General features: G+C 35.2%; 5 protein-coding genes, 1 long non-coding RNA gene and 1 other non-coding gene across 13 annotated transcripts in view; 5 read left to right on the top strand and 2 right to left on the bottom strand.

Moving 5' to 3' along the window:
* The window catches only part of LOC132617690 (uncharacterized), a 10,004-nt gene extending 881 nt beyond the window's left edge, over positions 1–9,123 (top strand). For 2 of the 3 annotated variants that reach the window (XM_060332757.1, XM_060332756.1), the window contains 7 exons: positions 1,843–2,092; positions 2,307–2,430; positions 4,325–4,671; positions 4,781–6,545; positions 7,430–7,686; positions 8,143–8,245; positions 8,658–9,123. In XM_060332757.1, coding sequence (XP_060188740.1) covers positions 1,843–2,092; positions 2,307–2,430; positions 4,325–4,671; positions 4,781–6,545; positions 7,430–7,686; positions 8,143–8,214 — 2,815 coding nt within the window. In that variant the 3' untranslated portion in view covers positions 8,215–8,245; positions 8,658–9,123. The remainder of the gene's footprint in view (positions 1–1,842; positions 2,093–2,306; positions 2,431–4,324; positions 4,672–4,780; positions 6,546–7,429; positions 7,687–8,142; positions 8,246–8,657) is intronic. The other variant, XM_060332758.1, reaches the window with a different exon arrangement.
* A 1,253-nt stretch (positions 9,124–10,376) lies between these two features.
* Positions 10,377–12,442, bottom strand: LOC132617693 (CASP-like protein 2A1). Its single transcript, XM_060332759.1, has 3 exons — positions 12,117–12,442; positions 11,015–11,132; positions 10,377–10,886 (listed from the first exon to the last, which is right to left on the bottom strand). Exons 1-3 carry the CDS (start codon positions 12,323–12,325, stop codon positions 10,614–10,616), a joined length of 600 nt encoding a protein of 199 aa, XP_060188742.1. The 5' UTR covers positions 12,326–12,442; the 3' UTR covers positions 10,377–10,613.
* Positions 12,443–13,659: 1,217 nt separating this feature from the next.
* Positions 13,660–13,731, top strand: TRNAG-UCC (transfer RNA glycine (anticodon UCC)). The gene has a single exon. It is a non-coding gene; the product is annotated as a tRNA-Gly (tRNA).
* Positions 13,732–23,828: 10,097 nt separating this feature from the next.
* Positions 23,829–28,215, top strand: LOC132620310 (transmembrane 9 superfamily member 12). The gene is made up of 2 exons (XM_060334979.1): positions 23,829–24,038; positions 25,752–28,215. The coding sequence occupies exon 2, from the start codon at positions 25,834–25,836 to the stop codon at positions 27,811–27,813; it is 1,980 nt and encodes a 659-aa protein (XP_060190962.1). The 5' UTR covers positions 23,829–24,038; positions 25,752–25,833; the 3' UTR covers positions 27,814–28,215.
* A 2,854-nt stretch (positions 28,216–31,069) lies between these two features.
* Positions 31,070–41,653, top strand: LOC132617408 (uncharacterized). Its single transcript, XM_060332404.1, has 22 exons — positions 31,070–31,291; positions 31,782–32,258; positions 32,784–33,082; positions 33,172–33,261; positions 34,166–34,297; positions 34,405–34,523; positions 34,965–35,129; positions 35,765–35,870; positions 36,293–36,398; positions 36,501–36,611; positions 37,223–37,386; positions 37,488–37,605; positions 38,588–38,812; positions 39,172–39,362; positions 39,478–39,645; positions 39,745–39,850; positions 39,947–40,084; positions 40,185–40,343; positions 40,462–40,668; positions 40,783–40,977; positions 41,128–41,199; positions 41,286–41,653. The coding sequence occupies exons 1-22, from the start codon at positions 31,244–31,246 to the stop codon at positions 41,442–41,444; spliced, it is 3,555 nt and encodes a 1,184-aa protein (XP_060188387.1). The 5' UTR covers positions 31,070–31,243; the 3' UTR covers positions 41,445–41,653.
* Positions 41,654–42,274: 621 nt separating this feature from the next.
* On the top strand, positions 42,275–45,460 carry LOC132617409 (uncharacterized). Of its 5 annotated transcripts, none has more exons than XM_060332407.1 (2): positions 42,275–42,454; positions 44,961–45,460. In XM_060332407.1, exon 2 carries the CDS (start codon positions 44,990–44,992, stop codon positions 45,296–45,298), a length of 309 nt encoding a protein of 102 aa, XP_060188390.1. In that variant the 5' UTR covers positions 42,275–42,454; positions 44,961–44,989; the 3' UTR covers positions 45,299–45,460. The 5 variants fall into 5 exon arrangements, with proteins under 5 accessions (XP_060188390.1, XP_060188388.1, XP_060188389.1 ...); XM_060332405.1 differs by having other exon boundaries at positions 42,278–42,545; XM_060332406.1 differs by having other exon boundaries at positions 42,278–42,471.
* A 6,878-nt stretch (positions 45,461–52,338) lies between these two features.
* Positions 52,339–54,714, bottom strand: LOC132618714 (uncharacterized). The gene is made up of 3 exons (XR_009574275.1): positions 54,528–54,714; positions 53,606–53,656; positions 52,339–52,658 (listed from the first exon to the last, which is right to left on the bottom strand). It is a non-coding gene; the product is annotated as an uncharacterized LOC132618714 (long non-coding RNA).
* Between the last annotated feature and the right edge of the window lie 17,375 nt (positions 54,715–72,089).

Below are 72,089 nucleotides of genomic sequence, written 5' to 3' on the forward strand. Positions count from 1 at the left end.
ACAAAGATTTATAGGTCAACCCCATTTAAGTCTACTTTCTCCTCTTAGAAATTTCTATGTGGAGTTTGCGCTTGTTCATTAGTTTGTTTTGTTAAACGAAGATTTTTTTTTTTACTTATTCTGTTTGTTGTTTTCGTAATGGGTTATTAATGTCTATATGCCACTTAGAAAGAGAGTAATTTTAGCTTTTCAATAATTTCCCCAAATATTACTTGTGTTTGTGCTTTGAGCTTCTTTTGTACTGTAGTGCTTAATTTTTTTGATTTAATTCGTTTCTAGGGTTTAAGATTCGAGCAATGGTGTTGGAAATTGTAACATTTATGGGTCAACCCCCTTTAATATTACTTGCCCCTCATAGAAATTTATACGTGGAGCTTACGCTTGTTCATTAATTTGTTCTGTTAAGTGAAGATTTTTTACTTATTCTGTTTGTTGTTTTCGTAACGGGTTATCAATGTCTATATCCCACTTAGAAAGAGAGTAATTTTAGAAATAAATGAGATCAATACGCAGAGAAAGTTGTACTCATTAAAAGCAAAAAACCCTAGCTTTCAACAATTTCCCCCAGTATGACTGTCGTTTGTGCTTTGAGCTTCTCATCTACTTTAGTACTTAATATCTCGATTTAATTCGTTTCTAGGGTTTAAAATACGAGCAATGCTGTTGGGAAATGTAATACGTATGGTTAATTATGTGAACAAATACTTATAGGTCAACCCCATTTAAGTCTACTTTGCCCACTTGTTAATTAATTTGTTCTGTTAGACTAAGATTTTTACTTATTCTTTTTGTTTTTTTCATAATGGTTATTGATGTCTACATGTCACGCCACCGTGGAAAAGAGTACCTTTAGAAATAAATGAGATCAGTACGCGTAGAAATGTTATACTCATTAAGAGCTCTGCTTGTGTTGTATATACTATTTCCCCTATTATTACTTGCGTGTGCTTTGAGCTTCTTTTCTTACTTAATTTCTCGATTTAATTCGTTTCTAGGGTTAAAAAACGGAGCAATGCTGTTGGGAATTGTTATACGTATGGTTAATTATGAGAACAAAGATGTATAGGTCAACCCCATTTCTGTCTATTTTGCCCAATTGTTAATTAATTTGTTTTGTTAGACGAAGATTTTTACTTACTCTGTTTGTTGTGTTTGTAATGGGTTATTGATGTCTACATGCCACTGAGAAAGAAAGTAATTTTAGAAATAAATGAAATTGACAAGCGTAGAAAGTTGTAGTCATTAAGAGCTCTGCTGGTCTATCTGCTGTATTTACTATTTACCATTAATGGCTTGATTCTTGATACCCCATTCACGTTGGCTGGTGATATTTCTTTGTTTTGCTAGAATAATGGTGAATTCTACAGTGTAGTAGTTGTTTGTCTTAGTCTATTTCCATGTGATTAAATGAGCCCGAATAGAGTGGGATGTATATAAACAGTTACCAGTTTAAAAAAAAAGAGTGGGATGTATATAAAGGCAGATGAACCCATATCTTTCAGCACGGAGTATAGGTATATTCTTAATAACCTATTCAATCTTAACACGTATTAGATCTATACCCATAGTTTTAACAGTACAATGAGTTCAATGCTGAGAATCTTAAAGTTGAACCCGTTAAATTTAATTCCTGGATCCGCCTCATGGATGTATACAAACTTACAAATCAATTAGTTTGGGATTGAAAAGCAGTTGGTTGACATATTGATCTTATTTCTGCATGAGATTCTGTAGATTGAAGGCCTTTTTCACAAAAAAGGCGCTGATCAAAGTTGATCCTTGTCATCCAACATTTTCAATCTGTTAGCTGAGAAGTGAATTAATAATTAACTTTCGATGCAGTTCTGTAGGGGCATCATCTCCTGCCGTTCCAACAAATGCTGGGGGCACAGATTGGTTTGCACAAGCCCAGTGTTCAAAAGCAGCTTCACTTTCCCGTATTGGTTCACAGCCCATGTGGACTTCAGTGAGCAATAGTGCTGGTGGTTCTGCTCTAGGAATGTCACAACCTTCATGTAGACCATGGGAAAGGGGTGATCTATTGAGGCGTCTGTCCACTTTCCAACCCACAAACTGGTTTGGAAAGCCTAAGGTCTGACTGAAAGATCCCTTTTGCATCATCTCTTAAGACAATTGCATGATCTGTCGAACCCTACTTTTCCTGACAAAAAAACCCCAAAACCAACCTTATTGCTTCTTTCCGTTGGATTTCGATTTCCTTTTTTCCTTTCTTAGCAATTCATAAATTTTCCAACATGGTGAAGTACATACTTTGCACAACTCCTATAATGCAATTGTTGACGCAGGCTTCAAGTTCACTGGCCTGTGCTAGAAGAGGCTGGGTGAATGTGGATGTTGATACAATTGAATGTGAAGCTTGTGGGGCTAATTTAAGATTTGTTTCTTCCTCAATATGGACCCCTGATGAAGGTGAATTATTTTTTTCACTTTTCATTGACTATAAGGCTTTGTTGGTAGATACGTTAGTTAAATTTTTGCTTCACTAAGGTACTTCTCAAAATGATTAAATTGCTGATGCAGATATTGTGCTAAATTATCTTCAGGAGTATGATCAGTGCCAAGGAATCTGACATGATGTTAATATTATTTGGGGGGGGGGGGGGGTTCTACGATTTGAAGTTTAGCTTATTCTCATTTCTCAATAGTCAGCAGAGTCAGTCAACTGGACAACAAGGAATCTTCAAAATTTTACATTCAGTTGAGTCTTGGTCATTAGAAGATGGTATAGTTGGTCGGCAAGAAATCTAAAAAAACAGAACAGAACAAATCTTTGTTAACATCCTCTAAAATATGTCAATGAGATATGATTTCTTCACGTCTTCTCGTCAGAATTTTCCTATTTCAGCATGTGTGTTCGCGGTGGGTGTGTATTTGAGGGAGGGAAAGGGAGAGAATTGTATATAAAAAATGTTGTGAAAACTTGCAAGAACTTTTTCCTCCTTTCTCTCCTCTTACTTTTAAAATCTTCAGTTATAGTTATTCTCTTTCTTCCTTAGTGCTGCTCTTAAGTTCTGCTTATCTCTGTTTTTTGCTCTTGTCATAATTTTTCCAGCCTCAGAACAGTCTAGGAAGTCCTGTCTCAACAAAGTATCTCTCCCATATTAGCTCATCTGGTCCCTACTTTGATGCATATAAAGTCCAGCTGTAGAAGAAGTTACTTCCCTAAGTTAATCTTTAATTGAAAGATCCTACTCCAGTCGCAGTGAACCCGAAGGATCTTTTTGTGTCCTTTTCTGAGTTATTCATGGTGCTACTTCACTGGAACTCTATTGTGTAAATATCTTGTGAACTTTCTGTTTTGTTTGGTTGGGAATATTTTGCATATTTTTTCCTTTTCATATTGGATATGTTAGATTCTACCGTTCTGTTATAGGAAGGAGGCATTACTAAAGCTTTTCCCATCGAGGAAAGATTTTAATTGGAAGAACTCCCAGGTGGATCATAAAACATGAATGATCAAGATGATGGCGTAATTTTCTTTCAGCTCTAACTAGGGTTTTAGTGCAAGAAACATTCATCATAAGGGCACTACTTGGTTCAGAAAGTAAAATGTACTTTTGTATTGGATGCATGCTTCTAGTATCCTTCAGTAAAGTCATACTTACCCTGTCCATTTGACCTATCAAAAAAGAAAAAAAAATTACCCTGTCCATTTCTCTTTGAGTTCACTGCTTAATTAATGCAATTTTGTAAGTTTATATTGCACTTTAGGAAGCTACATGGCTCAACTGTCCTGCAATAGTGTATGGACAATTGCAGATTAATCCCTTGTTTATTATTTGATTGTTGGGTACGGCTTTTATCACCCTTTCTTGTGAAAAAAGATCATTTTGTTCATACTTTTTTCCCTTTCCAGTTTAATCTGTTCAGCTCTCCATAATTTTTGTTAGTGCCGGATAAAGTTGACGTAACTTCCAGTTTGCTGCTGTTTCTCTTATATTTCTTCCTATGCAAGGAAGTGCATCCAGTGGATATAGTTTTGTGCTAGCCCCCACCCCCAAGTATGTATGAACAAAAGCAGCTGTAGCGGCTTTTGTTGTTGTTGGGATTTATGCTAAAAGCAATTTTCTGTGCCTATGGACCATACGAACTGTATTATCGCCTTTTTGCAAAGATAAACCATTTTGGAAGAGAAAAACCTGGTTATGCTTTTATCATATATCATTAATTCATTATGATACTTTCTTTTAGTGTGTTTGGTTTCTATGGAAAACTGTGTTTGGTATTAATCAGTGTGTGTAGTAAAATTGTTGCTTCACACATATTGAGGAAAGTTTTCTCATCTGTTAGTTCTTTTTGATAGCTGATGTTGCGGGGGAAGAATTTGCAAAGAAACTTGACGAAGGGCACAAGGCCACTTGTCCTTGGAGAGGAAACAGCTGTGCAGAAAGCTTGGTCCAGTTCCCTCCTACACCACCATCAGCCTTAATTGGTGGTTACAAGGATCGATGTGATGGATTACTTCAGTTTCCCGCACTTCCAATTGTGGCTGCATCTGCTATTGAGCACATCAGGGTCTCTCGAAGTTCAGAAATTGATCGCCTTCTGGCTCAGTCACAGGCTTTTGGTGGCATGGAACCCATCTTTAGGTTAGAGATTATGTCAGGAACTGAAACCAACATGGAAGATGTCTTCCTTGTATACTCTCGTGTAAGAGTCTCATTCATTTAAATTGCTAGAGTGTCTCATTCATTTAAATTGCTACATATTATCAATCTGTTATTTAGTTCTGAATAAATAGAAATTCTTTGTAATTTAGGCCAATAAGTTGATAAGCCTGTGTGGATGGGAGCCAAGATGGCTTCCAAATATTCAAGACTGTGAAGAACATTCTGCTCAATCAGCTAGGAGTGGGTACTCCATCGGTCCCACAAAATATCACACTACTCTGCAAGATTTTGGCCATGGAGAAAATGTATTGCCTTCTTCAAAGAAAAAAAATTATAGTAAGAAAGAAACTCCAGGTCACAGATCAAAAGGTGAATCTAGGTCGCCTTTATTAGATTGTAGTTTGTGTGGAGCCACCGTGAGAATCTGGGACTTCCTCACTGTTGTCCGTCCTGCTTGCTTTGCTCCTAATAGCAATGATATCCCTGAAACAAGCAAGAAGATGGCATTGACACGTGGAGTAAGTGCTGCTAGTGGAATCAGTGGATGGGTTGCTGCTGATGGTGTGGAAAAGGAACAGACAGGGGACCTTGATGAAGCTGCAACAAATGAAGAGGGAAGGTCTTTGTCAAATATAGGAGTAGATCTGAATCTCACAATGGCTGGTGGATTATCCTCTTCACAGGTGAACATGGATGCGAGGCCTGAACAATTCCAAGATGTCCATAAACGAGGATATCCCGTTACTGGGCAACCTTCGAGCAGTGAACTTGGTGGTCAAGCAGCTTCATATGAATCCCGAGGCCCTAGTTCTCGCAAACGAAACTTAGAGGAAGGTGGAAGCACAGTTGACAGGCCACTATTGCCGGTACAACCGGCCGATAGTGTTGAAGGCACTGTGATAGACCGTGATGGAGATGAAGTAAATGATGGTAGTCAGTACTCGGCTGGCCCATCAAAGCGTCCATGCCAGTCTGATGCCTTTGGGACCCACCATACCTCATATGGTAAGGATTCATCAGGTGCTGGTCCTAGCCTGTCACTTGGTTTTGAGATTGGTACAGGTGCTCCCAAAGATGATACGTTTGGCAGAAGACACGAACAGCAAATTGGTATGCCCTCTACTCGAGACTCAGCACATGTTTCATCTGTCATTGCAATGGACACTGTTCACAGTACAGATGATTCAATGGAAAGTGTTGAGAATCTTCCCGGAGACTTTGATGATGTTCATTTCCCGTCTACATCTATGTTAAGAAGTGCAGACCCAGTGGAAACTTCAGAATTGAACTACAGTAATCAAGCACAACAGAGTACTTGCCCGGCTGTGGTCAGGAGTGCTGGTGAAATGGGTGTTAGTAGCACAAATGATGAAGAAGTTGTGAATGCTGATACTGCCACTGCCAATGTGAGGGATGGCCCTAGCTTCGGGATCAGTGGAGGAAGTATTGGAATGGGTGCTAGTCATGAAGCTGAAATCCATGGGACAGATGCTTCTGTGCACAGAGCAGATAGCGTCGCTGGTGAGGTAGAAGCAGTTGCTGAAATTACTGAAAATCAGGGGCAAACAGGTGAATTTGCTCCAGATCCCGGGCTAATGGGTGACTATGTCCCTGAAGAAGTGGACCGTGGAGATCCTAATGGTGATAGTCAAGATCTGACATCTCGTTCAGTGGGAAGGGCTGATAGTGGCTCAAAAATTGTTGGCTCAGCCAAAGCAGAATCCGTTGAAAGTGGTGAAAAGACTTGTCACATGCAACCTATGCTCCCGAATAGTCCACACCCTTCTCTTTCTTGCAATGCTGTTGTATGTTCTGCCCATGAAGCATCCAAAGAAGAAGTTACCCAAAATAATGCACCAGCTACTGATGATTGCGGATTCCTCGAGTCAGGCTATATGCTTGCGAACGCGACAGGTAACCTTACTGCTGGAGTTTCATGGTATCAATGTCTACTGCTTGTTACTACCTCCCTGGTTTCTCTCAGAGACTTGTTTGAATTTGCGTGCAAAAGCACCTTGTATTAATAAAAAAGATGCAGCGACGTTGGGAAGTCTCTATAGACTAGTAAATAGTATCTTATCTTTCGTTAGATGCTAACATCACAAAGTAGACTTCATTCAGCTTGGAATAGGTAAACTCATATTCAGGTAGACTGCTATTGTTTTATATAGATGCAAACAGTGATTGGATTCAGCACATCCTAGATTGAACTTTACATCGAATTAAGCATTTTTTTGGGTCCTTTCTTGATATTCCTCGATTGGGACATTACTTTTTTCCATTTTGGACATCATTGCTTTTATCCTTTAAGTATTTTTTTTCTTCTTTTATCAGGTTTTATTAGACAGGACATGGCGCAGTTACAGCTTAGCGAGGACATGACCTTAGATAGGAGGGTTTGGAGGACCCACATTAGGGTAGAAGGCTAGTAGATAGTCTCGTTATCCTTCATTATTAGTAGGCGCATTATCTCAGTAGAATTTCTTGTGCTTTGATTTCTGCTATTATCTATTATTTCCTGTATTTTGATTATTCTATCTTATCTGTGTTGCTTTCGTTATTTGCATTTCCATATCGCTTTGAATTTCTTAGCCTATCTGACCTCTTTTTATGATTTTCATTGAGCCGAGGGTCTTTCGGAAACAGCCGTCCTACCTTGGTAGGAGTAAGGTCTGCGTACACTCTACCCTCCCCAGACCCCACGTTGTGGGATTCTACTGGGTTGTTGTTGTTGTTGTTGTACTAATTTGATTATTCATAGCTTACTTGATGACATGATAAAAATGAATGTTGTTCAGGGCCTCCTATTGGGGAAAGCAACTATGAAGAAGCCGTTGAATTTGATCCAATTAAGCATCATAATTTTTTCTGTCCTTGGGTAAATGGAAATGTTGCTGCTGCTGGCTGCAGTAGTAGTGGCAGTTCCTCTTCCAACACTGGTGCTATTGCTCTCTGTGGGTGGCAGCTGACATTAGATGCTTTGGATTCTTTCCAGTCACTTGGACATGTTCCAGTCCAAACTGTTGAATCTGAATCAGCTGCATCTCTTTACAAGGTAGTTGATTTTGCACATGATATTCCCAGCAAGGACAATTCCTTTTGTATGCTTTTGTGATGGAGAAGGAATTTTCTTTTAATGTTTCTTATATGACATGAGTTAATAATTTTACTGTTAATTTGCTAGATGTCTTAACATGATATATGAGCTTGATTGTTAACGGATGAAAAAAGGAAATAACACGTTTTGCTGTGTCATGTGCTGTTCCCTGAAGCTTTCCACTGCCAAGTGATTGATTTCACTAATAAGTTTTCTGGATTTCGTTTTTCGCAAGACTCAAATCTCTTTCTTTTTATCTGTATGTAGATTAAATCTCTTGTATGTTTCTTTGAAAGGATGTGGAAAAATCTCTTCCGCAGTCCTCTCAGACCATGGCGTTTTTTGTCTTTTGCCCATTGTTTTACAATCAATTCTTTATGTCTGAGGCCAAGTATCTGATACAATTTTTCGCAGGATGATCATCGTGCACCAGGCAGGAAACTCTTGGCGCGCCACTCTTTTAGCAAACATCATGGGCATAACTGAATGTGAAACTAGGCCTGAGACTTACAATCTGGTATATTATGTTTCTTGCGTTCTTGTTATGACATATTGACGATCTTTTACTGTTTTACCACATCATTTGATGGATATGGCTCACTACAATAATCACTACCACCAGTTACAGTCCCCTATTGAATGGGTAAGATGCTGCTATAACTGAGTTCAAACTGGTAGCCTGGTGCTAGATTCTAACATGAGCCTGCCTATCTTAGCCTGTAGGATCCTCTAGAGTTCATTGGTCTAAAGAGAGAAAATCAATTTTTTTGGTATACATGAGTCAAGACTATCTATTTTTTGTTGCTAGAGGAACTTAGGTGATTTTAGTACTGATATATCAATCTGTATAACAATTAGATAGTGCTTTGAAAGGTCGTTGCTTCATGTTATTTGTATTATATGTGACTATTTTAGCCTTCTTTGATCAGGGCCCGGTCAAGAAATGTTGAAGTACCCCAATGGTCAGCTTTGCAGTGTTTGGTCAATCAAAACTGTCTGGAAGAGAACTTTTCTTTCATGAGGGCTGATTGTCTCGCTGAAGTTGAAATTCTTCTATAGCTGTTATATATGTCGAGTTGTTCTGGATTTTCTTGGCTATATTCTGGATTTTCTTGGATTCCCTTTCTCTTGTTTTTCTTAGTTTGAACCTTTAAATAATAACGCCTCAAAGGAAGAGGCTGAGTTAGTTGAGGATACTTTTCTTTTTAATTATTATTAAGTAGGGTTTTCAGACATCCTGAAATTTGAGACAATGAACTTGAGTGAGTTATTCTGTAAACTTATAAATGCTTCGAGCTCTATTTATATAAAGCATTTGGCCAGCTTAGACTGTCCTTGAAGCTTGATTTGTTTAAAAAACTTATTGAATCTAGATGTGCCACCGTGCTGCTGTTACTGGTTTTTCCCTGAAATGTAGTTGAATAGCATAACTTGGTCCTTGATTCTGAGGATTTCACAAGTCTTTCTTGATTGATTTCAAATCTATGCATCAGAGTATCAGTTCTTTGGTGTCGGATTACTCTTTGTTCCCATTTTAAAACTACTCAAGAAAGCTCATTGCACTCTTTTCTTTTCCTTCCCCTCGAACAAATATTTAATGAATTTGGGCGAAGGGTTCTTTTTTATTATAAAGTTTCTTTGATAAATATTGTTTGTGGTCCATTTCATTCATTTGTAATATTCTAAATTTCGAAGAACATTGTATGTCTGAATCGCAAGTCTTGATTCCTTCCCTTTCTTTTCCTCCCAACTTCTAAGTCTCTATCTTGCCAGTAGTTTAACAAATGTATTTTGTGTTGCTAGTCTTGTGTTTTACTTTCCTTTTAAAGTGAAATCGAACTAGAATAATTTACATTTCACGTTATACATTTGAAGACCAGACCGAATCTTTATTTTGCATCTTTTGTAGTTTTTGCTGCCGTTTTGCGTCGAAGTAGGCCGTTTTACTTTTCAAGTGCTTGGGTTGTGGATTCTGTTGTCAATGTTATACTGGTGATTTTGTCCACGAATGGACCCAAGTACAGGTTACTTACGGAAGTGGTTTCTTTCTTCAAAAATAGCATTTGGTCTTGGATGCAATCAGCACACTAGGTCTAATGTTGAGGTATTCCTAAAATTGTGAACTCCTAAAGTAGGACCCGAACCAACCGTATTTGCGTTGTTCCAGGACCCAAGGGTGTGGCCTAATGGTCAATGAACCGGATGCAAACCGGAGATCAGGATTCCGTCGTATTAGAGATGAAAAATATTATAATAGGTGATTTCTTTTCATCCGCATAAACTTTGGTGGGTAGAGTTCCTTAGCACTTGTGCTGGTGGGAAGTAATAGGTATTCGGTGACCCAAGGGTGTGGCCTAATGGTCAATGAAGCGGATGCAAGCCGGAGATCAAGATTCAGTCGTATTAGAGATGAAAAATATTATAATAGGTATTTGGTGGAATAGTCGAGATGGCCGAAAGTTAACTCGGACTGCCATTTGCGTTTGACACGCATTGAGTTTTGCTAATTAACAACTTAATAGGAAACTTTTTGCGAGATTTAGTTGTTTCCCTTCTTTACCCTTCATTAAGGGAAACCTACAACATACAAGCAGCAACAATCACAAGAACATGAGCAAATTCATAAGTAAACTTCCGGGACAGAAGAATGATTTGAAGGTCACAAATTTACCAGATAATATTCAAGTGAAACAACAACCTTTTCATGAAAAAAAAAAAAAAAAAGTGAAGCAACATCATTCATTATACCTAATCGCCTATTTTATTAGTATTAGCCGTGTACATGAGATAGTAGGAACCAAATAGGAACCAAAAACTAGTGCGTTACTGAGCTAAAAACTAAGAGGGATATGCAGATGTCCTGACCATGGATCAATATCAAAATCTCAGTAGTTAGCAATCTCAATTCCCCCCTTGTTGTTATAGAACCCAACTGGTGCATCATATTTGCTGAAAAGCCGATAAGACGAGAGCAGTGAAAGCCCTGCATAGCAAAGGCTTACTATGAAAGTGATGGACACAGATGCTGTGGCTTTGTGGCAAAAACCTCCAAATGAACCACATGATTCGCTCCATGTAACCGCTGTGTCGCCTTTATATGCCAGATACACCACCTCCGTTGACACAGCTCCAGCAGCCAGTATTACGTATGTCAGTATCTACAAGCAGAAGCAGAGCGGGTTCTGTAAGTTCAATTGAACCTATTCCTTCTGTCTCAAACTTTATATACATACCCAAAGTAGTTTAAAATGTATACGTATAGTATCACAAGAGCGTAGTAAGGAACCTGATCAAGGAGGAAGAAAGTCCAGGCTCTAGACATGGTTATAGGGCGAGGTACGGCTGCCACTATTGCTGATAGAAGAGAATAGCCTGCACAAACACCATTTGCATGTACTAAATACCTGCAGCACATTCAAGATTTTGAACCTCATCAGCCATCGCTATAATTTCCATTCAAGATGGAACCAAACCAACGATCAGGTTAATTTTCGGCATACTCACCTTTCTTTGGCTACTACAACTTCTCACAATTTTCCAAGGATAAAACCAAAGAATTTAAGCTCTATCTATTTCTGACGGTTTAAAAGCATTTACATAATCAGATCACTTACCAAGTAATTACAAGTAAATCTTTATGATAAAGATTAGTGGAGTAATCCACAATATGACAAAAATGGAAACTAATTTGTTATAACAAGTTAAACTGCACAAATTGTGTAAATTCTTTTTAGACTATCAGTAGTTTTGCCTCTGAGGACTCTTCTCCATACCACAATTTGGACCAAGGGGCCGCCCAATTCTAAGATTGGGTTGGTATCGATTCGCTTGCCATTACTAGGGAATCCTTGTAAGTTTCTTTCTGCCTGCGTATTGATATGCTTAAACTCAATGAGTATTGATTGTTGATGTTGTTCTTAGTGCCAAACTTATTCTAAGAAAGGTTCTTTTTGTATCTAGTTTTCAAGATTAGACTTTGAGCATATATTCAGACTATCCTTTTGGAGTGTATTTTGGTTAGTTAGCTGGCAAGTGTATATATAGAGTATTTGTAATCTTTTTCTTGCTCAATGAAACAGTAACATTTTCTCTAATCTTTCCTAGACCTCGGATTGTGGCGGAGCGCGAGCGCCTAAATGACATGTCAAGGGCCGATTACCTGACCTCGAGTTGCGGTCAGAACGCCTAAATGACATATCAAGGACAAGGCCCCGGGCTGTCAACTGCAAGATCAATGGGGGCTCTAAGAGACTAAGACGATCAAATACTGTACTAGTACTCTCAACCTTAAACGATGCTGACCAGAGATCGACCAATACAAATAACTTAAATTCATAAGAAAAAGATTATTGAAGGGAAGACCAAATTAAGTAGTACTAGTTAATTACCTGAAGGTTCCAAGGTCAGAGTAGGAAAGTGAACCATACTCATTAGTTTGTGAGTTCTTGAGCATTATAACAAGAGCCACAACACAAAGCCCCATAGGCAACAAACGCAGCATAGTCTCAACCGTTCGCATGCTGCCACTACTTTCATTTTCATCTTCCATTTCTCTATTTCTTAGTGCAGTGCTTCCAGCCGTATTAGCACTTTTCATTTTAGAATATGAAAATATATTATAAATCTCCTCCTTTTGCTTTTTTTCTCAAAGTACAAACGATTTGTGGTAATGAAGAAAGTTGAGGGGGAGGATATGTGAATGATAGGTAGCCACTGGTCACTACTACTTATGAATAGTGGACTTAGCTATGGGTAGTTGAGGCCTGAGGGCATTAAATTGGCTCATTTAAGATTTCCACACTTTTCCATGCAAAAACTAAGGGCATCAAATTAAGTGATGGATAACTATCCTCCTTAGCTTCCTTAGTTGTTCAACTATATCTCTCTCTTCCATAAGTGCGTCTACTGTTACCTCTTTGGGGATAGATTCAAGAATCAAGTGATTGCCGCATGTACAATTGTGAGCCTTCCAAGAAAAAAACGATGAAATAAGGAGAGGGTCTCGAGCAGAACAATTTTACCAATAATAGTAATTCTAACTTTCCATTTATTTGATCGGTCTACTTTTACTTGTACACTATACTAAAACAGTTTGAAAAACTAAAAAATAATTTATCATTTTATACCTATTTTTAACCTTATTATTAAGTACTAATCAAAATCAATTTATTTCTCAATATTTAAATGACTTATAATAATTAGGGGGTGATATAGTAAAATTATTATTTTATTTATTGCTTCTTAAATGCCAAGTCAAAAATAGATAAGTAAACATAGGCAACATAAAAGATTTTTTTTTAATCTTTTGGTAACTGAATACGTGTATAGTAATGCAAATGATGATTTTAAACATCTAAGATATTGGAGTACCACTGAACGTGTTACTAATAGTCTAATATGAAAATATCATTCTTTTTTAAACAAATCAAAAAGGAAACTAAGCTACATAAATAAAATAATTTTGGTAAAGCAAAAATAACTGTCTATACATTACAAATAAAAATGGTCAAACAATATTAAGTTGGGTCCAGAAAATACAAGTATGCTATCCCGTGTATAAAATTTCGTGTAAATATAGTTACATCGACAATTCATTGCGCATAATATCCATGTGACAACCCTTAAAAAAAATAAAAATTCATTATCTGAACGTAGTATTTTCGCCGTTACTAGATGTTTCATCTACCTTATTTATTTTCTTAATTACGAAAATATTTTTGTTCGTATAAAACGCACCCTTAGGGTAGTTCCTTGCTGGATTGCTTCAATCATTCGTTGAAAGGTTTTGTTTAAACAATCAGTTTTTGTACAGCACATCAGAATTAATGTATCAAGTCGCTTTTATGAATGTTATAAGGTCCCCCTTTTTTCCATAATGCCTACAACGCCATTGTAGATGAATTAGGTGCGGGTTAGATAACAGAACAGCTAGCGTTTGTAGTCCAACGGTTAGGATAATTGCCTTCCAAGCAATAGACCCGGGTTCGACTCCCGGCAGACGCAATTTCTCTTTTTAACGGATCCCACTAACGCAGGATGTTTTGTGCATCGAACTTTTTATCGCTTGAGCTAACTTTTTGCATATGCTCAAAGTGTTCAAAAGTTAATATATGTACATAAACACAGAAAATCTATCCTATATATACACTGTAACTTGTTGCCGAGGGTGTTCGGGTCACCTCCACTTAAATCCGCCCCTGAGTATGACGTGTTTCTTCATCCAAAATTAATGTAATTAAACGATCTATTTAGTTACAAAGGAGCCGTTCCAGTAGAAGATGAGCTCAATAAGTAGCAGGAGTAATTAATAACTAGAGTCCAAACTGGATTCTCAGACAACTTCAATTTCATAATAGATTTTGTGACGCTTAGAATAGACTTCAACGTGGCTGATTCGTCTTCCTTCATTACAACGGTGTTCGTCAACATCTTAGCTAATTTATGTTCGAGATTTATCATTTGTATATTGTTTAATGAAATTCTTAATAGAAATATGAATCGATACGTGATGATGCTGGTCCACATAATATATCTTAAGATGGTCCAGAGAGAGATCCGCAACTAGTTTAGTTGGATTTATTTCTTCTAAAATTTTTGCCATCACCATTCACCAGTATTTGTAGCTGGGACACCCAAGACCAGGAGGTGATACTCATGGGCTTTGCTGATCACAGGACATTCCAGGATTGGGCCAAGCCTGGTTTAGTAAGCAAGCAGTACCTCTTGGGCTTTGAGAAACACTTGGGGAGGCTCTGGTAACGACAGAAATTGCATCGTTAGTCCTTCAAATGGGCTGGTCTTTAAATTGGGCAATTTGCACGATTGTTTTTATTTTGGGGGTGGTCTTTAATTTTTGTCCCTCAAATTACTGGTATTTAATTTTTTCCTTTCGCCTAAAATATCTCGAGATTTTGGGTTCGGATCCCGGCTCAGTTAAAAAAAACCGCAAGGCAGAATTTTTTTGCAAAATTAGGCCTATTAGAATTCCGGAAGAGTAAAAAAAAAAAAAAAAAAAAAAATCCACCTTGCAAAATTTCGCAAGGCAAACTTTTTTTTTTTTTTTTTATTGAGCCGGGGTTCGAACCCAGAACCTCAAGATATTTTTGGCCACTTTTTTAAGCAAAAAACAAAAATTAAAGACTAGCGCCTTTAAAGGACAATCCGTGTAAGAAAAAAGCTTTAACTAGCCTTTCAAATGGGTTGGTCTTTAATTTTGCCCTTTGAAACGAACTTATACCTAATGGGACATAATTTGTGGAATATTATGATGCGAAAATATAAACTTATGCCCCGCAAAAAAATTATTTGCCTTGAGGGACAAATATTAAAAACCAGCACAAAATGGGGCAAAGTGCAAATGACCCTCTGGTGGTAACCCAGAATACCCTGGTGGACCAATCTTTAAAGTTTAACCCACATGGATTTGGAAAAGATGAGAAGTCAATGAAGGATTGAGGGTAGAGTTTAAGCATTTTTTTTTTTTTTTGTGTGGAATGCCTTCAAAGGCAATGGTCTTTTAATTTTTGTCCCTCAAATTAGTGGTCTTTAATTTTTGTCCTTAACTAAAAACTCTTGTTTCGGGTTCGAACTCCCGCTTAGTAAAAAATTTTAAAAAAAAATCTCAAGGTAAAGCTTGGATTCACAAGGCAGAGTTTTGCCTCAAACTCTACCTGATCAGGCAGATTTTTGCTACCTTCAAGGCAGAGTTTGATCTGCCTTAACGCAAAGTTTGAAACTCTGCTTGATCAGGCAGAGTTTGACTGCAAACTCTACATGATCAGGCAGAATTTGAGGTACTTAAGGTAGAGTTTTGCCTTCATACTTGAAGGCTTTGCATTAAGGCAATTTTTTTTTTATTCAGTTGAAATTTTGCAAAAGTCTGCCTAAGGCCTAACTTCTGCCCGGAGATGCCTAATTTTGTTACGAAACTCTGCCTTGCGATTTTTTTTTTAATTAAGCCGGTGTTTGAACCCCGGACCTCGAGGTATTAAACGAAGGGAAAAAATTAAAAGCCACCAATTTGAGGGGCAAAAGCTAAAGACCAGTGCCTTTGAAGGGCAATCGTGGAAATGACATGTAAAGTTCATTAGTGGCCTCCGTAAGGGTGGTCTTGTTTGGCCCTTCTTAATAAAAATTTAAAAAGTAGCCTCCGCTTTAAAAAATTCGCTAAGCAAAATTTTTATTTCCCATCGAGTATAAGTTGTGGTCATATATTAGTTGTGCGTATAAGGTTGAAATTCAGGATATTTCAAAATAGTGAACCTACTCAATTGACCACACAATCGACCTTATAGGCAAAAACTAGAATTTATGCCTCATGGGCAACAAAAGTTCTTCCCAGTTAATTTTTTCAAGTGAATCATTATTTAAATTTTTTATTAAGCGAGAACAAAAATTTAAGATCAAACACTTTTAGTGACACCACGCGTTATTCCCGGAGTGCAGAGGACATGCATTAAAAAAAAAAAAAGGCCCATGGGCTTTTTATTATAGAGAGCCCATCACATTTCACAGATTACAGTAGAAGAGTTAAAAAATAAACTTCCCCAAGTGTAAAAGAGGAGAAAAGGACATAAATGGTCCCTTAACTATGAAAGTAGGTTCAAAATAGTCCCTTAATTATGCACTTAATTGTTTTGGTACTTTAAGTTTGCTACAAGTTAACAAAAATAGTCCCTTAACTATGAGAGTTGGTTAAAAATAGTCCCTTAAGTATGCACTTAATAGTTTTGGTCCTTTAAGTTCGCCAAAAGTTAACACTTTTAGTCTTTGACAGAATATTCATCGAACTTTATTTGTTAGATTTGCGAGACTATGGAAAAAAATTTTTAGCGAGAACTCACATTTAGAGGTACACATTATTAAAGAAAAGGCCAAATACCTCGGGACAAAATCGACGGACGTTAGTCCGTTATAGGGAAAAACCAAGGAAACAACCAACAAACTTGATAATGTTAAAAAATAGTGTCTCGAAGCACTAAGACCGACAGACTCAGTAGATTAAAACCGAGGGAGTCCATCGGCTATGTAAAATACACCAGACTCGTTTTTACTGAAACTCGGTATAAAAATAAATACTTCCATTATAGTGATTCTTTTAAAAAAAAAAAGTTTTCGCGCATTTTTCCTGAAAAATAATTGAGGGACGTCCGTTGGCTTTCATAAAAAAGCAATAAAAATTAAAAAAAAAATAGTGTCGCTCAATTTTATCCATAGATTTCCGTTCATCATTTTTTCACTTGTTTTTAGTAGTGACAATTTTTATAGTTTCTGCTATTTCTAATTTATTTCTGAAGTCTGGTGTATTTTAAATTGCCGATGGACTCCTTCGGTTTTAATCTACTGAGTCCGTCGGTCTTTGTGTTTTGAGACACTATTTTCTGACATTATCAAGTTTGTTGGTGTTTTCCTTGATTTTTCCCTATAACAGACTAACGTCCATCGGTTTTGTCCCGATGTATTTGACATTTTCTTTAATAATGTGTACCTCTAAATGTGAGTTCTCGCTAATTTTTTTTCATAGTCTCGTTAAATCTAACAAACAGAGTTCGATGAATATTTGGTCGAGACTAAAAGTGTTAACTTTTGGCGAACTTAAAGGACCAAAACTGTTTAGTGCATACTTAAGGGACTATTTTTAACCAACCCTTATAGTTAAGGGACCATTTTTGTTAACTTGTGGCAAACTTAAATGACCAAAAATGTTAAGTGCATTAAGACAATTTTTTTTAATTCAGTTGAAATTTTGCAAAACTTTGCCTAAGGCCTAACTTTTGCCCGAAGAGGCCTAATTTTGTTACGAAACTCTGCCTTGCGTTTTTTTTTTTAATTAAGCCGGTGTTTGAACCCCGGACCTCGAGGTATTAAGCGAAGCGAAAAAATTAAAGGCCACCAATTTGAGGGGCAAAAGTTAAAGACCAGTGCCTTTGAAGGGCAATCGTGGAAATGATAGGTAAAGTCCACTAGTGGCCTCCGTAAGGTTGGTCTTGTTTGGCCCTTCTTAATAAAAATTTAACAAGTAGCCTCCGTTTTAGAAAATTTGCTAGGCAAAGTTTTTATTTCCCATTGAAGAAATGAGAGAAATCAAACAAACACAATTGGAAATTTTCTCTTGTATATTTCTCTGATTTATTGTATACACTGTTGTATCTATTTATACTACTAGACTAAGGACTGGAAATGTAAATTCTATACTTTACAAGGAATGTAAATAAATAAAGTAAATCTGCAAATTATCCTAACCAACTTTGTCTCATCCAAGTGCCATTTATATTGTATGCTAGAGTGTATCCTAATTATACTATGTATCACATTTGTTGGGCTGATGAACAAATAGTTCAGTTTGTATGTACTAGGGGCCCAAGACGGGACCAAGTTCAATATGAGCCCAATAACATGTAATGTTCAGAGAGCCCAACTGTGTTATGTCCGAAATTCTTGAACTTGTGTCTTCTTGTTTTGTCCGTCTTCTTCAACATAGTTAGAACCTTCTTGAGCAACCATGGAAGGTATTTCATCAGCACCCCTCAAGTTGGTGTCCGGTGATCGGATACCCTGCTTGGCAAGAAAATAACGATGAAGAGGACCGGTAAGAGCCTTTGTGAACAGATCTGCGATTTGGGAGGAAGAAGGTAGAAAAGAAAGAAAGATAAGACCACCAAGGAGTTTTTCACGAACGAAGTGACAATCAAGCTCGATGTGCTTGTTCGTTCGTGAAAGACATGGTTTTTTGCAATATGTATGGCGGATCTGTTGTCAGAGTGTAGAGGAACAGGAAGAGAAGGTGAGACGGTGAGATCTGAGAGAAGACGAACGATCCAAGAAATCTCGGAGACTAAACGACGTATAGATCGGTATTCAGATTCTGTTAATGAAAGAGAAACAACCGGTTGTTTCTTGGATTTCCAAGACACTAGTGAATCACCGAGACTGATGTAGAAGCCGCTTACGGAGCGTCTAGTGTCGGAGCACGAGGCCCAATCGGCATCACAGAACCCAAGGACTTGAACAGAAGGAGAAGAATTCATAAAGAGTCCCAAGCTTGGATCTTTACGGAGATAGCGAAGGGTATGAAAAGCTGCCTGGTGACCAGTATGAGGATTTTGCATATATTGGCTGAGAGTCTGGACTGCAAAAGCAAGATCCGGACGAGTGTGCGTGAGGAAGTTGAGTTGACCCAACAAACGACGGTAAACAGTGGGGTTTGGCAGTGGGTCACCGAAATTTATGGTGAGTTTGAGAGTAGGGTCCAAGGGAGTGGAAGTAGGGTGGGAAGGGAGAACGGGATATTCCAAAAGAAGATCCATGGCAAATTTCCGTTGAGTCACAAACAATCCATCTGGTAAGTGCAATAATTCCATACCAAGAAAATAACTGGCAACGCCTAAATCTTTGATTTTGAATTCATTGTTGAGAAAAACCTTAAGCTCACTGATTTCTTGTTGATTGTTCTCAGTCAAGAGTATATCATTAACATATACTGCGAGTACGGTGACCAGATTCCTAGAAGACTTGTAAAAAAGAGAATAGTCATTCAACGACGAAATGAAACCCCGAGTTCCCAAGGCGGAAGATAACCTTGCATACCACTGGCGCGATGCCTGTTTGAGCCCGTAAAGGGATTTCCTTAAACGAACTACATGTGAGGGAGAAGGTGGTGTCATGCCAGGAGGGTAACGCATGAACACTTCTTCATCTAAATCGCCGTGTAAGAAGGCGTTGTTCACGTCCAGTTGAAAAAAGGCCAAGATTTTTTTACTGCAACTGCAAGAATGCACCATATTGTGGTCATCTTAACAACAAGTGAGTATGTTTCTTTATAATCGATCCCTTCACGCTGTATATCACCTCGTACAACTAAACGAGCTTTCAATCTTTCTAAATCACCATTTGACTTCAATTTTACCTTGTACACCCATTTGCAGGGTAAAGGTTTCTTACCTATGGGCAGGACTACCTCTTCCCAAGTAGATGAGAGCTTGGATTTCATCATCCATGGCAAGTTTCCAACCAGGATGGCACATGGCCTGTTGGTAAGTAACTGGTTCTGTGATCTTCTCAATGGAATGTAAAATTTGTTGGTTTTCTGTGCTTAAAAATTTAAAGGAAAAAAAAATCAGGGGTAAAGTAGATGGGTTAGGGGAAATGACTGAAAAAACATTATCACATATAAAATCAGACACATGAGAGGGAAAAACAGATTTTCTGGTTGTTCTGCGTAAGTCTTGCACTGTAGATGACACATCCACTATAGGAGAAAGAGTACGTGGTGAGTTAGAGGTAGAATGATGTAGAGAAGTATCAGGAGATTGGGGTGAAGAATGAGAGGGACTAAATTGAGGCGAAGTGTATATAGGGGACTAGATACTGGTAGAGGGGAAGAATTGCTGGGAGCATCAGGTGAGTGAGATGAATTAGAGAAATCAGTAGGTGAAGCAGGGGAATTGACTGTAGGATCAAGAGGGATGGAAATATTAGACTTAAAAGAACCAGGAAAGAGTTGTGACATAGGCACAGTGTGGGCAAAAGGAAAGATGGATTCATAAAACTTTACATCTCTACTAACAATGACTTGTTTGATAATAAGATTGAGTACCTTATACCCCTTTTTTCCAAATGGATACCCTAGAAATACTCCAGGGATAGCTCTTGGAGATAGTTTGTCTCTATTTGCAGACAATGTTGACACAAAAACTAAGCAACTGAAGGTTTTTAAATGTGTGTAATTGGGGGGCTTGTGGAAGAGTTTCTCATAGGGTGTGAGATGGTTAAGAACCTTAGAAGGGAGAATGTTAATAATGTGTGTGGCCATTAACAGGGCTTCCCCCCAGTATCTTGGTTTTAAATGAGATTGATACATAAGTGCCCTATATATCTCTAGAAGGTGCCTGTGTTTCCTCTCAGCTACCCCATTTTGTTGTGGGGTAGCAACACATGATGTTTGGTGCACAATCCCTTGAGAAGAAAAAAATTCTGTAAGCAAAGTCCCCGACCCCAATTCATAGGCATTATCTGATCTCACAACCTTAATTTTCCTTCCAAATTGTCTCTCAACATAGGCTAAAAAGGATTTCAAAATTGGGAAAGCATTTGATTTTGTAGACATGAGATAAGTCCAAGTTGTTCTAGAGAAATCATCAACAATAGTAAGGAAGTATTTCTCCGCTTTATAAGTTGGAGTTTTGTGGGGTCGCCATGTGTCTATATGAATCATGTCAAAACAGTCATGTGAAGTAATGTTACTGGTAGGAAATGGTAGCTTGGATTGTCTAGCCATGGGACATATATCATAGGGGAAATCATGGAATTTAGACTGTTGCAATTTAATACCATGCATATTTTTCAATGAAGCATAAGGCAAATGACCCAATCTAAAATGCCAAAGTCTGTTAGAAGAAGTGTTTTCTGAACTGAAATTCATTTCATTAATGGAAGTAGGAGTACATTCACTAGAAATAGTACTTGGTAAACAAGGAAAAGACTCAACACTAGAAACTACAGGACTATCAGCAGAAAATGAACTAGACTTGCTATTTAAAGAGACTGGGGGCTTGGAAAGACTTGATGTAGATGTAGATGTGTCATTCTTCAGCAAATACAGACCTCCAACAGCTTCACCAAAAATCTGTCTCCTCTGCATTGTATGGCCCTGTATGAAACACCCTATTTTAGTGAAAAGAATTTCTAATTCAGTTTCCTACACAAACTGACTCATAGAGAAAAGATTATGCTTAAAAGAAGGCACATAAAAAACATTAACTAAAGTAATATGTTCTGTTAGACTAACATCTCCTACATATTTGACTGTGACCTTGTAAGAATTTGGTAAAGTGACAGAAATTGGACTAGGCAGTGATTTGAAATTGTGAAAAAGTGTTTTGTCAAAAGTCATGTGATGTGAGGCTCCTGTATCTATTATCCAGGGGCTTGATTGAAATTTTATGAGATAGGAAGTGTAGGCTGTAAAAAAGGCAGAAATACCAGCCATATTTGCACTGTGTTGTTCCTCTGTACCAGTTCCATTTTGTACTGATCTGAGCATATGAATGAGTTGTTCATATTGCTCCTTAGAAAAATTCTGAATATTAAAACTAGTAGGTTTGTTGTTCCCATTCATTCTAGCTCCTTGACCATCACTGATAATGGCATTCCTTTCTTGTGAAGTAGGAATAGGTCCTGAACTCATGTCCTCAACTGCAGTTGCTGCATTTGCTCTGGCATTGTTGAAAGACTTCTTTTGCTTGTTTGTAAACTTGAAATCCGGTGGGTATCCTATCAACCTATAACATCCTTGTCTAGTATGATTTGTCTTCTTACAATAGGTGCAGAATAAGTTGTTACCAGAGTTGTTATGCTGAAAATTCCTGGGATTAGGGGACTGTTGGTAAGAAGGCTGTGGGTTCTCCTTCTTAGAGTTAAAATTCCTAGGATTATTCGATTTGTTGACACTAAAAGCAGATGATTCAGGTGTAGACATGTTCCCAAAATGCACCTCCTTTTGTGATTCTTGATTTAGCAAGATTGAGTAAGCCTGACTTGTGTTAGGTTATGGTTTCATCATGAGGATATTTGCCCTAATTGTTGAATATGCTTCATTCAAACCCATGAGAAATTGCATAAGTTTGATGTCCTCATTCATTTTGTGATTATGTTCTTTTGCTCCACACTTGCAATCACAGGTACAGTTCATAAATGTGTTGATAACTCTCTGCTGATCCCATAGCTTCTTTAATTTGTTGAAATAGTTTGCAACATCACTTGTACCTTGTGTAATGTTGTTTAGGTCCCTTTGTATTTGAAATAATTTCAAACCATCTGGCTGACCATATCTCTTCCAATTAATTCCACAGATCTGAAGCTGTCTGTGAATACAATAAGACTTTCAGAAATATCTTTCGTCAAAGAGTTCAACAACCATGCAATGACCATGTCATTGCATCTTCTCCACTGGTCAAAAAGGGGTGGGTTTTCATCTGGAATTTTAGATTTCTTATTTATAAAACACAATTTGTTTTTAGCTGATAGTGAAATCAACATTCCCCTTTTCCAGTTGCCATAACTTGATCCATCAAAACTCACATTCAACAAATTCATTCCGGGTGAATCTGAGGCATTCAAATAATAGGGGTGATTAGGAGGAACAACATCAGATGTTGTTTTCTCAGCAGATCCACTCGAGATCTGACTGGACGAAGTGTTTTCTCCCATCTTGAAGTTGAAAAAAGAGAGAAAAATTTGAAAAACAGATCTATATTTAGAGCTGCTCTGATACCATGAAGAAATGAGAGAAATCAAACAAACACAATTGGAAATTTTCTCTTGTATATTTCTCTGATTTATTGTATACACTGTTGTAACTATTTATACTGCTAGACTAAGGATTGGAAATGTAAATTCTATACTTTACAAGGAATGTAAATAAATAAAGTAAATCTGCAAATTATCCTAACCAACTTTGTCTCATTCAAGTTCTATTTACATTGTATGCTAGAGTGTATCCTAATTATACTATGTATCACATTTGTTGGGCTGATGAACAAATAGTTCAGTTTGTATGTACCAGGGGCCCAAGATGGGGCCAAGTTCAATATGAGCCCAATAACATGTAATGTTCAGAGAGCCCAATTGTGTTATGTCCGAAATTCTTGAACTTGTGTCTTCTTGTTTTGTCCGTCTTCTTCAACATAGTTAGAACCTTCTTGAGCAACCATGGAAGGTATTTCATCACCCATCGAGCATAAGTTGTGGTCATATATTAGTTGTGCGTATAAGGCTGAAGTTAAGGATATTTCGAGACAGTGAACCTACTCAATTGATCACACAATCGACCTTACAGGCAAAAACTAGAATTTATGCCTCATGGGCAACAAAAGTTTTTCCCAGTTAATTTTTTCAAGTGAAGGTCATTATTTAAATTTTTTATTAAGCGAGAACAAAAATTCAAGATCGGACACTTTTAGTGACACCACACGTTATTCCCCGGAGTGTTAGAGGGCATGCATTAAAAAAAAAAAAAAAAAAGGCCCATGGGCTTTTTAGTGTAGAAAGCCCATCACATTTCACAGATTACAATAGAAGAGTTAAAAATAAATAAAATTTCCCCAAGTGTAGAAGAGCGTAGATCTACAGAATAATCGAGGTTGCATCATGAGTAATTAAGTACAACAATAAGATCTAAAAATCCTGGATTGTAACTCACGTGATCATAGGTCCACATATATAACACGCGCAAACTGTTTTTACTTTTAATTGCAAGATTACACTTGACGACTCTCTTACCCTTCCATTCCATCGTCATTTCTCACTTTCCGGTAACAATTTATTGCTTTCTTATGCTATTTATAGATCTACTTCAATTAATTTTAACGATTATTTATTTTCTATTAATAGTCGGGATAACTGTATTTAGTATTAACAGAAACGGATCTAGGATTTTAATTTACTAGCTACTGGACTCACTGTTCCTTTTAATTACAATGAGTGAGGGCATATAATTATTATATATGTCTTAATATAAAATTATGTATATATAATTTGAGTGAATGAGGTGGATCTGTTCATGCTAGCATTAGATTTGGTTTGTCATTAGTTGAGTTATTTCTGGATTTCATTTTCTTCTGATTTAGATCTTATGTGTAGTTAGATTTGAGTGAATAGTTGTTTCCTTTTTAAATTCCAAATCATTAAATTCGATATGTATATAGTAAGTAATATGTTTGAGTTGCTGTTAAGCTGTTCAGTAATAAGATCTATGTGATATATTTTTTTTTTTTTTTGGCTCTGTTAATAGTCGAAAGCGTTTATCCAGTATGTAGAGGTGGATTTGGTATTTTAAATTAGTAGGCTTGGATTATTTTCGCGCTAACTATTTCTTTGTGATAATAAGCGCGGACATAGTAATTTGGGATTTTTGGATTATTTTCACGCTGACTATTTCTTTGTAGATTTGCTTGTCCGTATCTGACTCTTGTCCCTTGTTTTCCTTGTTTTCTTCTGAGCCGAGGGTCTTTCGGAAACAGCCTCCCTACCTTCCAAGGTGGGGGTAAGGTCTGCGTACACTTTACCCTCCCCAGACCTCACGTTGTGGGATCCAACTGGGTATGTTGTTGTTGTTGTTGACTATTTCTTTGTGATAATGAGCGCGGACGTAGTATAAATACGCGATTTAAAAAAAAATATATATTTGGGTTGAGGTGTGGTTGTTGTTTTTACATAAATAAAATTGAGTATTGGCGAGCGTTCACTTGTTTTACGTGGATCTGCAACCGCTTAGTGTAACCGTTGTACTACTAGTATTAGTTGGATTTGGTTAGAGTGATTTGTCTTACTTCTGGATTTCATTTTCTTCTGCTTCTCTCGCTTCTAGATCTTGTGCGTGTTTAGTTGCGTAATGAGTGGTTAACTTATTTGCAAATTCAGTATGTACGGTAATACTTGTGAGTTTCAGTAAGATGTTCGCTAATATGATCAGTGTGATATGAATTTGTTTCTTGCTCAGAAGCAGAGGGGATCTAGGATTTAAATATTATGGGTTCAATACTTGAGATTCTTAGCATTGAACCCACTATATTTTTAAAATTATGGGTTCATATCTAGTATTTATTGCAATTTTAATGAGTTTTTACACATAAATTTATGCGTCGCGTCGAAAGTGCTGTGTTTAGATGAACCCAGTACGGATACATTGGATCCGCCCCTGCTCATAAGGGCCTAATTGGTATTTATATCTGCATTTTATTTTAGTCTACGGATGAAGTAATTGTGTTACATTGACTGGCATTAATGCTAGTAGATATATCTCTATTCTCATAGCTGGTAAAACCTTCCTTTTTGATAATCCCTATGGCTCTTGCTTGTTTCACCTCTCAATCATACTTCCAACTAAATAAAGTAAAAATAGGATAGGGGATATAATGTGAGGTGTAAATGTCCCTTACCTTTAGGAGGAAGCATAATATTTTCTGATTCTTTATTTTTCATTTATCAAGTTTTAGAGAGATTACTAACACGGATCCTTATCTCAGGGTTCCTGGAATAATCTACGGAGATCTTGTATTTTTGGTTAGATCGAACTAGTTTTCAGGCGATCGGTGTTTTTGTTGATCAATGGCTTCCCCATTGATCTCAACAAGGAGATATTGGGCTTTTTTCATCTATGTCGTTCTCGTTGGTCAGGCCAGTAATGGGTTTTATCTTCCAGGAAGCTACATGCATACATATTCACCATCTGATGAAATCTTAGTCAAAGTGAATTCATTGACTTCGATTGAAACTGAACTTCCATTCAGCTACTATAGTCTTCCTTACTGTAAGCCTCCAGGTGGAGTCAAGAAAAGTGCTGAGAATCTAGGAGAGTTGCTCATGGGAGATCAGATTGACAACTCCCCCTACAGATTTAGGATGAATGTCAATGAGTCTATTTACCTGTGTACTACTTCACCCCTAAATGAGCATGAGGTAAAGCTCTTGAAGCAGAGGACCCGTGATCTGTATCAGGTTAACATGATTCTCGATAATTTGCCTGCTTTGAGATATGCCAACCAAAATGGGCTCAAAATTCAGTGGACGGGGTTTCCAGTTGGCTACTCACCACAAAACAGTAACGATGATTACATAATCAACCACCTTAAATTCAGGGTTCTAATTCACGAGTACGAGGGTGCTGGAGTTCAGATAATTGGTACTGGTGAAGAAGGTATGGGTGTCATTTCAGAGACTGATAAGAGTAAAGCGTCTGGTTTTGAGATTGTTGGTTTTGAGGTGGTTCCATGCAGTGTCAAGTATGAGCCAGAAAAGATGATAAAGCTCCATATGTATGACAACACTTCGTCAATAAATTGTCCACTGGATCTTGAAAAGTCTCAAATAATAAGAGAGCAAGAAAGAGTGTCTTTCACTTATGAGGTTGAATTTATTAAAAGTGATATTAGATGGCCATCTCGATGGGATGCTTATCTGAAGATGGATGGTGCCCGAGTCCATTGGTTCTCAATTCTCAACTCTTTGATGGTAATATTTTTCTTGGCTGGTATTGTTTTTGTTATCTTTTTGAGAACAGTTAGAAGGGATTTGACCAAGTATGAGGAACTGGATAAAGAGGCTCAGGCACAGATGAATGAGGAGCTTTCTGGTTGGAAGCTTGTGGTGGGTGATGTTTTTAGAGAGCCAAATCACTCGAAGTTACTATGTGTGATGATTGGAGATGGGGTTCAAATAACTGGAATGGCAGTTGTCACTATTGTTTTCGCTGCATTCGGTTTCATGTCACCAGCTTCACGAGGAATGCTGCTAACAGGCATGATATTGCTTTATCTTTTTCTGGGAATTGCTGCTGGTTATGTTAGTGTGCGTGCTTGGAGAACAATAAAGGGTACTTCCGAAGGTTGGAGATCTGTTTCATGGTCAACTGCATGCTTCTTTCCTGGGATAGTCTTTGTCATCCTCACTGTGCTGAATTTCATCCTTTGGGGAAGCAGGAGTACTGGCGCACTCCCCATCTCATTGTATTTCATTCTCATATCGCTCTGGTTCTGTATTTCAGTGCCTCTCACCCTCTTGGGAGGATACCTCGGCACTCGAGCGGAGCCTATTTCATATCCTGTGCGGACTAACCAGATTCCTAGGGAGATCCCTGCACGCAAGTATCCCTCTTGGCTTCTTGTTCTTGGTGCTGGAACTCTGCCATTTGGAACCCTCTTTATTGAACTCTTCTTCATCCTCTCTAGTATTTGGCTTGGACGATTCTACTATGTTTTCGGTTTTCTGCTTATTGTCCTCCTCTTGTTGGTTACTGTTTGTGCTGAAGTTTCAGTTGTGCTCACTTATATGCATCTTTGTGTGGAGGACTGGATGTGGTGGTGGAAAGCATTCTATGCATCAGGTTCTGTTGCTCTATATGTGTTCCTGTACTCCATCAACTACTTGATTTTTGACCTTCAGAGCTTGAGTGGCCCAGTATCAGCTATACTTTACCTTGGCTACTCTTTGATAATGGCAGTCGCAATCATGCTTTCAACTGGCACTATTGGCTTCCTCACATCATTTTACTTTGTGCATTATCTTTTTGCATCAGTGAAGATTGACTGAAGAGGTGTGCAGGGTGATTACTATAGTTGGATGGCTAAAGACCTGTTGTGCATTGTGGAACTTTACCTAGTCCTGCCAGAAAGAGTATCTAAAATTGCAGCAGAGGACTTTTGTACTTTCTATTTTACTGTAATGTTCTGAGGCCAGATATTTTGTTAGTCCAAAGCCATTGTTTAGCATTTTCATCTTTCATTGTGTTTTAATTACATTTCCCCCCTATTTCTTGTATCTTGACAGCCTCTACTTTCAATGGAAAAATCACCAGAGAACTCATTGTAGCTTTGAAATTGAAAAGGAAGATAGGTTTAAGGTGGTTTTGTTACATTCCACCTTTTGAACTGTACTCGGCATAGATTTGGTTGTGTTGCTATCTTGTATCAATATCATATCTGTATTTCATCATGTGGCTGGATAGTTTGTTTTCGCAAATGCACTCTTTTTGAGCTCCATTGATATTCGACGTGATTTCTAGCTTGTGTTCTCACATTGCTTGAGTTGTAATTATTGGAAATACAGAATCAGAGGGGGAAAGCTGTCCTCCGGTAACACTTTGCTGGACACTTCATACTGATTCACAACCAGTTACAGTGTCGTCAGATTAGAGGCCCTCAGGTTGCAGAGTATGTTTCTTAAGCGCTTTCTCGGTGTCCACTTTGTACTGCTTCCCATGGCTGCGTTCTATTAGTCCGTCTTTGCAATTGCTCCATAACTCTGGGGGCTGAACTTTTTACTTTTTAAATGATGGTATTTGGTACGGTTTCGGCGGAATTCAGCAGCTTTTGCTCAAATCTCATAATTGCATTAAAAAATTCATGTAATATGTGCAAATTATTACAGCAATGGAGAACCCAGTACAATTCAAAACCTATAAATGTCAAATCCTAAGTTCGCTTGAGTTCAAGCACTTGGAAAGGGGCGAAGTCTTTCTACCTATGAAGGTCACTGAAAGGAGAGATAGTGACCATTTGCTTTGGGAGTCAACCAGGGAGGTCTTAAACCCTTAATCGCAGATCTACACGAACTAATCCTGCAGATCATACAACCCAAAGACGCAAAAATGCTGCCCAAGAATATAACGTTGCAGTTTCTCTTGACCCACCGCTCTTGACTAGTATTTTGCGTTGCAACTAATGCAGTCAGTTATTGCTACCACCACCTAGCTAGTTAGTAGGATAATTGGTATTACCCCTGCTGTGATCTATATAAACTTGAAAGGGTTTCTACAATATCTACGGACATTCCAAAAGAAACTAATAGTAACCATGGATCATTTTGATTTTAGGCATGCTATTCTAGTGTTTGTAAACATACTCAAATCCGTAATCGCACTACCCTGGCAATGGGATCCATTCAACATTCACCAGTTTACTTTAATGGAAGCTAGCATTCTTCTCTTGATGTTCTTCATTTTCTCTTTCACCTCCTTTAATATTCGTCTGAATCTCCAATTCAGTAACACTAGAAGCAGGCAGTGGCAAATATGTATACGAGTCGGAGATTTCTCCAAAACACTTACTCTGTCATTGATGGTCTGTTTGACAGTACCACAATGTATATTTTGGTATGCTTATCCTATGATCATATTGATTTCCCAGTGTTACACTTGGCTTGCCAAGACTTTCAATAGCTTCCTGGATTGGCTCCAAGAAACGTCTCCCTCAATGCCCGTTTTCAATATTTTCATCGTAATGACACTTGCCACTGCCAGTCTAAACCATGAAGAACAGCAACCCAGTTCAGGGATTGAAGCAGTTTAACAGATGGACAATGGAGCTATTATTTGTACATTTTTGCAAATCCAAAATTTGAGCTTATACACTCGGCTCGCCCCAACACTTTGATCAATATTGAGTAGTGATTATAATGTTCCCTTTTAGAATAAAAGTTACAAATAGTTCTGTGAGGAAAATTCACACTGTCTAGGACCAAAAGTTGTTGCAGACTCCGTCTAAACGACTGATGTACTCCTTTGCATTTCAATTTACGTAATGGTGTTTAACTGAACACAAAATTTTAAGGAAAAAAAAAGACTTTTAAAATTTGTGGTATAAAACATGTAAAGTTAAATTATTTCTAAATATAAGAAGATATAATTCTTCTAATTAAGATATACTAAAAAGAACGTATTGCCACATAAATTGGGAAACAGGGAATAACAAATAGTGTTGAGATCGTTGCTTAGAGAAGGACCAGAAGGTCATGAAAATTTGTACAAGATCTAAGTAAATTCTGTAAAGTGCATAGTACTTGTGTTAAAGGTACTCTTTCAGATTCTAGAGTTTAAATTTATTATCACGCGCTATTAATTTTATATTAAATGATGAAAAATACAAAGATTAAATTATAAGTAACTTTTGACAAAGCAAAAAGTTTCTATATGCTGGAAATGGAAAAATTTAACTGAGATTAGAAATGCAAAAATTTAACCTCACCTAATGATTTGCACCAAGTTATTTTATTACTCGTGTCATTTAAATAGACTTTTATCATCTAATCACGTTGATTGGCGTATGTTCTTATTTTAGTTTGTAACTATTCATAGTAAATTACTTGGATTGGAACCATGTTTTTCAAGTTACCGATACATATGTACTGTAGACATACTTGTAATCAGCTTGACAGTATAAAATTCTAGACTGACACTCAAAAATATTTACTATTTCATTGAGTAATTAAAGAGTTTTAAAAACCTATATGAGGTATGGTTTGACATTCCTTTTATCGTCAATGATTCAAGAATCAAGATCTATTTCGTTTTTTTTTTTTTTTTTTTTTTTTTTGAGTTAAGGGTCAAAAATGCATCTCAAGTATTACTCTTTTTTTTAGTTTCCTACCTGAACCATCAGGTGTGCCTAAATTATCATCAACTACAGTTGTTTGCAAAACACACCTCAACTATCAGTTATTTACTTTTTCTACATGAATTATCACTAATTAGTTTGCAAAACACATCTCTTTCAAAGTAAATAACTGATAGTTGATGTGTGTTTTGCAAACTAGTTGTTGATAGTTTTAGATACGAAACTCTAACACCTCATAATTCAGGTAGAAAATTAAAAAAAAAATAATACTTCTGGTGTGTTTTTTGAACACTATCTCTATTTTTTATGCATATGGCTCACTAATATAATTTTCTTTATATAATTTTAACGGAGGGAGGTTTTAGACCGCAAATAGAAATAAATCATTGGGGCAGCATTATACTATATTAGTATTATAAATTCATGTCCTTTATTCATACTAGCCGTTAGAAACAGCTCAAGACCGATCTTCTTTGTCTCTCTCTTTCCCCCATTATACTGTTATTAGCTTTCTTGCTTACTGTCCATATTCCCCCTTTTATCTTCTTCCTTAATCTTTCAAGCTCTAAATCTCTATATAATACTCCAATTCATCAAATTCATTTCTAATCAACAAACAAACAAAAAAAATGTTTACCGAAGGTTTGGATGAGTCTGCAATTAACTGGATCAAACAGGTACTTAACAAAGTTGTCATCTTTCTTCTATACTTTTTAGTCTCGTAAATTTGAACAAATCCTATAACGTTGTATGTATCCACTATTTTTACATCTAGGTTCTTGTATATTTTTTAATTTTTTTAAATGAATCTTTTAGAGAAAAATGACAAAAATGGTCCCTTATGTTTGAGCCTTTGAAGGTAAGTTCAAAATAGTTCCTTAAGTATGCACTTAACAATTGTAAAATGGAAAAAAAAGTATTCAATTTTGTATAAACACACTAGTTTTACATGTGGGGTTTTCTTAATTTTGTTCCCTGAATAATTCTTGAAACTTCAGTTGGTAAAATTTTGGTATACTTCTTAAAATAGTCCCTTTCTGGTATACTTCTTGATTTAGTTGTAAAATTGAAAAAAGTCTTCAACTTTGTATAAAACCACTAGTTCTACATTTGGGTTTTTGTTAATTTGGTTACCTGAATGAATCTTGAAATAAAATTTTGGTGCAGGGATCTGAGGTAAAACAATCTTGTACTAATACAAGATCACCGTTATCCGAAAAAATTGATGATATATGCCCAATTCCTAAATCTCCTTTGGCTACTTACACACCAAATTCACATACATTACCACCTTTGAAATTTCATTCTGGCCTTTTGAAACCCCATAACACAGTGACAACACTTAGCATAGACAGCAATGAAGACGATTTCGATTATGACTACGACGATGAGAGTGAGTGTGTTTCTTCAGCCCTGGATGAACTTGATGTCCACCATTACTCTGAAGAAGAAGAAGTATTGGGTACCAATGTATGTCAAATTAAAGGAGCTACTGGATTGAGCAATCGAAATGGATCGACGTTGAATAGAGGAATTTTACAAGAGAGTCTTCGAATTGAAGTACCACAAAATTTTGGACAGAAAGCTAAAATTTTTGGTGTTCATAGCTATCTGCGTGATAAAGTTCAACCACATAGTGCCTATGTAAGAATTCCTTAACATTCCTTGCTTAAATATAATCTAGTGAATACAATGCAATAAAATCATATTGGTTGGTTGGTTGGTTGATTGATTGATTATATGGTAATGTTTCTAAATTTGAGTTTTTCTTGATGAGAAGTAGGGGCAGAGTTTATGGGTTATAAATCACAATTCTTTTGTTTACTGGATTCTAAATAAATCTATTTATAGAGATAATTACAGTACAATGCCATTCTGTGATCTAATTTACAAAATAGCTAGCAAATGTATAGGTTATGTATATTAAGTATAAAATATGCATATTGTATACATATAGATTACATAGTCAGTGTATATGTTTTTTAATATTTTGGCGCCTGTAACTAATTTCGGCAGACTAGCCAAAAATGAAAAAGCCCTCTTTTATACATATTAAATGAATCTTTTAGCACAAATACAGGGAAATTAGTGGTTTTTCCCGAACATGTAACTATAATGTTGGCTCCGCCACTGATTATTTATTTAGAAGTTAACTATTTGTAAATGCAGGCAACACCCGTTGGTAGGCTAAATGACTTAGGAACCCCAAGTGCACCGCCGATAGTGGATATTGGAGCAGATGAAGATAACTCTGAACTAGCAAGTGGATTGAGCACTTGTGGAGGATTGATTGGAAATGAGCATAATAATAAGACAGGTTTTTCAGAAACGCCAGAAGAAGCTTGTTATGGAAATGGAATTGGTATTTCTGAAGGCTTGTCTAGAACACAGGACAACAAAATGATAAATATTCCAGAAGCTGCAGATGAGGCTTGTTATAGAAATACACAAGTTCTTTCAGAGACTGGGTATGAATAGTTGAACTGACCTTCAGCATATGAAACATTTTTCAGCATGAAATGCAAGAAACGAATGATATAGTTTCATTTTGGTGCAGGGGAGATAAAGCAACTGTTGCAGAAACAAATGCAGTGCCCTGTTACCAGCAAGGAAACTCAGTCGGATTTCCAAGCCGCTATGATACCAGGTTTTAATTTCTTAATTCACTTGTCTTGCTTGCTGCACTATGTTTGTCTTTCTCTTTTTTACTACTATTAAAATGCTAAACAGCTCTCTTTATTTTTTTTTTCAAAAAAAATAAAAATAAAATAAAATAAGTGAAACAAAAGTAAAATTCTCTGAAAGCTTATGATGTAGTATGTAAGTGTGGAACTGTGGCATTTCTAGTTCTGGTAGCATGTGCCTAGATTCAGCAGAAGTCCACGTAAAACTTTAAGTCATATCTAAGAAGGTATTCCATAACAAATTATTACAGAGTATAAAGGGTTTGTGTTTTATCATGGCCTTATATTGGCTTCACCTATTGTATTTTTGCAAAAGGATGATGGTCAATTCTCCCTTCACCCCCCCGCCTCCCCTCCCCCACCCCCTGACAGGATTTTAGAGATTAAGGTGACTGGAACGATAGTAAGGCTGTGTATAATAGACCCTTGTGGTTCAGCCCTTCCCTGGACCAGTGACGGAACTAGGAATTTTACTAAGGGGTGTCGTAACATAAAAAAATAAATATACGATGAAATTAAGGGGGTTCAACACATAGTATATATACATAAAAAGTTCTTTTTTACAGTGTAATTTTTTGACGAAGGGGTGTCGATTGACACCGCTTGGGTGCATGTGGCTCCACCACTTCCCTAGACCCCGCTTATAGCGGTAGCTTAGTGCACCGGGCTTCCCTTTAAGGTGACTGAAACAATAAGCAAAAGTTAAGTTGGCTTCTCCTCTTCACCTTATTAACCACTATAAGTAGCTAGGCATCTAAACATTTTCACTTGGCCTCAATCCACCTTATGTGCAAAAAAGAAGTGTGACTTTTCCTAATTCTTATTTTCCTTTAGATTGCAATTAACTGATTTCTTTGTCAAAAACAGTCAAAACGGATGGCAAGTTCTCCTGGCTTATGATGCCTGCATTCGTCTATGTCTAAATGCTTGGGCAAGAGGATGTGTTGAGGCACCTGAATTTTTACGTGATGAATGCCAGATGCTTCGAAGTGCTTTCTGGTATGCTAACTTATCTTTTCTCCTATAATCACTTAAAAAAACACCTTTTTATTGCTACGGCATCGTTTTCCATGACTAATACCAATCCCTCTCTTATTCAACTTTAGCTTGCAGAAACTGTTGTTGCAACCTCGATGCATGCAGACAACAGAAAGGACCCATAAGACCAATGGACAAACATTGCCCTTGAAAGTGAGAAAGATAGTCGGGAAAATTCGTGTGGAAGGTATGACTCAAAGACAATTATTTTTGCTAACTTTTTTTGAAGTTTATTAGTAGTGCACTTCTTTGCTCTTTTTTTTTTATTTTTTTTTTATTTTTAAGCTCGAGTTATAATGCAGAGTTAGTAATTTCTTCTTATGTAAAGACATACTTGAATGATAAGTTATCGTTTCATCCAATTTTTGCTACAATATCTTTTTCACTTTTAGACACATTACTTTCCAGTTAAACATTGATAGGTATACTTCTTCATCAAAACATTGATAGGTCTACTTAAATGTTCAAACTGAAGATAGAATGCAGTTTGTGTATCTGCCAGGTGAAGATAATGAAATAAAAGCTGTCAAACTACAAGTAGATCTCTTAACTTGTAGTGTAAAATGTAACGTGTATCTTTCACTTACATAGTATATGATGCTTGACACCGTCTCTAAACCAATTGCAGTAAGAAAGTTAAGAATTATACCAAAGAGGAAGCTTAAGAGCACAGACTCAATGCGAGGTGCAATTAGCATGCAGGCAGGAGCAGAGTATGTCCGACATGTTTCATCACTGGTGAAACATGGCATCAATTCTCTTAAAAGTCATTCATATCTGTTGACATCCGAAGGTTAGTACTTCTTATTGAAAATCTTTCTTTCTCTTCAAGTGGATCACGGAAAGAATTCACCTAAAATGCTTGAGTAGAAAAAACATAAGTCTTCTAAAAGGTGTATTGAATTTGATGACAGCTATACTTGATTATTTAGAATGGTTATTCTAGAGGATAAAATAGCAAACTGATTGATTTTATTCTTTTTTTTTTCATTGTAAAGTATGGAATGGTTTCTAGGTCAGAAAATGATGATTGAAGAGTGCTAAAAGAACTACTATCTCTAAGAAATAACATGGACTTGGTTAATCATAGAATACAGCGGAAGCAAAAAACCATGTAGGCAATACCAACTAGTAGTGGTTATTATCCGTAATAAAATGTGTTTGTGAGGAGGTATTTAGTCTGGTGTCAATCTAAGTGTGAGACTTACCTGAATCAAGTGTAATGGTTCCCACATATTCATACAACCGACCCCAACTAGTCCAGGCTCAAGGCCTAATTGATTCATTAACTAACAGAGTATTGATGATTGTCTATATAGGTTCTTATGTGCATGTTAAGAATTCATATGAGCTCCCTGAAAATAACATGTAGAGTTTTTGGATCTGCGTATGTCAGTAAGATAGTTGTTTTTCCACTATGTTCTGCAGAATCCCTGAGATGTTTACTTCTCCTGAAGAGTTCAGCTGAAGATACTAAATTTGAACCAAATTCTGCTGTTATGCTGCTGCCAGGAAGTGGTGATCACCATGACTTGTAAGTTGTTATTTTACTTTGTTACTGTCCATAGTGGCTCTACAATGCTTATTAATCCAGTTGAATAACCTTATCTTGCACTTCCTCCGAGTCCTGAATATTATTAGGATGTGAAGACATCCAGTCGTGTGGTTATCTAATAATCGAGAAATGTTTTCAAGATTAGAATAAGTTTCATGGGAGGCTTAGGGAACTTCTTTTCTCTGATTAGAATTTTCAAGAAGAGGAAAAGGATATTTCTGTCAAGATTCCAATGTCACCTTTTCAGTTAAAACATAAGATGGTTATAATAAGATTTCTTGTAATCCATGTCCTGATGGTTGCATTCAATGAATACTTCTGTACTTCCAGATTTCCATTTAACAGAGTGATGTTGAGATGCTAATTTCTCCAGACAAGATAACACATGCTTCTGAATTCAGTTTTCCAGAGAACAAAGGAGATGCTCTGTTGATTGAAGTACAAGATATGAAGAGAAGTACTTTGGGTCGAACTTTAATACCAGTTTCAGCCGTGGCAGACAATAATGTATGTCTAATCCTCCAATATGTCATATTGTTGTGGCCAATTTATTCAGTTTTAAATTTTTTATCATACCGCCTTCTTACATCAGTTTCGCAATTGCTCCAGAATGATAAGATTCGTTGGTGGCCCATTTATCATGATGATAATGAATGTGTTGGGAAGGTCCAGCTATCAATCAATTGTACAATCACAACCGACGAGACAACACAAGTCAAGGTAACCATGGACACTCCACCTTTTTGTCTTAATCTAGGTTAAGGTAGAAGGAAGGAATATGAGTACAGAAGAGATAATATCAAATGTCCTTTCCACTTAAGTCAAAAGAGAAAAAATTAAAACTTGAATCTGCTAAAGTGGGCAGCCCGGTGCACTTTATTTTTATTTTTTAATCTGCTAAAGTAGTATGATTTCTAAGTTTAATCAATGTTTTTCCTTAAGCTGGTGATTATTAATTTATCTTGGCTCACTTAGTAACTTCCAAAGCATAACATTCAATCAGCATCAGTGCCTATCTCTGTTCTTGAGATTTATACATATTGATATATCAATTGACATTTGGCATGCTAAAATGACATTTCACTGGAGTTCTTTTGACTAGAGGTCTTAGTATTTCTTCAACAAAAACAATTTTTCTCTTGCAGTTCAATAGTATAATATGCCTGTTATTATAAAATTTAGGTAATCAGAAATGTACTTATGTCAGTACGTGTGGTGTGATGAAATGTACTTATGTCAGTACGTGTGGTGTGATGGTGTCTTTAACTCATTAAATAGGTTTTCCAATTAGTAATAACTTGCGATATGCATTTGATTCCCATTTATGACAGAGTGGACCGATTGCCGAGACTCTTGCATATGATCTGCTACTGGAGGCTTCCATGCGTGCTCAACAGTTCCGTGCACGAAGTTTAAGGTCTGAGGAACCTTGGAACTGGTTACTCACAGAATTTTCTGAGTACTATGGGGTAACTGATACCTATACTAAATTGAGGTACTTAGCTTGTGATACATTTTTTTATCAACCAGATACCAAATGGTATATTCTCTTGAATGTGTCTTTTCAAGAAGAATCTGATAATTATAATTCAACAGGTACCTTTCATATGTCATGGATGTTGCAACTCCAACAAAAGATTGTTTGGAGCTCATCCATGAGTTGCTTGTGCCAATTATGAAGGCAAGGAATGACAGAAGTATGACAAGACAAGAGGTATCAAATTCTAAACTCTCAAACCTTCAAACTTCATATGATGCTGGAGATCTTACAAATTTGTTTCACAAAATCAAATTCGGCAGCAATTCTAATTTAGTTTCCAATAATTGCAAGAATTTTAACTATTTCTGAAATTCGTTGCAGCATCCTTTTTGTTTCAAATTTGTTACTCCCTTCTGATATTTTATATAACCTGCTTTATATTTTACTACCTTCTAAATTTTACCATTTTAGAGAAGGTCCAATTAGCCTGATATTTTAACGTCCTTTCCACGTCCTTTCTAAGCATACATTTAATTAATTCAAATATAGTAACTTAGTTAAACTTTCTTCTCTAAATCTCCATGGAAGATCCACTAGGTCAAAAAAAATGTGTTAAAGTAGGGATAAACCTTCTATACAACCAAAATAAATATCTTTAATGAGGATAAACCAGTTCATCCAATTAGATTTTTGATGTACTGCTGCTATACCAGCCTCACTTTAATCTCTATAATAAAACATAGAGAGTAAGTTCAACTTTTTCTTCTTTCTGTTGCTCCATTTGATAATTAAGAACTTGTACTATAACAGTATTTTCACACAAAATCTCATCAAAAATTGAAATTTGGCTCCTCTAATAGAATCTTTGATGGATACTTCAATATGATTTCTTCTATCCCTCCCTGAGTTGTGAAATGTCATAGATAAATGGTATGTTAGTATACTCAAGCAACTGTACCCTTTTCAACTGTTTTCAGAAACTATAGAAGAGGTCAATGCATTTTTCAGAAACTAAAGAGAATGCATATGGAACTATTTTGATAAAAGCTGTCTATCTAATCCTTTACCTTTCACTATTTCAATACCGACTTATCTTTTTGAAGTGTTAATCATTGTACTAGACTTGGTGTCATAAAATATTAATTTCAAGTAAGCGGTCCAAAATCAGGTACCTGAGCTGAGACTGATGCAAACTTACTATTTTTTCTTGTTTCAGAAAAGTTTGCTTCTGGATTGTGAAACTGAAGTTGAAAGCCTCCTGGCCTCTGTATTCGAAAACTACAAGTCATTGGATGAAAGTTGTCCCACAGGTTTAGTAGACATGTCAGCTCCTATACCAGAAACTGCAGCACCAGCACTTGCTCCTGCAGTGCAAATTTATACTCTTCTCCATGATATACTTGCTCAAGATGCTCAAATGACACTTAGAAACTATATACAGGTTAATCTTCTTTTTATATTTCTTAAAATGTTGAGCTTTACCATTTTAATATTCTTCAGTACTTTTTAAACTTGATCTTTACCATTGCCTAGATCTCTCCCTCCACATATTGATGTCAACCTTGACATCCATCGCAATTACTGACTTTGGACTTTGGTGTAACAACTTATTATTCTAATTACACGAAAAGTACTCTGATGGTTTTAAAGTTAGACAAACCAAGCTAAATAACAATATAAGTAAGATACTACTGAATGCAACAGTCTTTTACGCACATTCAGATAAATGGTTGTGAGCAGCTGGTTTTGATTGCACCATTTATGTCTCATCACGAGTCTAACGATATTATGATTTAACAGACAGCAGCAGCAAAGAGGTGTCGAAAACACATAATCGAAACTGATGATTTCCTGTCAACAAACCTAGAGGGATTTGTCATGGATTCAGTAACAATATCCACTGCTTATGCGAAGATGAAGAACCTCTGCTCCAACATATCAAATGAAATCCAAGCAGATATTAAGATCCATAACCAACATATTCTTCCTAGGTACGTGGGAAATAATAGTAAGATGCATTTGGCATCAATGAAATTTGCCTACGATTACTGCTCTATGTTCTTATTGCTTACCGACTGACTTAAAGTTGGCATATTCCTTTTTCAGTTCAATTGATCTCTCAAGCATCACGGCTTCAGTTTACAACACTGAATTGTGTAAGAGGCTCAAGAACTTTCTTGCTGCATGGCCTCCGTCGTGTCCTTCCCCACATGTGAATGAACTTCTGATTGCAGCAGCTGATTTTGAGAGGAATCTAGACTCATGGAACATCAGGTTATATGGAATTCATGTAACTTTGTATCAAAGCAAAAAAATTAATTAGGCTTGCTTAGACAAGTTTTCTCACATTGTTTCTTTTCTTTAATGCTTCAGTTCGGTGCAAGGTGGTGTAGACTCAAGGGGTCTCTTTCATAGTTATATAATGGTTTGGATAGAGGATATGCAACTTCACTTACTCGAGCTTTGCAAGGCAGAAAAGGTACGCTTCTCTCTTTATCTTCATAGGCTTAAAGATTTTCAAGAGATGCAATTGGTTTGATGAAGTTTCATATTCTCACTCTATCACCTCTTTCAGGTGTTATGGTCTGGAGTTGTAACAAACTATTCTACTTCTCCTTTTGCTGAAGAAATGTTTGAGAAAACCAAACAAATGTTAACTGAGTATGAAGTAGTGATCAACCGTTGGCCTCAGTACACCGTCATTTTGGAGAATGTAAGCTCTATGTTTGCTTGATCAGTTTTATGGCTGGAGAATGTATAACTGAGAAGCCCTCCCATTTGCTGATAATGCTTTCTGTTGATATCATATATAGGCTGTTGCTAATGTAGAAAGAGCAATTATAAAAGCCATGGAGAAACAATACAATGAGATCTTGACCCCTCTAAAGGATAGCATTCCAAAGAAGCTCGGCATGCAAGTTCAGAAATTAGCAAGAAGGCATTCAACTAGTCTTTATAGCATCCCTAGTCATGTAAGTGCTAGTAATAGTTGGACAGGTTATAACAGTCAGCGAGAGCTCTTTTTGTAATATTCCTAACAAAGAATGCGTAAGGATAATAACTAAATATGTTGGGGACTTGTTTTGACAGTTGGGGACTTTCTTGAACACAATAAAGAGAATTCTTGACGTCCTCCACTGTCAATTAGAAGACATTTTGAAGTCATGGGCATCCTATCTACCAGCGAATGGAGAAAAGAAGTCCAATTTCGGGGAGCAACTGAATGGAGTTACAGTATTGCTGAGGACTAAATATAAAAACTACATGCAGGCAATAATAATCAAGCTTGCCCGTAATGTAAGCAAATAATATCTCTAAGTTTAGCTATTTAACTGTCATACTTTAGCTATTTAACTAATAGTCTTGGTATATTAAATGCATAAAATGAGGTTCATCTTTTTACTACTGCAGATGCAATCAAATCGTTGCACGCGTTTGCAAAGGATTTTGGAGGAAACAAAGGAAACAGATGGGGAAGCTGAAATCCGTGAAAGAATGCAAATGCTGAATTCACAACTCTCAGATTCCATAAGCAACTTGCAGGAAGTCTTTACGAGTGCAATATTTGTTGCAATCTGCCGTGGATTTTGGGACAAGATGGGACAGGTTGGTTAATCTAGTAGCATCTCAAATTTGAGCTATTCAACGAGAATGATCTTTTCTCCTTTTTTTTTTTTTTTTTTTTTTTTTTTTAATTTCCCTCTTGAGTTGAGTATCATGTACTGACATTTTGTTCTTTTTTCCTTATACTACTAGATCATACTGAAATTTTTAGAAGGACGAAAAGAGAATCGAGTATGGTATAGCGGTTCCTATCATGCTCTTGGGGTAAGTAGAGCTAAAATTCAGTATATAATATGTATTATATATACAAATGGTTCTTGACATTGTACTTGCATGGTTTACATTTACAGGTTCTGGACGATATATTTGCTTCCCAAATGCAAAGATTGCAAGGAAATGCTTTACAAGAGAAGGATATTGAGCCCCCTCGTTCAATAGTTGAAGCTCGAGCTATACTCTGTAGAGACAACAGCAACTGTGCAGATTCCTCCAACTACTTGTATTTTTAGGAATACACTGATTTGATCCTTCATATGTTTTTGGTATATACTATGTATTTGTCTTTTACTATTTCTTCCTGTTCATATATTCTTTGGTATGTAAAATTCCAATTCTTTTGTAAGTTGCTGTTGAGCAAGAATAGATCTATCCTTCAATAAAATACTCGTCTCATGAAAATTCCAAAGTTATTTCGAGTAATTTTTGGTTGCCTGTTGGACATTCTTCATTTTTGGTTTGAGTCATTTCTAATATTGGGATCTTAATCAGTGTTGAACAAGAAGTCAAGTTTTCAGAAACCTTCTGTTTTAACAGGTATAAATAAATCTAGAGTGCTTGAAGTATCTCTCACTTTCATATTGCTATTACTGAAATCTGATTAAAGAACTATGATTTAATACACAAAATAAGTTGATTGCTGGAGAATCAAATTATAAAAGAGTAAAAAAAGACAAGGTTATTCAACACACACACCCACACCCACCCACACACACACACACACAAAAAAAAAAAAAAAAAAAAACCAGTTTGAAACAAATTTTGCCTGGTAAAGTGGACTAAAGGACCATTTCGGCTAGTATTACTCCCCCCATTTCAAAATAAGTGGTGTTTCGCAAAGTCAAGAAATTATTACTTTTTTCTTCCAATTTTACCTTTATTTAAATAAATATAGTCTCACATGACCAAAAAATCATTAAAGATTTATTTCTTTTTCAGGACATTTGATTAAGGTAAATTGATAAAAACACTTTTTACTTTCTAACGTTTGAGTAGTTCTTTAAGTGGTGTGTCCTTATAATATGAAACTGAGGGAGTAAGGTGTTTGTCTTCACCTGGGCCAAAAGTGTTCACTTATTTCAAACCTAAAGGACCTAATATGTTCAAAGTAATACAAAAAGAACCAAAATACACTTAAGGGATACCCAAAGGACTCTTTTCCCTCTTAGGGTTTTACATCCACAAGCAATATGCAACTTTTTACAACTATTATGGAAAGTTAACACTTATACCGCCGCCACCGGTATCTACTATTTTGAGGTCAATTTTTATTTTCAGTTTCAATCTATATTTGGTTTAATTGTGAAGGGCTGAAGGCATGATCAAATTTTAAGGTGATTTTTGTTTGAAAAGCTTATGTGTATATCAATTTTTTTTTTTTTTTTTTTGAAATAGGAAAAAAATGCATTTTTTTGTGAGTATTGAATATAGAGCTATTTGAATTGCAAGTCACAATAGGTTAGAATATCTTTGCTTTAACTTTTATTTTATGTATTTTTTAGCTTTAAATAAATAAATAAATACTATCTGAAACAACCTCTTGTAGAGGTAAGGTCTGCGTACACTCTACCGTCTCCGGACCTCAATTGTGGGATTACACTGGCTATGTTGTTGATGTAATTAAATAAATAAATAAAAAGACTCATGAGAAGAACAAATTATTTTGGTTTAGCAGGAATAAGCTTGGTCCTTAAATAATGTTTTATTCTTAGTGTACTTGGTTCAAATCTCTAACTGGTATAGTAGTTCTCTAGATGTTTGGAGGGGTTTATCTTTGGTTTTCATGACTAAATTGCTCTTAATTTTCCTCATTCTTTTTGAGAACTGTTCCAACAAGATTCATGAATAAAGTTGCTTCCCTTACCTGTTGAGTCTGACTCATAGTATTCATTTATCAAAGAATAACTCTAGTTATCAAACTTTTTCTTTTTTGATGACCGAGAAATCCCTTTGGAGCCGATCCTTTGGGCTAACCACAGTCTTCGGAAGTCGGGGTATGATGGGCCCGTCCCTCTATCTTTCTCCACTTAAATACTAGAGTTAGTTTGCTTGGCGCAAGACTCGAACTTGTGACCTAAGACTCTAGTACCTCTGCTGTGTGGTTTGCGAGCTATTGCACAGGAGCTGGGTTTACCCCGCACACCCGAAGGGTAGCGGCTGCAGGTTCTCATGTCATCAAAAAGACATTAGTTCCTCAACCTTTGTCAATTGAGCTAATCCCTCGGGGCTTTGTGTGCACACCTTTTTCTCATTCATTGTAGTTCTCTGCATTAAAACAAATTATTAGTCAATAACTCAATATTCAGACTTAGAGTATTCATTTATAGTTGTTTTGGTTTCAATTTAGTTTTTGAGTTTTTACTGGGACGATTTATTCACATTTACCATTATTTGTAATTTTACAAGTAACATAATTTGATCTATATAAGTTTCAAGACTTGTCATTGTGATCTAATCAATACAACAAGCCTGATGTGTTGTTTGAATCCATCTCACTCTAAGCATAAGGGTCAGAACCCTATATTCTGAGCGCCCTTTGTCGCTTTTTTCTCTTACTAGTACAACTGCAGGTCGTTCATAGTTTAAACGTAGGGGTTGGAGCCATGTCTTTTCTTCAGGCCCCTCTTTCATTTTTTTTTTCCTTTTGGGATAAATATCGGTTTTTTCAACTTACGTTTGTAATTTACCGGGGGGAACCATGCACTGGTTTATCAATTATAACCAAAGACTAATCCAAAATTTAGACTATTCAGAATAAGTACAGTTTGTACCCACATTCACATACATAATACAACTATCGTCCGCCCATGATTGACAATTGAAATCTCGTGTGCTATTCTATAACATCTTATTTTGCTTCTTGTCAAAATTTGCAATAGTAGCACGGTCATGGCTCTTATCCCTATCCTAGAATTTATAGAACAGAGAAAAAGATGCGCCTTCGTAATGCCAGGCTCACGGAGATTCAATTGTACTCCATTTCCTAGAATTTTAAGTGCTGTCATTCTAAGTTATTATCTAAGTCTGCCTAAGCTAACACTATGATCATCTTGTAATATCATCATTAGCTGGGAAATAGTATTAGTTAATTGGTTTTTTAATTCTTTTCTTCATTGGGCACATATATAGTAAACGGATTCACAGGTGAAACATGCAATCATTAAGGCGCAATAGGTTGGAGATGGGGAAAGGCGACTGTGGTGTTCATACCTGTTAGGTATCATCACCCTTCTTGAGTCTAAAAGAGAATATAGAAGGCCCCGCTGAATCATTATTATTAATCCATTTCAATGGATGCTAAGCATTTCATAGAGCTGTATGGCTGTATCAAAAGAAAAGGAGGGGAGAGAAAAGTTCACCCTTGTTGATTAGAGTGTTCTGGATAAGGTAGAAGTTCTTTTGAAAGATGTTGAACTAATCTTCTGACTCCTGATGTCTTTTTTTTTTTTTTGCCAGTTAGTCGGATATATTTACAATTGTATTAGACATCTCACTGAACCCTTGTTGATAGTGGCTTTCACAGATTTCTAGTTGTCACAATTTAACTTGTACGCATATTTGGGTTTGTAGCTGTTGCTAAGGCTTTACTTCTTGAGCTGTGCGATTCTAAGGCTTTGCTTATTCCAAATATATATTAATAGCGACTTCTCAGTGTTGAATACACCACTTGGCTTAATGTATCTTGAGACTGCTTGTTGAATAACACCACTTGGTTTAATGTGTCTTGAGACTCTGCTTTCTTTGTGCAGAGAATCCCATCCGTGTACTGAGCTGCGAAATGAACCTTGGTAGACTGAAGAATGTGGTAGCTGCTGCAGCCATTGAAGGAGTGGCTGAGGCAAGGGCCAGGATATTTGGTCATGTGCTTAATCCAACGGGGCAGAGATCACCCCACAAGGTTTTGCGCAAGAAGCTCATCGGTGAGAAAGTGTCACAATGGTACCCACATGATATCATGAAAGATGATCCTCTTGTGATGGCACGTCAAGAGCAAGAGCGCCTGAGCAAGCTTGAAATGCTCAAACGTCGTGGAAAGGGTCCTCCTAAGAAGGGTCAAGGCAAGCAGGCTAAAAAGCGCAACAAATAGAGATCATATATACTTTTAGGCTCTTTTCCTGTTTTACAAATCCTACTACTCTGAGCGAGACTCCATCCATATCCCTACTAGTAGTTTTTCTTTCATTCAATCGTCACTTACCGGCTTGCAAATCGGTTACTCTTTGCAATTTGATCGCGTTCTTGTTTTTCATCTCACAGGATTTCTTTCTGCAACTCAAGCATCTACTTTCAATGTAGTCTTTGTTTTCATGCTTGTTTCTGACTTGTAATACTACAGATACACATTTTTTAGTTGTTAAGTATCAACTAAAGTGAATTTAGGGGTTGATTGGTTTGGAGAAACAATTAGTTCGAATGAATAAAAAGGAATTGAGAATTATTAGTAGTCTTCTTAAGGCTTTGCATCCTTGTGGTAGCAATAATTGGCTCACGCTAATCAAACATTATACATTTAACTAGTACCAGATCATATTGAAACTTTTAGAAGGCAGAAAAGAGAACCGAATATGGTTAAAGAACCATATAGTTTAATGCAGAAAATAAGTACTCTTTATGGTTAAAACGTAATGATAAATAAGAATTTTTATACTAACAAGTCATTTAAAGGATATCGACGGATAAGTTGTTAAAATGTGAAATTTATAATTTTCAAAATAAGATAAGTTTATAACCTGCTATAACAGGTAAAGGTGACTTGATCATGTACACAGATTTATTGTCAGTTTGTGTAACTTAGTAAACGTTTAGACATAGATATGATTGAAAATTAGAATTCTCTTTTTAAAGTTGAAATTGAATTAAAATGGTATTTGGAATTTGAATCGTGTTTGAACATGTTTTTTACTTGGAAGAAACATTGAATTTTTTTTATTGGAAACAAAACTTTCACTGATTTTTTTTTTTGATTTTGAACTTTAAAAACTCGTCTTCAAAAATAAACTAAAAAAATCATTCCAACGTATAACCAAACAATGTTTTGAAATTTTTTCCGACAAAAGGAGAAAAATAACTATGTCCATACGGCTCCTTAAATTCTTTTATATATTCCACTTCCTTGTTTGCCTTTTGTCAACCTGAAACTTCTTAATCATATATCATGACGTAGTAGTATTTTTCTGGGAAGTTGCACTCGATTTCGTCCGTAAGACTAACTAATTAATCTGTTGGTTCTGTGATTTGCTTCATTTCTTAATTTCCAGGAACATCATGGATATCTTTAATTCAATGGTTTATTCAAACACGAAATGCAAATTAAAATCAGTCTTATTCAAACTTGTTCGAATCTGTTTCCTACTTTTATACGAAATATATATTACATACATTACTTTAATTTGGAAATAAGGAATTTCAAAGAAAATAAAATATGGAAAAGGACATGTAATATTATAGTTATTGTGTATAATATACACTACCTTATTTTTACTTTAATTTCTTCCTACGTTTACTATTTCTTCCTGTTCATATATTCCTTTGTATGTAAAACTCCAATTCTTTTGTAAGTTGTCGTCGATAAGAATAAAATACTCATCTCAATTCTTTTGTAAGTTTTGGTACAATGCTGGAAAGAAGCAACTTTTTGGTATGCCATGATATATATATATATATATATATATATATCAAGTGAGAAAGAATCTTTAATTGCCTGTTTTATATTCTTTATGTTTGATTTGAAATTTGAATACTTTCCTAACATGGAATATAATTAATCCTAATCCGTGTTGAACAAGAAGTCAAGTTTTCGGAAACCCTTTTTTGTGTTAACAGAAAAATAGAGTGACTGAAGGATCTCTCTCTTTCATAATGCTATACTAAAATCTGGTGAATGCAGAAAATAAGTACTAATTTTTAATGGTTAAACACAATTATAAATTGTTAAATTTTGCATGGTAAAAGTGGACTAAAGGACCCTTGGAAGATTGCGCTGTTTAATAAGTAAATCCGCAAAAGCTTATGTAGTGAAATAATTTTAGCATTTAATCTCATCTGTTAGCAATTTCATTTAATCCAATTCGTCGACTTAAATACTTGTACGAACGGCTTACAGTTTCATTTAATTACAGTAAAATATCTAATTATGGTGGTCAAAACAAGACGATATTTATAATATAGATATTCTATCTTTTCGCCCATTACATCATACTAAATCCTTTTGAGAAGAAGTTTTCTAATTCATGTATGGGTGTGTATTATTTGGACTAAACCGAAAAAATAAATCGAACCAAATCTAATTTTGGATTGGTTTTTCAGTTTTTGGTTTGATTTGGGATTGAGAAATTAAAATTTTGGTTTTATGGTTTGGTTTCGGATTTAGAAAAATAAAAACCGATATAATTTTTATATATCATTTTATTTAACATATAGTACCATTTAAGGGACTTTGAGTTTTAGCGTTTTACCACTTTCACACTTTCTTACTTAGTGGCCTATTTGTATTAGAATATAAAATGACTCATTCTCAATCTTTAGGTTATGGACATGAATTTATATACTTTTAAATATTGTATTTTTAAAGTTTTACCCATGAATTATATTTAAAATATATTTAAGAGACTTGACATGATTATTTCTCATTCTCTATAATATTTGTTCTTTTTCATCATTCAAATATAATTATTCAATTATGTTAATTATCTTATATGACAAACCGAATAACCAAACCGAAAACAAACGATCGAAAATAGAAAACCGAACCAAGCCAAACTTATTTTGGTTTGATTGGATTGTCGTTTTTAGAAACCAAGCACCGAAAAATCAAAACCGAATAATGTAAAACCGAATGCGCACCTAAATTCATGGATGTGATAGTTTTTTGTTTGAGCCTTCATTAATTGTTTTTCTACGTTTGGTCTAAACCATTTATGATTAATAAAAAAGAGAAAACGTTTATATATATATATATATATATATATATATATATATATATATATATATATATATATATATATATATATATATATATATATTCTTCCAAAAATTGATTAATCTGCAATAATTGATATTTTTGCTAAAACCTTAATTAAGTAGAGGCTACATACTTAGTAAACAAAAGTTAAAAGAAGTGTATTCTTTTCATTTTATACAAATGTTACAATTTAACAATATATTTGTTGCTACTACACATTAGGTTACATGCTTTGGATACATAGCATAAGCTACGTGAGCCATGTCCGTAAGAAGCAATTGATGCATAGATAGTGATGGATGATGTAATATCACCAAGTTTTAGTTTTGCTTTCTTCCTAACTTTGACAAGTGATCTGCGCAATTGTTACCTTGTCTCAACGTATGAGTAGAGAAATCACGGGCTCACATATGAGACGCCTACATCCTTCTATCACAACATGACTAGGGTGATTTTCGGTGACATCTCTCACATGACTTAGCAATATCAAAGCATCATTCGAGTTAGTTTCAATAATCACTTTCTTCAGGTTATAGTTTTTCGCCAGGGTTAGGCTGCTGTGTATAACCCATAATTCCGGTGTTAGGCTGGACGTTGCTTTCATACTAAGACACACATACAATCCGCCTACAAACCCTCTCTTGTCATCTCATGCAACACCTCTGAATCCCGCTAGTCCTAAATTAGGCATGAAACTGCCGTCTGTGTTGATCTTGATAGACCTGAAAGGGGGTAAGCACCAACTGATGAAGATAGGGCATCTGATCTTATTGTTGATTGAACGTGACAAACTCGAATTGTGTCGTGAATTGGGAAAAATAAATATTTTACTAGTGAAAATAAGGCACGTAAAGTGCCATAATTATTCGTAGGAAACTGAATTATATTGTACGTTCCTCACTAAAATTACTGATGAGATGAAATATATGAAATGAAGTTATGAAACTCTCGACTCTCGTTTTATAATACTAAGATCCATAGTCCAAAATGGAATGGACTGGCCAATTTTGGAAAAATGACAGAATCCTAAGTCGTTTAAGATTTTAAATATGACGTATAATAATATGCAAAATGCTAAGCCCCATATCCTAAATGGAATGAGAGTGGCCATTATGGAAACGTGGAAGAAACCTAAATATGCAAAATGATAAGCAAAATTAAAGCAGCGAGTTATAATCTCTATTACTCTATGCATATTAAGTACTAGGAGATCCACGTTTTGTTCCGTGTTTGATTTAAACAGTCAATATATATACATGTGCTCTTAAGTAAATTCTAACTTAAACATAGTTACTTATAAAGTAGTATTACTGATCGGAAGGGCGTCTCAATGAAATTAGCGGTCTAAAGCTAAATTTTAATTCGAAGTCTTAAGTATATACACATACATAAAAAATTTAGTGTTGCCTTTCTATTTTTCGTTCTTGTTGTCTTTACTTCACATAGTAACATTACAATTTATAATATTTACGATTACTTCAAGTTTTTAAGATGTTAGCTATGTGTTTTAAATACATTACGTTGGATGTTGTTGTAAAAACTTTATTTAATAATACGAAGATTTGAGTAATTTGGTTCGAAGTTTTAAAACATTTCTCTTAAAAGTAGATAGTTTTTTTTCTTTCTTTTATTTTATGAATTTTGTTCCTCTTTTAATTTTACAATCTTCAATATTGTCTAATAGAGAATAAAATCATAAAATTCATCCGTAAAAATATTTGGGGCCTAAAAATTTTGAGAGCCGGCATTGCATGTCTAGGGGTTTCAATCCATTGCGTACTAATCAAAGCGTGTATAAATTATGTCTCAATTTTATTAACTACATAAAGTTTTACAATGAAGGGGAGCCTTAGCATAACTGGTAAAGTTGTCTTCATGTGACCAAGAGATCCGGCCCTTCCCCGAACCCCGCTCATAGCAGGAGCTTAATGCACTGAACTACCTTTTTTTTCACAAAAAGTTTTACAGTAGTAACTTTTACAATCTAAAAATAGTGAGAATATTTTCTTGGAGACTCCACGCATAATATTCGCAAATATCAAATGGTATTGTAGTTATGTACACGTGTGGGCGGAGCTAAAGGGATGGAATGATGTTCATCTGAACCTCTTTAATATGTCGGAAAATTATACTCTATATAAACTGTCGAATTTATTTTTATGTACCTGTGATCAGTACATGTTATTAAACATATTACTTAATCTACACAAGCCAAAACATGGGCTATATATCCAAGAATACACCCTTGATACCCCTGGACAAACACAAGAATTTAATTAACTGATCAGCATCCACCGCCACCGCCGCCACAACCGCCTCCTCCACCGCCACAGCCGCCTCCTCCACCGCCTCCATGATACCCTCCGCCGCCCCAACGCCTCTTTTTCCCGTTAGAGGAGTCTCCACAAGCAAAAATGACCATAGAAATCATTAAAATAGACATAACAACCATTCCCACCATTATCATCAGCCCCGAACCCTCAAACGCTGAGCCACCATCTACCACACCGTATAATCGCGCCATATTTCTGCTTGACTTTAATTTAATTCTCTGCTGAAATAGTTATATATGCTGATCCGAGGAATAAAACAATCTCTTAGTAAGCATATATATATAGGCATTTTGTAGTGATGTTTGGCTTTGTAGACTTTTCGTAACCGCAACGAAGTTGAAAGTTCATTTAAAAGTCCGACTTTGAAATTTGAATTGGTCAGTATTGTTTGAGTTGCTTGAGCTAGGCTTCAATGTAACTAAGAAATTATTCACGTCTTTCCTGGAATTTACGATTACTAGTATACTATTGGAAATAGTCTGATCCATAAGACTAACTAATTACTCTATTGGTTCTTTAATTTGCTTCATTTCTTAATTTCCAGGAACATCATGGATATCGTTGATTCAATGGTTTATTCAAACACGAAATGCAAATTAAAATCGGTCTTATTCAAACTTGTTTCATAGGGAGAATATTTACATACGGGACTTGCTCGAATCTCTTTCCTACTTTTATTCGAAATCTATATTACATACTCCCTCAGTGTATTTTTACTGGTTCAATATTCTAAAAATAGATTTTCACTTTTACTTGTCACTTTTAGGACATCAAGAAAAAGACAATTTTTTTTTTCTAATTTACCAATAGTATTAATTACTCATTTGAAATCACTTTTCAAGTCCAATAAAGCTATACATCAATTAATATGGGTATCATGATACATTACACACTTCATTTAGGGCCTGTTTGGAAAGCCATCTGGTAATTGGAATTGGTGTAATTACTAGTAATTACTAGGGTAGTAATTACACAGCCTAGTAATTACACAGTAGTGTCATTACAACGACCTGTTTGTTTGTCATAACGTAATTACAGTGTAATTACAAGCATGTTTTTTGATTGCACAAGTGTAATTACACAGTTAGTTTAATTTTAAAATAAAATTAATTTAAAAATAAAATTTAATTAAAAAAATTAAAATTAATATTTAAAAAATATTTGCCTTTATAAATGATATTAAATTAGTTATTTAATAACACATAGTTTCTTGAAAATATATTAATTAATAATCATATATTTGTAACTAATATTGTGAAAATAATTGATATATATTTTTCAAATTAATAATATTTAATTTTAATTAATTATAAAACTTAAAAAGAAGACTTTTTTTTGTGAGAACGTCATGGATTAGATGTTTGACAAAAAAAAATATATTTATAAATATAATGCAATAACATTATTCAAATGTTTGACACAAAATATCCATCAAGTGTAAGTGAAAAATAAACAATATGCAATGTGAAAGCAAATAACTTAAAATTGAAAATATAACCTAAATTCAAAATCGAAAAGAAAAAGTTTAACATAATACTCTTATGTCAAATTCCAACATTACATAAGTAAGTTCCAACGTAACTTAAGTAAATAATTCAAAAGAAAGGAAAAATAAGTCTATAACCTCATTCACAACGAAATTCTACTTTAATAACGTCACTCGTTATATGCCAAGTTTGTTAATGACTCATTCTTTCCAATATTAAGAGGTGTAGTTTCAAAAATTAGAATAATAACACGGTTATGTTGTCACGACCCAACTAGGGGCCGCGACGGGTACCCGATACTTGTACCGAGCACCCCTTATCTCGTATCGTACTTTTACTACTAGGTGGGCCGTATAGACTATACCGTATATTTTTTTTTTGTTACTGAACATTAACATTAGTAGCTATTTATAAACATAGGCTAATAAACTTTGTTAGCACGTTATACAGCGACGAGGACAATCCAAAGTACAAAACATCTAACTGTACATATCTGTCTACGAGCCTCTAAACAAAGTGCATATATACATAGAAAGGGCCGGGTTCTGCCGTGCCCGATTATATACACAAAAGTAGTACCAATAGGCTGAAGCTCCGGATCAACTGGAGCACTCTCAAGGAACAGCCGGTGAAGCTCCTAGGGATTAAACCCGTCTGTCTGTTGACCTGCGCGGCATGAAACGCAGCGTCCGCAAGAAGGGACGTCAGTACGAATAATGTACCGAGTATGTAAGGCATAGAAACAGCATACTAAGCAACATTAAATATAAATAACAACATCATGGGCTCATAGAACGTGTGAGGAGGTAAGAAAGTAACCTGTACATAGGAATGCCTTTTTGGCCAGATACCATGCATGCTTGAATTTTCCCCCTCTAAATTTTCTTTTGTTTTAAAAAAAAACATTTCTTTTTCATAGACATAGAAAATAGAACTCATATCCTGTCATGTCATATCATGTCATATCATATCGTGTCATATCGTGTCATATCATATCATATCATATCATATCATATCATAGCGCCGAACAACGCCGGCTCGCCCATATAGCGCCGAAATACGTCGGCTCGCCCGTATATCCCGCGTCCGGGATGATATAACGCCAGCTGACCAGGTGGCAACGCGTCTATAGCGCAACATATATCCCTTCCCCTCATATCTCCCTCCCTCCCCCCATGTACATATACATATCATATACATATATCATATAAGCATGCCGGAGAGCCCAAGGAAAAATCATGTTCATCATAATCATCACAAAAATATTCTCATTAGAATAGTTACAATACTTATCGTTCGATAAACGAAACAATTAAGAAAATCCGGGAATAATGGGCCCACCTCGGGTCAAATGAGGTGGCGTACACGATTTACATACGTTACATTTCATGATGTCACTTGTGAGAGTTTTAAGGTAGTCGGGTCCTATTTGTGCAAGTTCTAGATGTTTAGGCAATTTTTCAACATTTCATACAATATTTAATTCAATTCTACTGAATGAAAAAGGGTCAACTTTAAACTCGGATTTCTAGGAATAGGATTGTCCCCGAGGCTCGTATCCACCCTATTATGCCTAAGACATGCCAAAGAAGGAAGGGTGAAGCCTTACATACCTTTTCCGCTTCATACACGTCTCCAAAATCAAGTTTCAAATTCGCCAAAATCTACAATTTGGTCACAATTACCAAATGTTAATTGTAAGGCTTTAAGATTTCAATCTTAACCAATACTTGTCTACAAAAATTTGGGCAGCATCTCCCCTATAAATACAACATCCCCGAGATTTAACTCGGCTCAAATATCAACAACCATACCAACAACAATATCAATAATCATCACAAAACACAATATAACACAACTAGTCTTCTTTCCAACATAATGCAATAGCTTTCATTCCAACTTCACATTTCCAAACCAATCTCAATGTTTTTACATTCATTACTAATCAAGATCATTACAATATAATTCGGAAGCATTTCATATCATTTCTACCAAATATTCACAAGATATACAAAATATACAAACTTTCCACCAAAACCATAATCCATCCAAAACTTCTAATCTTCAATCTACATATTCATAACATATTTCCACCTTCCAATTTCATCAACCATAATCATAATTTGCACCTTAACAATTTCATTTTCATAATTACATAAATCTACCATAAAATCACAAAACTTCCCATAACAACTTAACAACCAACCTCTCATGCTAATATGGACTTACATCCCTCCAAATCCACCAACCAACATAGCCATTCACATTTAAAACTTCATTTCCATATTTACATAAAATTACATTAAAACCACATAAGTTCCTATAATCATTTTCCAACAATTTTTCATGCCATCTTAAACCATTTTTCCTCCACATTCTACAAGTGAACTACATTTATTTTCATCCAAAATTCTCTTCAAATCTCATTCCATAATTCACAATGCCAACGGACGAATTTATATCGCTATTTTCCCGTTCTAATCCGTTAAAACTTTAAATAAACTTGTTAGCAATGAAAAGGAACCTTATCCATACCTTAAGAATTCAGCCACCACGTTATCACCCTCCTCCTTGGTTGATTTTTAGCTCAAATTGAAGACAGCGCAGCGTACAACACTTTTCCCTTCATGAGCTTCGCGATTCGGGGCTTAGATTTTGGTCAAAATTGATTTCTCTCTAAATTTCTCCTCCCTTTCTCTCTCTAGAATGTTCTAAATGTTTATGGGTGTGATTTGGTCTGAAATGTGGAGAGAAAACCAAAACTTTTCATTAAATGACAATAGAAATGGGCCTGGCCCGATTTGAAGTCGGGTTGGGCCGAATTCACTGTTCATCTCGACCTTTCTGCCTTAAAATGTCCATATCTCCTTGTACCGACGTCACCTGGGAACCCACGACCTATGGTTGGAAAGCTAATTCAATTATCTACAACTTCTATTTCTTGGTATTTTTCCAAATTCCAAACTTATAATACCGTTTTTGCCCCTAAAAGTCAGATCACCCGAAAACGTTTTCTTAAAAATATTTGTTTGGAAGACTTCCACTTTGATTTGGCCCAAGGGTCCTTCTTGAGTTGTGTTTAACTCCACATATGTAATTCATATGACTTTTCAGATGTCCCAAAAAAATCTCGATTTGTGGGCCCCACTTCAGCAAATAATCTGACGTTAAAAAATACGGGATATAACATATGTTAAATGAATAAAAAAAAAAAAGGAGCAATTGCATGGAACCACAAAAAAGTAAAGGTTAGGAATGAGAAGAAAGGAAATGAAAACTAAATAATATAAAAGAAAAATACATTTTAAAAAATAAAAATAATTAAAAAGTAAAAATAAAAAATAAATTAAAATAATAGAAATAAAAAATAAATTAAAAATCAAAAGAAATTAAAATAATAGAAATTAAAAATAAAAATAAATTAAAATAAACAAAAAAGAAACAAACTAAAAATTAAGCCTGTAATTACACCCAATTCTCACCCCCCCCCCCCCTCCCCTTGAGAATTGGAGAGTGTAATTACACCCTTTCAATTACACTCAATTCCCACCTAACTGTGTAATTACTTGGTCAAATTATGTAATTACATCCAATTACACCCAATTCTAATTACCTGGGTGGCTTTCGAAACACGCCCTTATTATTTCTTAAGGGGTGTAAAAAATCAATAGTGGACAAGTAAAAGTGAACGGAGAGAGTACTTACTTTAATTTGGAAAGAAAATAAAAGAGGGGAAAAGAAAACATGTAATATTATCTTTATTGTGTATTCTACCTTATTTATACTTTCTTTCTGCGTTTACTATTTCTTCCGGTTCATGTATTCTTTTGTATTTTAATTCTCTTGTAAGCTGTCATAACTAAGAATAAAACTAATCGTCTCAATTCTTTTGTAAGTTTTTGTGCAATACTGGAAAAAAGCAACTTTTTGGGTCAATAGTTGACACTTCTTATATTTACTATTATGTATAAGAGCAAATGTGGGGACTTTTGTAGTCCTCACAATAATTTCTCAATTTTTTTAAAATTTTTTAATTAATTATTTTTAGGTTCTAATTTTATTTATTTAAGTCAATTTTTTTTAAGGTCTACTTTTCAAAAGCTATCGCACCTGGGGACTTTTGTAGTCCTCGCAATAATTTCCAATTTTTTTTAAAACTTTTTAATTAATTACCTTTAGGTCCTAATCTTATTTATTTAAGTCAATTTTTTTGTTTTTTGTTTTTAAGGTCTACTTTTGAAAAGCTATCGAACCCCCTACCTCATTTTTCATGTTCTTTGGTTTTCTGGTTGGTGCTCGATATCTGCATTTGAGCCCAATTAATCCAGATAATTCGCACTGTATCGCGCCTATTCGGGGGGAGCGCTTCCTCCAAAGATCTTTTCCATATCCATATTCGAACCCCTAATCCCTATTAAGTGAGGGGCAGCTCCATCAGCTGCACAAGTTAAATTATTTATTTGTCTTAAAAGTTTATTAACTATGTATAGATTATTATATTTCTTTAATTAAAATATCTACTTTTATATCTTGAAGTTCGGGCCTCACATAACTAGTATATATAGAGAGAGAGAGACAGACAGTGGATAGGAATAGCACGGGCCTAACATGAGTGAAGACTTTAGCATTATTCACAAATCATTCACAACTTCCAACTTTATACATGAAACATGGAACAATATTCGTGTATTACTTCATTCTACGGTTCTACCACATAAAAGAAAAGGAAATAATATGTTCTTCGCTTATAGAACTTCGGGAATAGATTATTTCTTTTCAAACTGCATCATTCCTATTGATTTGAAGCTAAGCAGTTACAATTGGATTACTCTTACATAAACTCACACTACAAGAAAGTATAGAAATGGCAATAAATTTTTTTATATTTGGCAACAATTTAGTTTTATTGTTGGCAAATGATTTTCTTGTTGCCAAAGAATTTAATTTTGTGGCCATCGTATTGATTATTGTTACAAAAAGTACTTTTGACAAAAAAAAAAAAAGAAGTTGCACGTTGTTGCAATAACAGCCGTTGGGAAAGTTCATGCAACAATTTTTTTTTTGTTGCCAAAAGTACTTTTTGCAACAATAATTAATCTGTGGCAAAAAAAAAAAATTTATTGCCAAATATATTTTTTCTTGTAGTGTCACATGACCTTCCTCGCTTTTCACCTTGGCTCTTGCCTCGAACTTTAGTTCAGAATATAAATTCGTGTAATCATCTGGTAGACTTGTATACCTTCTTCAGTCTCTTTCTCAGACCAAAAACAATGGCATTGAATAAATCACTGCCTCATTTTTCATTTATAGAACAAAGTAACATTCATGTACAAAGAAATTAGTATGGTGGGCTAGACAAAAGAAAACCACATATGATGGATAAAAAACAATTCAACATGTAATTACTATTTGGTCACTTTAAGCTGCAAAGTGCTAAAACATCTAAATGTTGTTGAACGCAGAAAATAGAAAATGACATGAATTTCATATCAATGCTACCTATAAATCTTTTCATTCTTTAGCAAGGGAAATCCTTCTAATAGATTATTTCTTTTCAAACTGCATTATTCCTCTTGAATTTGAATCTAAGCGGTTACAATTGGATTGCTTTTACATAAACTCCCATGACCTTTTTCGCTTCCCACCTTGACTCTTGCCTAGAACTTTAGTTCAGAATATAAATTCATGTAATCATCTGGTAAACTTGTTTATCTTATTCAGTCTCTTTCTCACACCAAAAACGATGGCATTGAATAAATCACTGCCTCATTTTCCATTTGTAGAACCAAGTAACATTCATGTACAAAGAAATTAATATGGTGGGCTAGACAAAAGAAAACCACATATGATGGATAAAAAACAATTCAACATGTAATTACTATTTGGTCACTTTAAGCTGCAAAGAGCAAAAACATCTAAATGTTGTTGAATGCAGAGAATAGAAAATGACATGAATTCCATATCAGTGCTACCTATAAATCTTTTCATTCTTTTGCAAGGAAAATCCTTCTCCATTCCAAACTAATCGCCGTTTGGACATTTTCACTAATGTTGCAATTGAATTTAATATCGGTAAGTGAATTAGTTGAAAAGCCGTAAATGATGTTATAAAACATGCCTTCTACTAATTGATTCAAAAAAATAAAAAATGTAGCTCCTCTAATTTTTAGTCGTGTACGTAATGTTTAACAATTAAAGATTGAATTTTGATAGTATAGTCATGCAAAGATTGAATAAGAAGGCTGAGGGTGCACATAAAAGAAAACAAATAGGCTACTTATAAGGTAAAAAAAGTCACTTTCCACTACTGTCAAGTACACAAAATGGTCCAACTTCTTTTCACCATTAGCCATTAGAAGCACATCAAGCAATCAAAGTTTTTACTAAATGATTTGTGCAAATTTAGAGCTTAAGATTTAGATACTCTTAAAACTTATATTAGCAGTTCATCAGTTAGTTCTACTTTTTTTTTAAAGTTTACCTGACACAACACACATTTCAAAACAAAAAATGTACGACAGCTGAGGTGTAACACAATTTCTATATTAAAAATTACTATTTTGCGAGCTCGAAATATAATAGCATAATACCTTTAAGATACCAAATCCATTGGTTTGACAAAGTTCTTTCCAAGTGATGAAGTTTTCTTCCGGTAGTTGTTTCCTCGGGAATAATATAGCATCAGGGTTGGGACGATGAATAAGCCTAAGAAGTTCGACCTTGGGAACGATACGGTGGGCCTGCAGATACATGTTTTGAAATTTCATTTATCTTCCAGCAACTTTCCTCTTCTAACCTTGATCTCCTGCAAGAGCCTTGGTAACTTTGAGCAACACCTTATGCTATTTATATGACAACATAAACCATATCAATTGAAATCAACACAACATTTACCTTTTGTCTTTCCCAAGAAAAATGTCTTTAGTGGAAGAGTTCAACAAAACGCGAAAGCCTTGTAGAACTTTAAGTGATTTACTGCAGTAGGCGCGACAATCTGACAATTAAAAGTTTATCACGTGCAAAAGCCATGATAATAACATGCTTATTTTCCACAACTGGACTCTTCATATATTCCTTACGCCATTCAAACTCAAAATTTCTAAGATATTTGTGCAATTCCTTAGAAGTCTTGGCCTAACAGCTTATTCTATACCCTTTTCACCTCAATTCTGCACTACCTGAATTAGCGCTAAAATTCAACAATCAGATTACCTAAATTAATATTAGAGCAAAAGAAAGCAAACAATAATTCTAGATAAGTTCATGACAGAAATTCAATATTATTTGCAAATCAATTAGAGAGAGATGACTATTATTACACATTGACTTTTAACATCAAACACATTGCAAGTTTGAGTATATAAAAACTTCCACTCCGATAGGGAAAACATTTTCATTGGTGAAATTATTTTTTAGCTTCTTGTTGCGAAAATTTTGAAAATTATTTCCACACCATTTATATTCTGAAACGCTCACTCCTATAACATGTGAATATCATTTTCATTGTTTACTGATTGTGATCACCATTGCTTGCATTTCATCTACTATATATTCAACCAAATGAATGACAGAGGAGATAATATGCTTAAGAAAAATATTTTACACGCACACACATAGTCGCTCTGTCATGCATACTGATAGGGGCGCGTGCGTATGCCTATAGGGATGTATCTCAATTAAAAGCTAATATGAAAAAACCCAAAGTAGATATTCGATATTTGTTCATACCTAATTTGTGTTCAGCCATCAATTAGTCCACATCTCCTTGGCAACAATTGTGTTTCTTCGATTGCCATATCACCTCTTCTTTTTCTTTGTAGATTAGGACCTGTGTTTGTTTTGCTGTTCCATAATTCCCTCAATTCCAACTTTTCTTCTCCCTGTATGCATGCAAACTATCAGTCTTGCATATCGATAAATCACAATGCAGATGGAAGAAGCCGAATGTAAATCGACTATATATGGTTAAGAGCAATCTGAGGATATAAACGCATAAAACAATAAAAGCACATAAGAAAACGTTAATAAATCTCATAGAAACTTACCAATCAACAACATCAAAGTTGTTATCAGCAGTAAAAATCAGGTTTATTGATCTAATCAGTGTCCAATACTAAGTAAGGAGCTGGATTGATTGCGAAGAAGCTGTTAACAGGCTTGATGGAGCTACATTCCTTTCATTGGGGAATTTAATCAAAACATTGCTTGCATCATGGCTCTTCCCTTGTTATTACTTTTTGTTCCCGGATAGTAGTAAGGGTACTGAAGCAGAAAGTTCCCAAAGAGGCATCTCTCATCAAATAATCACACGTATGGCAGAATCCACAAATAAAACATGACGAAAGAGGAAAACTAAATATCAAAAATCAGACAGGCTATGTCTTAACTAAAGAAAAATAAAGCATAAATGCAAATACAATTTTAGAGGCAAAATGAAGATTCTAAATCATCAAATAATCTAGATTCTATATCAATAAAATTTATGAAAAAAAGAATCAAACATTTACATGCTCATCAAGAAGAAAGAACATGTAAATAAATTAAGTAGAACTTAACGATCCACATCACATACAAACAGAAAAAATAAGGAAAATTTGAGATGAATCTAAAATCCAAGGCCAAAACATAGCTGGGGCCGAAAGAAAAGACATAGAGTGATGATATATGATTAAAAATATAGATGTATAACTGATTTTTTTTTTTTAATATGAAGAGATCAAAACTTTCCTTTGAAGACATCTAATGGGAGTTTGATGATCTCCAGTTCTCTATTTTGGGATAGTGTAGATGAAGTTGAGGATGGATGCTTTGGACACGTAGAGCACACGAAAAAGATCTCGCAGGTGCGGAACTACCCAATGAAGCAAACCATAGTTAGTTTTTTGGTTTTCCCTTCTTATGTGTAATTGAATTAATAAAACCCAATTTAATTTGAACCAGGCCACTTTTGTCCAAAAACTCCTTTATATATAGGATCAATTTAGGTCTTATTTTCAGAACACAAGAGTGAATTCATAGCAGCCATATAGAGAAAAACGTGAGAGAAAGCAGATTTCATCCAGAAATTTTCTGCTACAGCAGTCCGCTTTAAATTGTGTTTCCTAATTCGTTAACCGTTGGATCGTGATAAATTTTGAACTGGAGGTTTTCAACATATGGTTCTTCGATTTCAACGGTGGAGATCAGATTTTGTGTTCTGTAGATCCATTTTTCGAGTACAAACAGTAGCTCGGTTGGGGTTGATTTCTCTCCTTTTCTTCACTAGTTTTGGTGCTATCTTTTATGTGTTGTTGCTCCGTACTTGGATTTGTTGTTGTATCCATTTGGAGAACATTATTGTAACTCTTGTTGATTTTAGTGGATATTTTGTGGGCCAGAAGTCCCGTGGATGTTTCCTCTTCACCTTGAAGGGGTTTTACCACGTAAATTTGGTGTCTCTTGCATTCGATTTATTTTTGCTTGCTTTGATATTTTATTGTTGGTATAGCTGCTGCCCAAATTTCCATTTGTGCTAGTGTTTATTGTCTTCTCTTAGTTCAAATAGTGTGGGAAGTTTTGACTTGGGTATTTCTTCCGCTGTTACCTCGTCGTGCAATTTGGTTATTGCTTGTTTCTTCCCAACAAAGTGGTATTAGAGCTTGTGGTTGTATTTGGTTGTGTTGATTGTCTATTTGAATGATGGAGGCAAATATGAGCAAGATAGTTTGTTTAAATGACAGTAATTACCATATTTAGAAAAGCAAGATGAAGGATCTTCTATTTGTCAAGAAATTGCATTTACCTGTGTTTGCTTCTAAGAAACCTGAGTTTATTGAATATGAAGAGTGGGAATTTGAGCACTTACAGGTTTGTGGCTATATTAGGCAATGGGTTGAAGATAATGTTCGAAATCATATTGTGAATGAGACAAATGCTAAAAGCTTGTGGGAAAAGCTCGAGACACTTTATGCTTCGAAGACTGGCAATAATAAGTTGTTCCTACTGAAAAAACTGATGAATATTAGATACAAAAAGGGCAGCCCTATTTCTGATCATATCAATGATTTTCAGGGTGTTCTTGATCAGCTGTCTGGAATGGGTGTCAAGTTTGATAAACAAATACAGGGACTTTGGCTTCTTAATACTCTGCCAGACTCTTGGGAAACTCTTCTAGTTTCTTTGACTAATTCTGCTCCCTGTGATGGTATAACTATGGAATATTCTAAGAGTGGTGTTTTGAATGAAGAGATGAGAAGAAGATCTCAAGTGTTAGACCCCGTATTTTATACATCGAGTTATTCGCGAAGGAATCGACGTGAGATAGAAACCTCGGATTTTAATTTCTAAACTAGAACTAATCGGTTATAAATTTTACTTAGTAAAAAAATGTTATTGGAGATTAGGAACTACTTAATTGTGGTGTTAATTAAAATTTTGTGACAACCATGAACCAAGAAGGAACACCAACGTGCAATACACAAAAGATGACTCAAAGTCATCTAAAACAAGCCTATTATGGAAGACATACACATATGCATTTAATGTTGATTCATCCACTACACTTTCATTATATTGTGGACAATAAAATTGAAAGAAATATACATGTAATACTCGGCCAAGATGGCTGAAAATTGGAGGAGAAAAAGTTGAAGCATGCAATTGAATAATGAAGGCATGCATTATTTTATGAAGACATAACATGTTGGAGGAATCATTTCATATTTAAATATTGACCATTCATCTTGTATGATTACAATGGACAAAGGTTAGTGTGTGAATCATCCACCACACATGCAATTGTCTTGTAAACAATTGAAAAGAAAGAAGAAGAAAGGAAACAACAAGGAGACATTCGGCCACCTAGCCGAAAGGTGTAGGAAAAAGAAGATGAATTTTAAGTGTAAAGTTAATGGAGTGACTCATTGTCATGAGTGGAGCATGTGGCCACCTTGTATGCATCATAGTTTAACCAAATAAGGACTAAGGAGATCAGCAAATACATTCATTTCAACTACACAACACAAAGAAAGAAAACCTAAACCTAGAGAGAGAAAGCTCTCGGCCACAATGGCTGATTTTTGAGCTCTTGAGTCTTGATCCAAAAATTATTTTCCAAGGTGTTTCAACCCTTTATAAGGTCCCTAGAAACGTGAAGATAGTCATTGGAGCAACAATAACCATTTTCATTTCAATTCACAAACTCTAGCCGAGTTGAGAAGTCAAGTTGTCAAGGTAAGATCTAAATTTCTTTTTCATGTATTAAGGGTGATGTAGATGTGTAAATATAAGTTGTATGCATGAAATAAGGTGTGTTGATGTGGGAACATGATAGTAACCATGAGGTTATAGGTGTTGATGTTGAAGTATGGTTGTAACTTGATGAACATGAATCGCATGCATAAAATCATGAATGTTGGTGTTGGAATGACTATGTGGCCGAGGGGACTGTTTTGGTGGAATTAATGAACTAATTTTCTTTAATAAATATGGTTGTTACTATCATAGATCTCATGGTAAAAAGGAATGAAAAGAATTGGAAGGTTAAAAGTGAAGTTGTGTTAGTATGAAAATAATTGAATCTATGATTTTATGTGAGTGATGTTGAAGCATGTTGAAACCGTGTATGGATTGTTTTTGTAAGAAGTTAGTGAACTGATTTTACTTGATATTTTGATTGTTATTGTCATGAATTTTATGATGGAAATGAAGGTGTTTAATGGTTGGAGTTGAAACCAAAGTCGTTTGTGAGTTGTTGTAAGGATTATAGAGATGACGATGTAGCTTAGTTGCGTATGAATTGATGTTGTACTTGTCATGTGGATATCTGGTCATAACTTACTGAAATTATATGAAAAGAAGACATGAAATAATGTGTAAGAATCATATGTGGTTTGCTTAGTATGTTCGTAAACGTTTGCAAGAATTTAGAACATTTTTATGTTGTCGGTTAGGGACTGTTTTGGACATGTTGTTGGTTAGGGACTGTTTTGGACGCGTTGTTTTGGCTAAGTTGGAAAAACTAATTATAGTTAAGAATATACATCATGTTGTCATAGTGGTTGGGATGTTATAGAATCGTTTCGACGAAATGTCATGACTATAGACTAACAAGAATAAATTGGACGTGTCATCATCGCATGTAGACTATTATTGGGTGTTGTAATGTGCGGGCTGTTTTGACACGTTGTTGTTATTCTTATTGATCTTGTGAGATTAATGATAATTAAGATTTTGCATTGTGTTGGATAGGCTGTTATAAGTTGTTACATGCAAACGTTAAGGCTACGAACTATTAGAAGTAACTTGAGAATGTAGTAGCCGTATGTGAATCGTTATTGCATGTTGTGAATGTGGGCTGTTTGGGATATTGTGTGGGCTGTCCGGATTGGTATTGAACACATAATTATTGATGTTGGATTGGTTGTATGTGGTTGGTTTGGATACAAGAGAAAACGCCGTCTAAACATCTAGAAAGGAGTTACTAACGTTAGAATACGTTTTGAATCTCCCCGTAACTTAAACGTAGTTGTTGGCATCTTAATATAGGTTGAAGTATTATTGGGCAGCGTATACATATTGTGTGACGAATAAGCGCTAAAGGTATGTGAAGCTAACCCTTCTTTCTTTTGGCATGATCGTTGTGAAATGAATATACGGTATATATACGATTTCAAAGGAAATTCCTATTCTTAGAGCCACTAGGATGGCTATTGATCTTGATTCCCATAACTTATGTTTTGTTTTATATATATTGATATGTATACTGTCGTACCCCATTTTAACCGGATTGAAATTAGAAGTACAACATATTGGTGATTCCTATTTTTTGTTTAAGGAATCGCCACCTAATTGATTTTAAAGGTGAATTAGGACACCTAATTATTAACTAAGGTAAAGCTACCTAAATCTCCGTTAATGGTATGCTTAATCAGTGTGATTCTAGGTAAGGGTTCTAATTATCCTAAAGGGAAGGGGTTAAGCATCCTTTAGAATCCGCCAATTGCGGTTTACCAGCCAAACTTAGGTTAATTAATTAAGGCTAAATATAGCGTTTAGTTTTTAGAAAATGGCTTACAATTATCGCTAAAGGTTTTAAGGGAAAATAATGTTAGTTAAAATAAGATTTACAGAAAATGTAATAATTTGTACAAAATAAGAACTTTAACATGTAAAAAAAATTGGACTTATTCCATAAATAGAATATAAGACGAGGTGAGTTTTCTTTCTCTTTTGTTAACTTTATTTTAACTATATTTGGCTAAATATGTATAATCGGATCAATCTAAAATATTTATAAAATATACTTGAATTAATATTTGTATGTTAGTGACGTTTTAATTTCTAAAGATAGTAACAATAAAACATAATTCCTTTGATTCAAAGCATACTATTTTAAAAATCAATTATTCTGACAATAAATATTAAGATACTATAAATAATGTAAAAGAAGAAAATGAAACTGGAATTAATTGGTTTTTCTTAAATTAACTACCCCTTTCACAGAAACTAAGTTTCATACTAATTCTACTAAGGTTCATTTAGCTAAGGAAACAAGACAAGTAAAATGTTAGTTGCACAAATACAAATCTAATGCATAAAATGAAATAAAGGAGCAAAGATATTAAAATGGGCTCAGCCCACTTTAGGGCTGCTGATTGTGCTACTGGTGGCAGTGGGCTCAGCCTACCTTTTTTTTTTGAAATGCTGCGTTCAAGGGGGGCTGCTGTTGGGCTTTGGCCCAATAACAATTTTTATATATGGATTGCTGCGGATGGCTGATGGAAGATGACCCGAGGAGATTATGTTGGGCTTTCAGCCCAACACCGAATGCCGAAGGGGACGAGTCCCTTGGACTCGTATGTGAGGTTTGTTATACCCCATTTTAACCCGGGAGTTGAAGCGGAGTACAACATATTGGAGATTCCTAAATATGCTTTGTTTATTTTAAGGAGTCGCCACCTAATTGATTTAACGGTGAATTAGGGCACCTAATTATTAACTAAGGTAAAGCTAATTAACCTCCGTTAATAGTCTGCTTAATCAGTGTGATTCTAGGTAAGGGCTCTATATTATTCCAAAGGGAAGGAGTTAGGCATCCTTCAGAATCCGTTAACTACGGTTATCCGGCCAACCTTAGGTTAATGAATTAATGCTAAATAAGGTGCTTTAAATTTTAAAAAAAAAGGTTAGGAAATGTTGCTAAGGTTTTTAAGGAAAATATAAGAATGTTGCTTAAAATAAGACTTAAGAAATATGCTAAAGCTTTAAACAAAAATGTTATTTAAAACAAGACCTGTAGGATAATTTGCACAAAAAGAGACCTCAAATGATATTTAAAATAAACTATAAATGTTGCTAAGATTTAAAATAAAAAATGCTATTTTAAAATGAAGCTTGCAAGAAATACGACATTTTGCATATAAGTGATAACTTTTAAGAAAGGACTTAGCACATTTAAACTTTGAATAAAATCATGTGATATGAATATGGCAATGTAAAAATCTAGACTTATTTTTTTTTATAAATAGGATGCAAGGGGAGTGAATTTTCTTTCTCTTTTTATTGACTCTTATTAACTTAGCTAAAATACGTGTGATTAATTCAAAACTTGGAGAGTGATTTATAAAACATACTGGAATTTATATTTGCATATTAGTGATATTTTGAAATTAAGATAATGAGAATGAAATATGATTCCTTTAACTCAAAAATATGAATTTATGCTATCAATTATTCTAGAAGTAAATATTATAGATACCATAAATAACTTTAATATAAAAAAAAAGAAAATGAAACTTATGGGATTAATTGTTAATATTCCTTAAACTAACTACCCATTACTAAAACTAAAACCTACTAATCTTGCTAAGGTTCATTTTATCTAAAGAAACAAACAAACAAAATAAAGCATTAATTGTGCAATACAAGATTAAGGCATAAAAAATAAAATAGAGGAGCAAATGATGTTAAATGGGCTCAGTCCATTTTCAGACCGTTAGTCATGCTGCTGTTGGAATGGGTTCAGCCCATTTTAAAAGGCTGCTGCGGATCTGTTTGCTATTGGGCTTCGGCCCAATAAATTCTGTTTTCTATTTTTTGCTGCGGCCAGGATTGATAGGGAATGACTCGGAAAGATTTCGTTGGGGGGGGGGGGGGGGGGGGGCTTTTAGGCCAACTCCGAATGCGGGAGAAGAACGAGTCCCTCGGACTCGTATGCGATGATCATGCATAAAATAAAAGAAAAAAAGATTAGTATATAATCGACGAATGCGATTAAACATACGAAACGTGAACTCAGAACAGATGTAAAAAGAAAACTTACTGAACAAATTACTAAAGGGATTTAAGTCATAAAATGCAAACATGCATAAGTCATGTATTTCTGTATCTGTGCTAAGTGTACGTACTGCATTAAGGGGAGTGTAAACTAATTGAACACAGGCCAAAAAAAAAGACAGAAAATGAGAGAAGCAGTCCCAAAATACCAGCTCGTAAAGCGATAGGCCCAAATCTAGGATTTTACAGTATAGAGGTTTGCAATTCTGAGCCCCTTACAAGTGGCATTCCATGTTTATACTGAATATACAAGTTTTATATATAACAGGTATATGGAAAGATACAGCAGGATCGCAAAGGTATGACAATGAGCAATTTGACAATGCCAAACTGACTATGGATAGACAGCAGTTCAGAATAAGGCTTCAAAAAGTCATTTGACAGATGGATATATACACTAGATAGTTTATTACTTATTTGCAGTCTTATGATGACTACAAGGAATCAAAGCAAGCATGAGTTTCCCCATAAAAGGGGCTAACAGGCAAATAGGATACTTAACATTTTATGGGTTTACATCAAATTTCAAAAGGGAAAACAATGCATTTCCAATCCACAGGGGAAAATCAAGATAAAACACTAATATTCATAGGAAAGGAAAAGACATGCTCAGATGTAAAGAATACCACCTAAACAGACATTTGGCCTTAGGCAAACTACACGAAATTCTTAAGATTAACATGGATTAAGTATGTTAGTTATTATGCAGAGAGTCTTCATTATGCATCATAGAAGTTGAGTATTCCACTCAAAATGAAGGCAGTGGGCAGGATGCAGGACAAGCAAGCAACAATTCGATTCAAGAGGAAAACAAAAGGGGGCTGAAATGTGCTCTCATATGACCTGTTTGTGCAGCAGAGTGAATAGGACCTTATCTACTCAAAGTTATGATTTCATTTCCATGACTATAATTGAATTTAGATTCTTATTTTTTACTTCATTCAGACTTAATCAGGGACCATCTGTCCCATTATCCTATCATGTTGAGAATTGAATGAAACAAGTAACTCATGCTACACCAAACCTCCCCATTTCCAGCCTATGAATCAGCATAGGGATTACTGTTTCAGGCTGGGGATACTATATTCAGCTAGAGATTATTAATGGCATCACTCAGTCAACTAAGCCATAAACGTGTGTAGACTTAAACTAAGGTGATTTCAGACAATGCAGACACATGCCAGCATCAAGATTAAAACTAAATGAAACATAGGAGTAAACTTATTTCAGTTAATCAGACAGTAGGGGGGTCATACTAACAGCGTAGATTACATTGGGGCTCACTTAACACTTCTGAATGTCAAACAGCAGACCAAATGACCCCTACAGGTAATTCAGTGGACCTTTTCACATAATAAAATAGGACATCCAACTAAACTGTTCAACATACTACTAACGACATGACTGAGTCAGCACATGAAACACATATTGTTATTAAACTAAGTTAACATTGTATCAGATCAGCAAATTGAACCCCAAACTGCAATAATTCAATACTGATTTACCAAAATAACCAGTGAACACTCACTCACATGCTAGATTATTAAGAATCAAAATTTCAATTAGCAAAAGCACCCACTATACCTACTCATAATTAGACATGGCTTAAATAATCACAACCAAACAACTGATGCACATTTGAGCATGCTTAAGCAATTATCAAATCAGGGAATTAGCTAATAAACGCAACTAAATCCTTATTTATCATATTAAAGCCACTACCAATAGACAAAGTTATCTAAATGGATGTTCAGCAATAGTTTTAACTAAACAACACAAGTGTAAGCATACTAACTTAACTTAACTATCAAAATGAATATCTAAATACACCATAATCATGCTCGCACTACTAGTATTAGCTCGCAAAAAAAATCAAACAGAAAAATAAAATAACTAAAGGGAGGAGGTTCACATATGGGCTAATTGAATTCAGCCGCTACTTGCTAACATCGATGTGTCAACTTAAGACGGAACTAATGTAAACACACATTAACACTACACTAATTAACTAATTCATATGTAGAATTTACACAAGTCTAATCTATGCAGAATTGGAATAACATCTTTTGACACTGTCAACTATTAGACTGACCTAGCAGTGAACCAACAAAGCACGTGAAGCACACAAAACAAATAACCCGAACAGAAGAACGCTTAATCCACTGCTAAATAGATAAAAGGGGTGTTTACTGACCTTCTTCGGGTGCAGCGAAGTGAGGCAAAAGTTTCGATCTAACCTCGAACACTCCAAATCTGCTTCGAAACACTAAGAAAACCCGAATTTGTATACCCTCGAACCCAAACAGATACCAAAGGCAAAACAGAAAAGAAAATGGTGTGGATTTCGACTCGATATCAAGCAATACTACTAAAGGACTAATATTGTCTACGCGGGATTTCTATGATTTTCCGAATCCAAAAAAAGATCCAGATTCTTTGGGGGTTTTTTACCGATCGAAAAAATCCTCCCTTAGACGAAACCAGCCACGCTTATTTATATCCTTCCTTTTGGGTTTGAGCTGGTTTTTTTATTTTTTTGTGTCGAAGCAAGAGGAGGGGGAGCGGGAGAGAGAGAAGTGGGGGACAAGGGTGAGTGGGGAGCGGAGAAGAAGGAGGGAAAGGGGGGAAGTGGGAGCGGCGGCGAGGGAGGCGGGAAAGGAGGAGGGAGAAAGGGAAAGGAGAAGAGAGGGGTGCGGCGGTGGGTATGGAGGAAAATGAAGGGGAAAATGAATTGGACCCGGCCCATTTGTGTACCGGGTCAAATTTTAGACTGGGTATTAAAAGAATGAACTATTAAATTAAACATGGACTGATCTAAAAAATTGAGATAAAAAATATGGTTTAGTCCAAAAATATTAGGAATTAATCGGACTTTGATTTGGGGTCCGGTAAGTCAAAATACGGACTGAGTGCAAGAAATAGTTTGGCTTCTAAATTTGAATAAGGGACACATTTTGATTGACGATGTACTAAGGGTGCCAGAATATCACCTAATACGGAAATATGTAATTATAAAAAAAGATCCGGGTAAAAATTATATGATGTCGCAAATGACCGTGCTATAATATTTAATAACAAACGCTATCATTAAAATGTGCGAAATAAATGCGATGTGTATGCGCAAGTTGGTAGAACGTTGAGAAATGCAAGTTTCAATAATACTAAATAATAGCAGCAAATAAATAGCGGTAGTAATACTGCTAATAATGATAACAATAATGATAATGGTAATAATGATAATGCTGATGATAATGGTGATAAAAAATAATAATAGATATAATAATAATAGTAGATAACAAATATTGATAATTAATAACAAATAACAATAAGAATAATGATAATAATTAATAATAATAATAAATATGGTAGTAATTAATAATAACAAAAAAAATGACAATTATTGATAATAACAAAAAATGATAATAAATTAATAATAATAACAGTAATAGTGGTAATAATAAAATAATAATGATAATAATAATAATAATGATGATAATAATAATAATAAATAACAATTATTGATAAAACAATGATAATAATTAATAATAAAAATAACGATGATAATGATGATTAATAATTAATAACAAAAATAACGCTGATAATAATGATTAAAAATAATAACAATAATAATAATAATAATAATAATAATAATAATAATAATAATAATAGTAATGATAATAATAATAGTTGTAACAGAATAATAAAACGTCATTATTGATAAGAGGCTAATAACTATAGTAAACATAATATATATTATATATATTTTTTTTTTGTTTTTTTTTTTTTTTGAAAATATTAGAAGCGCAAATATGTATTTCGGAGGAGAGGCGGGACAAAATTGGGTGTCAACAAGGTTCATGCAAAAAAATGAAAGAAAAAGATTAGTATACGATCAATGAGTTATATTAAACGTGTGAAATATAAACTCAAACGAACTGGCAGATTGTGTATATTTTATGTATACTTTATGTATACCTTATGTTATTGGATTAAGTATTTCAGATCATGATGGAAAAAAAAGAATCGAAATGCCAGATTTTTTCGCGTTTAAACTGGAAAAGTAGTGACGAAAAATACAGAAATGACCTCAACTACGTTATTACTATTTTAGAAATAATAGTCGATTATTAAAGCATTTAACCAGAAACAGGAGAAGGTGATTTGTTTTGAAATCAAAATCGGTTGTTCTCTTCAAGAGTAGACAACACAGAGAGGACAAACAATAATGGTTGAACACATTAATATCTCCACAATTCAACTGACCAAGAAAAGCATTTAAAGGCTCTTGTCATTTATAACTCCACTTGGATTCAATCGATAAAAATGCAAGTTGGTAGAACGTTGTATTGGATGCTCTCGAAATTCGAAAGGTATCATATAAATTTGGGACGAATGGAGTATTATATCCTTTTATCAGTCGCCACCACCACAACCACCTCCGTCTCCATACAATCCACTACGCCGCCTGCGCTTCTTACCGTCTCCAGTACAAGCAAAGATGACCATTGATATCATCAAAATACACATAGCAACCGTTCCAACCATGATCATCATCCCAGAATTCATAAACCCAGAGCAACCATCTACCATAACGTTGAATATTGGAGCCATTTTCAAAATAAATTATATCTTATTAGAGTGTTTGTAGAAGATAGTTGTGCTAGCATGAGCCTGCAGGAAAACAAACTTGCACACGTATTTATAGTAGTCGCCTGTGATACTTATTGCATTTTATAAGTTATGTACATCGTTGTCCGTTTGTGTAAAGAATTTTTATACTAT

The sequence above is a fragment of the Lycium barbarum genome, chromosome 11, assembly GCF_019175385.1.
Source record: "Lycium barbarum isolate Lr01 chromosome 11, ASM1917538v2, whole genome shotgun sequence".
NCBI classification, from domain to species: Eukaryota; Viridiplantae; Streptophyta; class Magnoliopsida; order Solanales; family Solanaceae; genus Lycium; species Lycium barbarum.

Coding starts and splice junctions, on each gene's coding strand:
- LOC132617408 (XM_060332404.1), top strand. CDS start 31,244: ATGTTTACCGAAGGTTTGGATGAGTCTGCAATTAACTGGATCAAACAG. Junction 31,292..31,781: donor CAATTAACTGGATCAAACAG/GTACTTAACAAA, acceptor ATTTTGGTGCAG/GGATCTGAGGTAAAACAATC. Junction 39,363..39,477: donor AACCAACATATTCTTCCTAG/GTACGTGGGAAA, acceptor TTCCTTTTTCAG/TTCAATTGATCTCTCAAGCA.
- LOC132617409 (XM_060332407.1), top strand. CDS start 44,990: ATGAACCTTGGTAGACTGAAGAATGTGGTAGCTGCTGCAGCCATTGAA.
- LOC132620310 (XM_060334979.1), top strand. CDS start 25,834: ATGGCTTCCCCATTGATCTCAACAAGGAGATATTGGGCTTTTTTCATC.
- LOC132617693 (XM_060332759.1), bottom strand. CDS start 12,325: ATGAAAAGTGCTAATACGGCTGGAAGCACTGCACTAAGAAATAGAGAA. Junction 11,133..12,116: donor TCTGACCTTGGAACCTTCAG/GTAATTAACTAG, acceptor AATGTGCTGCAG/GTATTTAGTACATGCAAATG. Junction 10,887..11,014: donor CTTTCTTCCTCCTTGATCAG/GTTCCTTACTAC, acceptor TTCTGCTTGTAG/ATACTGACATACGTAATACT.